The sequence below is a fragment of the Lactuca saligna genome, chromosome 9, assembly GCF_052625555.1.
Source record: "Lactuca saligna cultivar CGN05327 chromosome 9, ASM5262555v1, whole genome shotgun sequence".
Classification (NCBI taxonomy): Eukaryota; Viridiplantae; Streptophyta; class Magnoliopsida; order Asterales; family Asteraceae; genus Lactuca; species Lactuca saligna.
Genome location: NC_136425.1, coordinates 14,576,880 through 14,648,968, shown reverse-complemented (window position 1 = coordinate 14,648,968; position 72,089 = coordinate 14,576,880). Strand labels below are relative to the sequence as shown.

The window sequence follows — 72,089 nt, the reverse complement described above, 5'->3', positions numbered from 1 at the left end:
TTCCTTACCAATTCCTCAGTTTGAGTTCAGACACACCCGAGAGCATGTCTGAATCCCTCAAACCAAGGCTCTGATACCAACTTGTAACGACCCAAAATTTAGGACCAAAAATTTCTTTTAATAAATCATTACTTAAAGTAAAGTCATCATTAAAAAACATAATATGAGTATAAGTTTTCAAAACACATGTTCATTATCAGAGTAAACATTCCCAGGCTGTCTAATCTATGGTGTGTGTCATGCAATCACCCCGAGATCTTCCCTCCGCTACCAGAAGTACCTGAAACCAAAACTGAAAACCATAAGCACGAAGCTTAGTGAGTTCCCCACCCTACCACATACCATGCATAACCACATACTGCACATACTAGGCCACGCCCACTATCTTAGGCCTCGCCCCTACCTCGGGCCTCGCCCGCTAAAACGGCCCCGCCGCTCCAGGCCCCGCCTGGCTTCGAGCCCCGCTCGGATACGGATCTGTTTTACTTAGGCCTCGCCTGTCACAGGGCCTCGCCCGACAACAAATAATAACAAATAAACATTTCACAAAACATAACTAACACATGCAACTGGTTCTGTCCTAAGGCCTCGCCTATCCTGGGCCTCTCGCCCATGTCATGTTACTGATGAGTCATGGACCCCGTCCACGCTCAAAATGGTAGTGAGGTACTGTAACGCCTGTGTTTCTGGGCTTGCCATTTTTAGCAATGTAATAGTCTAGGTTAACCTTTGTAACTAAATTTTAAATAATAAAAATGTATTATTTGTGAATTATGTGAATTATGTGATTTATGTGTTTATTTTCTTGATTTTTATAATTTAATGAATTAAGAATAAAATAAGCGTCAAAATTAAAGTGTGAGATAAGCCCAACATCTTTGCATAAAGTTGTAGTGGTTGAAACAAGGATTCCGGAGATATAAGGAATGCCAAAATCCGAGTTATAACGAAGAAGTTATGACCTGTCGAAGTTTCGAGACAGAACCGGTACGACGCTGAGTGACGTAAAATATGAATTTAAGATAGAGCGATATTTAGCCTTAGCGATCTAAACGAAAGTCGTAGATTTCGTTAAACCGAGAGCGTGCATAAAAGGAACGCCCAAATCTGACTTCGTATGAGGAAGTTATGATTTTTCTAAGTTTCGACGTGGCAGTATGCAGCCCGAATACTCGATTTGAGATCGAGCGGTTTTTAGCCGAAACAATCTAAATGAGAATCAAAGATCTCGTTGTTAGTAGCGAAACAATTAAAATTTAGGCGAGAACGGACGTCAGACGAAGAAGTTATGAATTTATAACGAAGTTTTTCTGTCCCGGCCTTCTAAAAATAAATAATAAAAATAGAAGTCAAAATTAGCCGACGGAGTCTAAATGAAAGTTGTAGAGTAGGGTCTGACCTTCGCGTGGATATAAAGAACGTCGAAAACAGAGCTCGTATGCGAAAGTTACGCAATTTAGAAAATTGACAAGTCAAGTACGCCCCGCGTAACCCGAGTACGCCCCGCGTAATTTGATTACGCCCTGCGTAATCCCAGACCCAGCAGCCTATAAATAGAACTCGAATTCAGCCATTTTCTCTTGTTCAAACTCTTCTCTCTCTCTAAGTTTTGCCTCGTTTTGCGTGCCGTTTATACCCCGAAGCCCCGGTAATATTCCCGAGCCCCGAAGCAAGACCCGAAGCCCCGAGAATCCCGAAGAGCGTTATTTCCGAGCCGAAACGCTGCCCGCGAGGAGCCCGGTTTTGTGAAGATCTTCCAGATCTACGGAGAAACACCTCTTCTGCAAGCCGTAGTGCTGCCTGATCATCTTCTGATCAAGTGAGTGTGTAGTTATTTTCATTCCAACGCAATATTATGAAGTATTTCCTATAAAATACGTGTTATGTGTATATATTTGGTTGTTATACGTGTGAGTGTATATTCACTCTCTTCTATCTTATAGATCTGATGTATTCTCTATGAAATACGTATTATGTGTGTATGCCTCATTTGTTATGTGAAAAATGTTTTGATTGAGCATGCTATACAGGTTTTGAAACTACGTATAAAAATGTATATTTTATCTACTAATATGTTGGGTAGAATATGGGTAGATAGTTGGTGTGTAATAAACAGATGAGAGGCCTCGATGTTGTTTTGATCCAGTCATCTAGCGGAATTTAGATGACGACCACGGACTTTTCTAGATAGTCCAATGGAACGCTAGCAGGCTCATAACCTGTAGGTGTTAATGAACTTGGGTGTTCATTCGTTGTATTCCATCCCCCCTCATGGTTGCCTTATTTGACTTATATTGCTGAGGAACCCCCCGAAGCATGTGTAGTCGCCCCGATGAAATATTCTTAGACTAGGTCCCTTGTGTTAGTTATTTTAGGGACATAAAGTGAGAATAACGGGAATGGGTAACTGGGTTATTGTTGGTTGATAATAATTAATTTAATTATTTGTTGTGGGTTGAAAACCCTATATGCTCACCAGGCTCCCAAGCCTGACCCACTCAGTTGATTTATTTTACAGGAAGTGGCGCAAGAGCTTAACATGGGCGAACATCAAGTTGTTTTAAAATTAAAAGGATTTACTCTGAAGTGGCGCAAGAGCTTAACATGGGCGAACATCTGTATCGGAACATGACATCCCGACTTTTGATTATGAAATGAAATCATATTTCCTTATGAAATGTTTTGATAAATATCTATTTTATCATGTTTTGTTTTTGGGAACAAATTCCGCATCTCTTTTAAAATTAAAAGGATTTACTCTGAAAATTATTTTAAAAAGCATAAATGAAATCGGTCTTTTCTGGCCGAGATTTTGGAGATGTCACAAGTACGGCCTAGCCCACTCTCACTCATGTTCTAGTTTGGGCCTCGCCCCTATTCTGCTACTAATGAGATATGGAACCCCATCCACACTCTGCTATTGGTGAGATACGGGACCTCGCCCACACTCACCTCCCTACCAGGCACATACATGTATCACACAAACAACAAATATAAACTATCATATAAACAATTCCTTGGGCACCCGCCCGCTATTACTAGACCTCGTCCTGCAAATCATACTAGCATACTGTGCCTAGGGCAAATCCCCGAGTCTTCTACTCATAACTACATGGGCCGACATTGTGGCCTTAGACCCATTCACACAAAGGGAATCTCACCTGCATTGGATGAACTTGCTGATGATCTCACTAGCCGTTGCCCGACAACCCACAGAACTCCTGCTCCCCCTGCTCTCCGAACTACCAATATCAATGCAACACTGAGTCTAACTGACCCCCGAACGCCAAACAAGTCAACCCTGGTCCAAGGTCAAAGTCTTGGTCAAAGTCAACCTTCCAGGTCAACCCTACTCGCCGAGTCACCCTACTGACTCGCCGAGTTCAAAATGATCAGATTCCTTCCATTCGCGACTCGACTCGCCGAGTCAGTCCATGACTCGTCGAGTCTACCGATTTCTAAGTCCAGACCTGTCCAACTCACCGAGTCTTCACCCGACTCACTGATTCGAGTCTCATCTCGTAGGGTTTGGGGTTTCGCGACCTGACTCGCCGAGTCCAAGAATAGACTCGCCGAGTACAAGGCAATCTTCATATGACTCGATGAGTTGTTCATCCCACTCGTCAAGTTTCTCCACAACTTCATGCTACTCGCCGAGTCCACTCAAAGGACTCACCGAGTCCCTTCAGATCTCCTTACATGCAGAGGACATTTGAGTCATGCATGAACTCCAAACTGTAGATCCAGCCTTCCCAAGCCTTTTCCCCATGTAAAGTTGCAAACTTTACGTGTAGAGAAGGAGATCTAGGCAAAATATGCTATAAACTAGGGCTTAAGGAAAAAAGGCTCCATGATCCACCCAAGGGCTGATACTTTACGGAATTCTAGACCAAAATAAGCATGGATCTGAGGTAGCAACCTCAGATATGAACCTCTAGCTCAAAGGTTACACTTAAGCCAAGAATGCCCAAAACACACACAAAGATCTAGATGCAAATGAGGGGAGATAGCAGCTTGTTATCTCCAAGATGAACACCACTGAAGTAGATCTCGGATCTACACCTCCTCCTTGAAGCAACCTACTTGCCCTTCAAGTTCCTTTCCCTAAAGTTCCTTCCTCCAAGCTTTAACTCTCAAAATGATGGAAGCTTTCATGAATTCAAGGGTGCACTGGCTCTCTAGCTTGATATGGGGGCTGAGGGAGGGACATAACACCCTTTAAATAGGATACAACTCCTGGGATTAGGGTTTTCCTCGTTCAGACCAGACTCGCCGAGTCACCTTGGCCGACTCACCGAGTCGGTCGCTTACTCCTCGACCCGGATCCCGCTCGGACTCGCCGAGTCTACCCTTAAATTTGGGGCTTTTCTTTCCTTTCTTGGCCTTCAAAACTTTGGGTGTTGCACTTAGGACAGGATCAGTCGTATGAGTTAGGTTATTGTAACAACACAAATTTTCAAATAAAATTTTCATTTAAAATAAAGTGATTTCATTCAACTAATTATATTTATTCCAAGTTTCATATCAAAATACATTTATAAAAATCCCCAAGATCTCCAATAACAGCAGTGTGTATGCATCACGCCGGCGCCTTCCCACGGTCCTCGCTAGTACCTGAAACACATACATAACAACTTGTAAGCATAAATGCTTAGTGAGTTCCCCAGTATACAACTTACACATATACGCCTTTCCAGGCCCTGACCTTCCGGTCCACAACACATCGCCTTCCGGCCCGTAACATAATCGCCTTCCGGCCCATAACATATTGCCTTCCGACCCGTAACATATTGCCTTCCGACCCATAACATATTGCCTTCCGGCCCATAACATATACAGCACATAATACATTTAATCTAACACATGTAGCGCATATATCATATATCATACCTGACCTTTCTGTCATATAACATATCGCCTTCCGGCCCATATAAACATACATAGCACGCATAGCAACTACCTTTCTATTTATAGCATACATAACACACATCATATCCAACCTTTCGGTCACACAGTCAAACCCGTCCAGGTACAGTATAGTGAGAAGACTCACCTCGTGGTAATGAAAACTATCAACTCTTGAAATCACTCGCACTCGATCCGCCGATCTGCAGACTCCCTATAATACCATATACCCTTATTAATACTCTTATCATTCAAGACAACTGACCCTAAGAAATTACATGCAGGTCAACTCTGGTCAACGGTCAACTTGACCGGACTCGTCGAGTGCAAAGGCGACTCGGCGAGTCAAGACGTCCTCCCCAACTTTCCCTGATGTTCCCTTTCTACTCGTCGAGTATCCCTCTTGACTCGACGAGATCCTCGTGGAAGAATCGCGGGGCCACCCCGACTCCACTCGCCGAGTCTGAAGAACAACTCGACGAGTCCCAGTCAATCTTCAAGCTACTCGCCGAGTCTATTCATTGGACTCGGCGAGTCCATGCCATGCAGTCGATCAAACTGCTTCCTGAAATACGTATGGTCCCGAAATACACAAGCATGGGACCTTCTGGACCTCTAAACATCCTATTACTGGGTTATAAACGTTTGGGTAACAAGATAATAATCCATCTAATCATCAAATGGGTTTCATAAACCCTAAATTCGTGCACACATCAATATAGCAGAAATGATCTGAAATATTACCTGAATAACACCCTCTCTGTGTCCCCAAACCTCAAAACTCGATCCCCTTGATATTCCTTTGGCCAAAACTCTTCTTCTTCTTGCCTAACAAATTCTTCAAGGTTCCAATAGCCTTCACTCCTGCTCTAGATGTCCACAGACGCTTAGGGTTCTTCTCAATCGGCCAAAAGACGGACAATGACGGCATATAGGGCGTTATATACGATCCAAAACCAAACGGCTAGGGTTTCTGCTGAACAGCGTAGACTCGTCGAGTCCATATCTGGACTCGTCGAGTCCAGTCGCGAACCCGCGACCAAGTCTGTGGTCCTACTCGGCGAGTCTGGCTCCAACTCGCCGAGTCCCTTCCTAAAATGCCCCAAAAATAATATTAAAGCAATACCTGAAATTCCGGGCTGTTACAGTTATGTGTTGTGATATGTTTATGTGTTATTATTTGTCGGCGAGCGAGGCCCTGTGATATGTTTATGTGTTATTACTTGTTGGCGGGCGAGGCCCTGTGACAGGCGAGGCCTAAGTGAAATAGTTCCGTATCCGAGCGGGGCTTGAAGCCAGGCGTGGCCTGGAGCGGCGGGGCCGTTATAGCGGGCGAGGCCCAGGATAACGGGCGTGGCCCAGTATGTGCAGTATGTGGTTATGCATGGTATGTGGTATGGTGGGGAACTCACTAAGCTTCGTGCTTACGGTTTTCCGTTTTTGTTTCAGGTACTTCCGGTAGCGGAGGGAAGAGCTCGGGGTGATCTCATGACACACACCATTGATTAGACAGCCTAGGAATGTTTTACTCTGATAACGAACATGTGTTTTGGAAATTAATACTCTGTTTATGTTTTGGATTGATGACTTTGCTTTAAGTAATGTTTTATTAAAAGAAATTTTTGGTCTTGAATTTTGGGTCGTTACACATATCTACCACTGTGTTGAAGATTTCAACCTCAAAATGAAAACATATTATTCTTTGTAGTCTTACGGTTTCTCGCACCAATATACAACTCTTCCATATCTAAAGTATCAATTTTGTGTGTTTGACAAAAAGAGGATACTTTTTGCAAAATGCTAGCAAACCCTCTGTTTCTAAAAGATTGCAATGCCTCCATTGTTCCTCTAACCATCAAAGTTGCTTCTAAAATGTTTGGATCTTTTCCTTGAAGTTGCTTTGACAATGTACCCGTGAGGTGAAAAATGACATACATCATATGTAAGTAAAACACAGACTCATATGATTTAAAATATGCTAAGATTCCAGATGCTTGTTGATGGATTGCCAATGACCCTCCCTCCTCTTTCACAAAATCTAAAACTACAAGAACATCCACAAACAACTTCATCAAACTTGTGAGTGTGTTGAAATGTGAACCCCATTTTGTTTCTCCTACTCTTATATTTGATTTGTAACTTGTAATCTTTGGCTTATCCGCCGGGTCCTTTGGAAGATCTTTCAAGTCAACATTATCATTAGGTTGGTTAGAGCATGGTGTTTGTGGAGTTGCATTAGAAACTGAAGGGATTGATTGATTGGTGATTGATGTTTGTGGAGTTGCATTAGAATTAGAAATGGAAGGGATTGATTGATTGCTATTTGGGAGCATTATTCACCACTTTCATTAGGATTAGGTCTTTATCTTTTGGTAAAAAACCACTTTATTTAACCTATAAAAACATAACAATTACACCTAATCAAACAATGGCCTCGATAAAACAAGTTGTTTTCACTTAATCAAACAATAAATTCAACAAAACATAACAATTTTACCTAATCAAACAATAAATTTAATAAAAAACATAGCAATATAACCTAAGCAAACAATATAACTTAATTAAAACAAATCAATTTCACCCAATCCAATCAATAACTTCGAAAAAACATATCATTTTCAAATACCTAAATGAATTGGTAAAACTTATTTGCTTCATTGTAGGGCGTTGAAGTCGATTTTGTTAACCAAGAAAGTAGAAATCGAAGGAAGTCGATTTTGTTACTTGCTTCACCCGACTGGCGATTGTTGATTGATCGATTGTTGAAACAATGAAGGATTATACGAACAGAAGGTCACGAGTCACGACTGTGAACTATCAACTCAGGAGCCAAGGAACGAAGTCGGAAGTCCGGAAGTCAACTAAATTCTATATCGTTTTTTTTCCTTGCACCAATAATACATTACTCAATTAATTAGGATTGGACTATTTTTTTACAAATAATTAGCCCAATTGCTAATTTATCTAATTGATGTTTTATTTTGGGCTTGGGACAATTGGGTGGTTTTTATTATTTTTTTTCGTTTGGTAATTCCCGATAAAGTGACATAATTTTTTTTACGTAGTTGCATGTTTTTTTTACGTAGTGACACAATAGTTTAAAAACAAAAAACGAATTTTTTTCTACTACGTGCTCGGAAGCTAGGTGTTGTCGGTGCCACACCGGTCACCTAGCTAGGACCACCCCTGTAAATAAGGCTAACAACCCTAGGGTTAAGGTTTTTTGTCCAACGCACCTACGCTCGACCTAACTTTTCCTACCTCAACGTAGATCATTAAATCCCCGCATCCAACTTCCTATCTACACTCAACGTAGGGCAAAATTTCGCAATTTATCTTTAAACAAATAATAATATCTGTAAGAGTCGGGTGTTACATCGGGTATACATTAGTTCTCTAAATTGATTCATTAATGTGAGATATATCATTTAATGTTGAATATGTACAACTCACCAACTAAGCAATAAATATGTTTGTAATCAATCGACTTGTTGTCATAAGATGTGATTTGAACAAAAGGTGTATTTTAATGATATTATATGTATAAAGACAATAATTGACTATATTTTTTGTACTTCTTAAACTTGAATGACGTTTTTAAACATTTTTAATATTTAATTACCCGTTAGCTTTTCCAAAAATTTAGTCTTTCCCTCAATAATCACTAGACCACTTGGATGGCATTTTTAAAATTTGTAATCTTGTTGAATTATATCCGAAAAATTCGTAAATTATTTAGACAGTTGCCAAAAACAATTATGGTGGAAATTAAGATTTCGAAATGGATTAGGTTTAATATTTTAATATTGAAAAGCCCCAAACCTATCATGAAACGAATGGAGCATTTTAAGTTGACTTCAATGGCTTCCGAATCCGATCATCAGATAACTCCATCAAAACCGTTCTTCGCCACAACTTTGTTGGTCGTCACATTCTCATAGCAGTTTCTTCTTTTTACCCAAACCCTTGTCCCCATTTTCGCCTCGTTCAGTTTTTGTTTATATCCAAGTTAGGGTTTTTGGGATCTGGAATCATTAAGTTGTCGCGATCTCATCCTAATAAAACCCTAATCTTGGACCAAAGGATTTACGTCTTATTCTTTTCTTTTCCCCAAATTGCGGATTTCCCCTGTTTCAGTAATCATGTTTCTTATTTTCCATACATTCGATCGATTTGCTTATCTCGCGTATTTCGTCCGTATATGAATATCTATACAAACGTATACATATTCCTATAACTGTATATTGCTGTGTACAACAATAATTCCTATAACTTAATATTGCTGTATACAACAATAATTTTAGAGGCATGAAGCATTCAAAAAAGAAGAAGAGGCCTAGACCTCCGGTTCCGAAGACGAAGCAATCGGCTGAATGTGGAAAACCTGCCCCTGGTCAGATTGATGACCAATCTAGGGTTTTGAACGATTTGACAGAAGGAATTGCTTCCTTCTCCATAGAAGAAACCATTGAGAATTTGACTGAAACAACTTCGAATTCAAGTGCTAATAGGGACGATGATTCTGCAGAAAGTTTTGGAAATTCGACTGAGACTTCTAGTTCAAGTGGAAGCTATGCTTTATCGAATTGTGATGGTTATAATCATAGGATTGGAGGCAAGGTTAGTAAGGGACATAGGGGGAATAAAGTGATAGCTGCAACTGGAATGGTGTCGACTGTATTGGGAAAGGATTATGTGAAGAGAAGAGGGGTTTCTAAATGGAAGGGATTTGCTGATGAAGGTGCCAGCCATGAAGATGCTGAACAGTTTTTGTGCTCGATGCTTAGTGATGATTGTGAATTGGGCATGGATTTGGTCAAGGACGTACTTTGTGAGCATTTTTTTTAAAATTTTGTTTGATATAATTTATGCAACTTATTCTTTGATTTATTATTGTTTAATATATATACTCATTTCTCTAATGAAGAATCCATTTGTTATTTGGCAGGTCAGACTGCCTATGATGTTGAAAAGGTAATTTTGTCATTTTCAAGCACATTTTTGCTTTTTTGCATTAGTTTTTGTGGTCATCTTCCATCTTGTAGTATATATTTGAAAGCAAAATTAACAATGCAAAACTTTAGTCGGACATAATTACCAATGTTTTTTTTTTTTTTCTTTCATAAATATGTGTTCTCTTTATGGTGGTGTTTGTATAATATTATATTGTCTTCAGGCATTGGACATACTGCTTGAATTAACTGCTTCTTCATCTGAGCTTCCCAATAGTGGTCAACATCACACCTCAAACACACAAAGTAAAGATAATAGGGCTCCTCTAGAAGCAAGTTACAATGTAAGTAACATGTTCTTCATGTAGACATTGGTAATCATTAGTTGGTGTTCCTTTTTAACTAATGCAGACAACACTTAATGGGTTTAGATATGGATCATGTGAAAATGATACATGATGACCATGAGTTTTGACAGAAATTGTTGATGGTAAATTCTTTATAATCTAATATATTCTTGTGGCTATGATATCTTTATGACAGTTAACCAATAGGACTTCAGACTTAGCTTCATCATCTAAGAGTGATCTTCACAGTAATATATCATATACTGGCTGTAATGGCAGGTAAGAGGTCCTAATTATCTATATATATATATATATATATATATATATATATATATATATATATTACTTTCTTTTGTATTGATATCTGATGATTTTCTTGTTAAAAAAATCAACCCAAATATACACATAACTAATGTCATGAAAAGTAATCCAACAACTAAAACCAACCATATGTGTATTCCTTTTAGGAATTATTTCGATGTTCTTGCTAATAATTGTGGAAGTGGGCCCCCACCTGGCCCAAAAACATCCTCTGAACTGACCCAAGACGTGTTGGAATCTCTTTTCTATACACGAAAAAGTTCAAAACATGAGCCAGGAAGCATGAACTGGAGGAATGTAGTAAAAAAAATGGAGTCTTTTGGGCAGATGCTTGATTATCCTTCAGAAGATACTAATGATACAACCAAAAAGCAACAGCATGTTTTTGGTAACCAAAATTTTATTACATCTGTTGAAAATTCAAATCAGTTGGTTTAACTCGTAACTAACTTGTCTTTGTGTGTGTGGTATATAATATAGCTAAAGGGGACGATTATCATAACTATAGGAATACTGCAAGTCAGCATTGGGATTCAATGAAGTCCTACTATCACAAGGCATTATTTTTTTTTTTTGGGCATCACTTTTTATGGTTTTGATTATTCTGGTTTTATTTAAGTTTAGCATTCTATTGTGTAGGCTGCAACTGCATATGCAAGTGGAAAACGGGAATACGCAGCATATCTCTCAGATCAGGTATTAAATGGAATCCATGTAAATAAATTGAATTTTAAAACACTGCTACAAAAGCTTTCGATAACAAAATTATAAAAATTTGATGCAGGGAAGGATGTGTAATGAAAAGGCTCGACAAGCAGATGAAAGGGCAGGCCATGATATATTCGATTCAAGGTTTGTGACTCTGAAAGAAAACCGACCTATTTCTGTTTGGTGGCATTTATGTAAATATATTGAGTAGTTGGCTGGCTATAAAAATAATATTGAAATTGAATGCAGGAACAAGACGTTTGAGAATGTGATAACAATTGATCTGCACGGACAACATGTGAAACAAGGGATGAAGCTTTTAAAACTCCACCTATTATTTGGCGCATATGTTCGTTGTAAGCAAAAGCAAAAGAGCATCGTGTATTATTATTTCTTCACTTTCTAATTGTTTCTAATCATGTTTTTGTTTTTGTGATGTACAGCTGTGAGGGTTTTTAGGGTTATCACAGGATGTGGGAGTCATGGATTAGGGAGGTCAAAGCTTAAACAGTCGGTATGAATTATGAAGTAATATACTTGAATGATATGTTATTTATTATTTGAGATGTGAGAGATGGTTTTTGTAGGTTGTTACTTTGTTAGAAACAGAGAACATTGATTGGAAAGAAGAAAACAGAGGGACTTTGCTAATCAAACTTAATGGGCAGAGAGAGTTCAGCTTCTTGGACTCGGGGAGTGATTCAGAGTAATATTTTAACTTGAATGTTGTATGGTATGTTGAAAGAAAACAAAGACATTATTAATTATGACCTTAGACTTGAGATTGTAATTTGTAAAGTAACCTAAGGTTGTTAGTTGGTTTTAGACTCGGGCTCTCAGGATTAGTTGTAAATTGAGCTAGTCCTTTTTATTTTATCTTTTTGTGTATTCATGCGTTAACTTGAATGTCAGGAAATCTTTTTTGTTACATCTTCTGTCATCATGTTTTATGCACATTCTTTCTTCAAGGAGTGTTTTCTGTTCATTTTGCACACACAACAGAGGTGATACTTATGTTTAAAACTTAATACATGTCTTTTATTTGCTATATACATATTTCTCCCCCCAAATCAATTCAGTTGATTCTTTAGGGTTATTGCAAAGATAATAAAAAAGTATCTTTTCATCAAACCATAGAAGCTAGAATATGGAATATAACTCTACATATAGATGTAAATGTGGGAAGGAATCTAAAAAACTGTTTTTATAGATGACGTTTGGTTAATAAAAATATCTTGCAAAATGTCATGCGTTGTAAGTCTTAAGATTTATTTTCAAGTAATATAGTAATTGCATATCTATAGCCAACAGGTGGAACATGATGGACAATACATGTGAATTCCTAAGAGTTGGGCTTTTGCATACATCATTGCCTTTTCCATGATTAGATGATGCATTTTGTCAATGGATCTCTGAAATTTAGGCTCCCTTCATTTTGTGGCTCATAATTTATTTGGTGGTAGAAGAGGAATTATGGGATCCATTTACTTCCACTATCACAAGGTTGTATGGATTTTGGTTATTGTTCTCTCTTTTAAGAATATTGCAGCATGTACCTAGAACAGCTTCATATGTTCCGCCTGTAATTGCTATTAAATCACCTTTCTGTTACAATAAGTTCAAGTAACTATGTTTAAATACAATTATAGAAAATTTCTAAGATGCACAAAGAACAAGTTACTTGCAATGACACCAATTATTAAATTAAAAAAATAAAAAAAATAAAAAAAATAAAAAGATAAATGATCATGCAGCATTTTCAAGCACGCACATGGTCTGTATTCAAAATCAAATACAAAGTCAAATAATATCAAAGGTACACAAAGAACCATAATATCTTTATTATGTGTATAAGTTGTGATGTTAATCACTCTTTGGAACGCTCAGTTAATTTTTTTTCTACAAGTCAACGTTGTCACTGTGAACTTTCTAAAATTTCTGCACCAGCATTGTCTTACTTTATGGAGAATAGGACAGTTCCTTCTGCCAAAAACTGTTCAAACCCTAGATTGGTCATCAATCTTACAAGTTTAGATTTTGAATTTGAAAACTGGAGACCTCAGTCTCTTCTTTTCTTTGGATGCTTCATACTTGTCAAGTTATTGTTACAATCATCAGCAATTTTGTATATGTTTCTATAGAGGAGCTTTGGTGCTCTTTAAGGTTTAAATACCATCACCATATTGAACCCCTTATTGCAGATAGAGCTACTATGTTCTATTCACGATTCTCTATCTTGGTGGTGTTGGGTTTTTTTTTTACCATAATAACTCTGTTTTAATGATAACAATATACTATGTAAATTTATAAGCTCTCACTCATCTCGTTTTTACCACAAACAAAAGTTCATTCCATTCCGTGGTATTTAAGCAAGAAGTTCACTTCAAAAGTTTTGGTTAAAATACATAGCATGAACATCTCTTAAAACAAGAAAACTAAGTATCATAAAGGAAAAACATCAAACCTAAAACATAAAGCTTATTGTTATTAATTATTATTATTATTATTATAGAGGTAGTTCACCACTATCAGCAATTGTTACTTTTGCTTTTGGCGATCCACTTTGTGTCCCCTCAGCTTCCATCTTGTAAACAATATCCATACCAGACAACACCTTTCCAAATACAACATGTTTACCATCCAACCTGAAAATAATAAATTACAATTACCATTATATCCTCTAATTAACCATATAAATCCAAAGATATTAATTATGCTCATTCGTAATTACCAGCTGGTTGTCACAGTTGTGATGAAGAATTGTGAACCATTTGTGTTTTTTCCAGCATTTGCCATTGACAAAAGTCCTGCAAAGTATCGTTTATTTATCTGTTTTTGTAATTTGACGATTCTACTATTCTTTCTCATGAATTAGATTTTACCTGGTCCAGTATGCTTGATCTTGAAGTTTTCATCCTTGAACTTTTCACCATAGATTGATTCTCCTCCTGTGCCATCTCCATTAGTAAAATCACCACCTTGAATCATGAAACTGGGAATAATCCTGTGGAATGCACTTCCCTTATAGTAAAGAGGCTTCCCACTTTTTCCAACGCCTTTCTCCCCTGAGATGATTCATGATTCCCAACATAAATAAAAATATCAAAAAGATAGAGTTTTTTTTTTTTTTTTGGGAAGTTAGAAGAACATAGCATCAGCATACCAGTGCACAATGCTCTGAAGTTTTCTGCTGTTTTGGGAACTGTTTTACCAAAGAGACCGAAAACAATTCTTCCTGAAAAACCAAAATATAATCTGTTAAATATATCGCATATGCATGATTGATATATGAAATATGATGATGCTTTAAGATGTAAATAACCCATGAGTTGAAATTACAAGGAAAACGTATGGTATACCAGCTGGTTTTCCAGCAATCTCAACATCAAAATATACTTTGTTAGTCACTTCTGTTAAATCTTTGTTTGATTTCTTAGCCTGCATACAATATGAAATCCAAATTTCAGAAAGAATCAAATATGGTCTAAATAAGATGAACCAAAAAAAAGAACAATTGGAGTCTAAAATCTCATATTTCTTGCTTACACAAACAGGCATATAAGAATTCAGATTCCAAAACAATATGATATCCATGAAACATGATCAATACTTATCACATTAATTGTTTGACAACGATATACCCAAAGACCAAATTGGAAACAGTACAAGCATAACTACAACTTCAAGACCTTTAATTTTTTACATTCAAACCTAGTAATAATCTTCTCAACACATATCTTATAATGTTTCAGCTCCAAAAATTGTCTATGATGATTCCTTTTTGTAGTTGATGTAATTATCAATTCAACACACTAAAGCAACAATCCTTAACCCAGTTGCCACTTCAAAGACAAGACAAAAACAATACTTTAATTTTCGGGTGAATAAAGTAAAAGCAATCATGCTAAACAATTATCCTCCAGATCAAACACTCAATTTAAACACAGCGGATGAAACAATGATGCAAAAAAAAAAAAAAAAAAACGAAACCAATCGATTCGCATCAAACAGATCCATTACAATATAGCGGCGACAACAAATTTCAGATAGATCAAATCAACAAACCCTGAGAGATCATAGATCGCTTTAATGATCAACTAAACCCTAACAACAAATGTCGCAACAGGAAGAGATATTGAATAAAATTGAAGAGCTAAAACATTACCTCAGTGAGAGCTAGGGCTCCTATGAGAAGCAGAGAGCATAGAACTGCAGCCGATAGTAACTTCATTTTGGCGACTGTGTGTTTGCAGTGCGTTAGACGGAGTTCGCCGACTGAGCCGTCGTGATGTTTATATAAATAGAAAAGTGAGGTATTTTAAGCAAATAAGATGATGACACGTTGTTCATTGACGTGGTTTCTAGGTATTTGATTGGTTCAACTACACTATGTTCAAAGAGCGTCCTAATGACATGTTAACTTTTAATCTTTACTGTAAAACGGTGTCGTATACGTATAACGGGTTGAGAAATTGTCCGATGAGCTACGAAATGGGCTAATACATATACGAAATCAAAAGAAGACGACCACCACGATATACTAATGCAGTAAGTTTTAATGTCTTTTATACGTTTTTACGTTTGCATTTGTTATTTAATAAGTATAAATATATTTGTAAAAATCATATTTTCTCATATTGATCTAAGCTCTAAAGTTTTCGTAGATAGCATCTGCGGAAATATCAAATTTATATAAAAAAAATGTGGTTTTTCCAGAAAAAATACAAATTTGTACATATCAGTGTGAAAATATCATATCTATCTTAGAAATCACATATGTCAGATCATTACAAAGGTGTCAAAAATATAGATCTGTCATTTTATAATATATAATTATTTTTTTGGAACCACGATTATTGTTTTACAGAAATGTACGTTTTTATCACAATTTGCAACGTTCATTGTTGCACCGTGTCGGCCAACTGAAAAAAACTGGGTTTAAAACATTAATTTGTTAGAGCAATTTTATCGGGCAAAATGTAATAATCCAAAATATGATCCAAAAATTTTGTTTAATAATTACTAAAAATTTCATGTCAATATCATAAAATAAAACTCGTACATCAATATCTCAAAATCATAGCAAAGTATCACGAGAAAACTGTATCGAATTATATCAAATCACATCTATAAAAAGCTAAATCAACTCCCAGGACAAACTGAAGTTGTGGTGTGTGCGATGCCATCAACCCGAGCTCTTCCCTTTACTTGCGGAAGTAGTTGAAACCAAAACTAAAATTGTAAACACAAAGCTTAGTGAGCTCCCCAAAACTATCACATACCATACAATAACATATAAACACATACTGGGTCTTGCCCACTGCATCAAACCGAAGTCCGGAAACTGCATCGGACCGAAGTCCGGAACTAACCAGGGTCTTGCCCTCTGCATAGGACCGAAGTCCGGAAACTACATCGGACCGAAGTCCGAAACTGACTGGGACCTTGTCCCCTGCATCGGACCGAAGTCCGGAACTAACTGTATCGGACCAAAATCCGGAAACTGACTGAGAATAACATAGCATAGCATAAACATATCAACTGGCATGAACACATAAACTGCATACTGCATCGAGCCGTAGCCCGGAACACATAATACATAAACCCTATCTGAGCCACGAAGGCATCAAACATCCTAACTACTGCATCGGACCGAAGTCCGGAAACTACTGCTAGTTAAACGGGTCGGCATTGTGACCTTAGACCCGTTCCTACTGGAAGGAAACTCACCTTGTGACGCTGATTGCTGAAATCCTGAATGAGAAATCCTTGGCGGCTGCTCCAGCTGCTTCCCAACTATAATGGGAAATAAATACTAAATCAGAATATGGATTCTTCTATGGGTAAAATAACCATTTTACCCCTACTATGGTGTGGGACACAACATGGCCCAAAACCTCAATTCCTTCTAAGTCCATCTATGGCCCCAATATAGGCCCACTAATGGCCCAATTTGCTATATTGGGCCTAGAATCCTTTAGTTGCTTCTTTGATGGCTTACAAGTCTCATAAAGGCTCCAACTCCCACAAATAACATTCTACTTCCATAAAACCAACTAGATCTCATGCATGGTTCCATATAAGCCTCAAAGATCGAAACTTTACTACTATAGGGACACTTGAGCTTCAAGGATAGCAATCCCAAGCTCCAAAAACGAAGTTGTAAGATAAAGGTCCCTCCTTTGGACCTAAAAGGTCCAAACTTCCAAAAACTCCTAGATCTAAACTTACAAGAGGAAAGTTGAAAGCTTTATACCTCTTTTGAATGCCAAATGAAGGAATGATCCCAGATCTATGAGCTCAAGGTACTCAAGTTCTCCTTCTTCCACTTCTCTTCTTCTTCTTCACAAAAATAAGCTCAAAGATCAAACACACACAAGCAAGGAGCAAAGGGGACGAACTGGGGTTTCTCTGGGGTGAATGACAAGTGAGGAGGCCAAATGGGAGGCTATAATGAGGTTTAAATACGCCTCAAACCCTAAAATTAGGGTTTTTCCTCTGGTCGCGTATGTTGGGCGTACACTATGGTACGCTGCGCGCACGCCTCTCCTCCTCGCGATTCATTTAGCCCTTACGCCCAGCGTACAACGGGTTACGCCCCGCGTACGGCTTATGGGTAGGCTATAACTTGGCCCAAAACAAAAGGCCCACTCTCATATATAATTCTATTATGGCCCAAAATAAAACTTGATAATTAATTAAATTTATACCTCGGAAAACGATCGTTACAGCAAAAATCAAGATTTTTGTGTTGACTCCCTTTAATGCCAAATATGAAAGTCAAATATATAAGCTTTTAAAAAAACATCATTTTAAAGGTTGGTTGAAATTGAATCACCATTTTAGTGTTATATGGTTGCAGAAGCTCTTATCCAATGTTGTTGCCGACCAATAACATGAACCCTAATACACCATGTTATTAGGGTGTGCATCAAATTGCCTAAAGTGCATCCCGCCATATTATGGGTGTTTGTAAGTGCTTTTTTAACTTTAAAATGGTTTTTAGCAAAAATACTTTTTGACTTATGATTTTTTCAAAAAAATAAAAATAAAAAAATGTTTGGATTAACTTTTGTAATGAAAAAAGTAAACATGTCAATTTGTAACGACCCAAAATTTAAAACCAAAAATTTCTTTTAATAAATCATTACTTCAAGTAAAGTCATCATTCCAAAACATATTATGAGTATAAGTTTTCAAAACACATGTTCATTATCATAGTAAAGATTCCCATGCTGTCTAATCTATGGTGTGTGCCATGCGATCACCCCGAGCTTTTCCCTCCGCTACCGGAAGTACCTGAAACCAAAACTGAAAACCGTAAGCACGAAGCTTAGTGAGTTCCCCAGCCTACCACATACGATGCATAACCATATACCACACATACTGGGCCACGCCCACTATCTTGGGCCTCGCCCCTACCTCGGGCCTCGCCCGCTACAACGGCCCCGCCGTTCCAGGCCCCGCCTGGCTTCGAGCCCCGCTCGGATACAAATCTGTTTTACTTAGGCGCCGCCTGTCACAGGGCCTCGCCCGCCAACAAATAATAACACATAAACATTTCATAACTAACACATACAACTGGTTCTGTCCTAAGGCCTCGCCTATCCTGGGCCTCGCCCATGTCCTGCTACTGATGAGTCATGGGACCCCGTCCACGCTCCAAATGGTAGTGAGGAACGGGCCTAGCCCACTCTCACTCATGTTCTAGTTCGGGCCTCGCCCCTATTCTGCTACTAATGAGATATGAAACCCCATCCACACTCTGCTACTGGTGAGATACGAGACCTCGCCCACACTCACCTCCCTACCAGGCACATACATGTATCACACAGACAACAAGTATAAACTATCATATAAACAATTCCTTGGGCACCCGCCCGCTATTACTAGACCTCGTCCTGAAAATAATACTAGCATACTGTGCCTAGGGCTAACTGTCACACCCCAAAACCAGGAACGGCGGAAACGTTCTGGGGCGGAGGACGTCATGTATAGTATCAACAACAATGCAAAGTAGTAAACAAGCAACAACATCATCCATTGCATTAATAATATAATTATTATACAAATGTGTTCTGTCAAATTTTGATAAACACTAAAGCATAAATCAAAATGAAAGATAAGTCTTGAATAATCTTCATCTTCCTTTCTCCTTGCATCGGTACCTGTCTATGATGACCTGAGGATACAAGTAATTTTGAAAGCGAGTATCAGCTTTAAAGATGGTGAGATCATAAGTATTTAGTGTCTTAATTTGTATGTGAGAAAATGTAAGTATATGAACTTAAAAGTATTGAAAGTGTATATGAACTGTAAGTGTTTGAAAAACCCTGGAATCCCTATGATTCCTATAAATAACAAAAGGAGTCTTCTACCAAGACTTAACTGTTCTGTATGTAGTCTTCTACCAAGACCTAACTGTTCCGAATGTAGTCTTCTACCAAGACCTAACTGTTCTGAATGTGTGTGTCTTTTGTAAGAGGATGCATTTTCCAAAGTATAACTAATATTATTCAAAAGTATAGTCTGTACAATAATGTTTAAGTGAGGTTATCACTAAAATATGTAATGGAAAATCAATGTAGTACTATGGTGTAGTGTCCAACTACAACCGTACTTATTACCTCAAATCCAAGGTAATACTTCCAAGTACTGTAGTATTTAATAAAAATAACTACATCGGTACTCAACTGCCTTATTTGATGGATAAGGTATAATGTGATGTCTAGATCCCAGACTATACGCTCCCCTATCAAAGGGATTTTGGGACCTACCCACGACCCCTGCATGAATGCAAGCCGTGAGCATCCACATTACCGGATGACCATGTATACTCGATATAACTATCACAATTGTGGTGTGATTCATCAGTATAGTTAGATCCTGAACTCGTTCCGTGCTATAGCACCTAATGGCGTCTGTTCTATGTATATGTAAGTGTGATCATGTAATTGTACTCAAGTAAGAGCGATCATGTAATAGTACAGTAGTGTACTGTAATGTTCTACGTGTGGTAGCTGTAATGTGTGTTCTCTCTATCTAGCAAGTATAGTAATGTAAACGTTCTAGTATTCTTGTATACATTCTCGTCCTAGTATAAATGTATATGTAATGTACAGTAATGTTCTAGAAAGTATTGACTCATGAATGAACTGACTCATTGTATGATATCGCGTTCTAGTAATGGTTCTAGTATCTTCCTGTACTACCCAAATGGTAGCTTACTAGTAAACTAAGTGGTACGTATGGACGTGGATGTATACCCTTGCTACCCAAGGGCATAGGATGAACTGGAAGAACCTTTTATGACTATATATGTGTACATGATATATAACTAATATTTAAACGACCTTCGGACGAATACCCAAAATCCCACCAGACCACATCTCAAGGCGCGAAAAGGAAATAGGGTGGATAGCCTTCCTAAGTCTTTTAAACATTTCTTATATAAGTATACATATAGAGGCATGCAATTTATAATAAAATAAAAGCATAAGTAAGTTTTGTAAAACAATTGAAACAGAAATATTATTTTAAGAGAAGATCGACTTGATGTCAATCTATAAAACAATTTGAAGGCATAAGTATAATAAAACAGTTTTGAGTATAAGAAACATTTGTTTGAAATACAGTTGTAAATAAGTTTGAAGTATGATAAACAGAGTAAGAAGTACAGTGTAAGAAATAGTTTGAAAACATATAAAATGTTTATAAAAATCATTTGAAGGAAACTGTTTGGTAAAACGGCTAATGAGTAGCCAAATCTTTTGAATGTTGTATATTAATCACATGTGATTGATGAAATAAGTAATAATGTCCTACTTACAAATCACATGTGATTGACATAATAAGTAGCATGATTCTACTTGTATCCCCCCCCCCCCCCCCCATAAAACATTTGAAATAGTTTAAAACATTAGTTAAGGGGTATGAACTCACCTGCAGTATGCGACTGGAAATGAACGGGCTGTTATCGTACGAAAGGATCGGACAAGTGCTTGGTGTCAAGTGATGACTTAGACACACACAATGATCCTAATTACATATGAAGACATATGTATATAAATAATTAGTGATTATAACACTAATTATACAAGTAACAACATTTAAGCGCGAGGACAACACTTTTGGTCAAGTGCTAGGAGGCAAATGGGTTGCAATAAAGGAGTGCAATGCCCCTAATGAGAGTTTAAGGTCAAAAGACCATAATCATTAGAGTTTACGGCCCAGGGGAGTAGACTCCTGGCCGTAAACTCTCAAACAAGCCATGAAATGGAGTTTAGAAGTACTACAACTTTAGAGGGGAATTGTTTCAAGGCTAGGCAAGAGTTTAAGGCACCATATTGACTCCTAAGGGGAGTTTACGGCCCAAAGACCCTTTTCCCTTGGAGTTTACGGCCGTAAACTCCCTTGGGAGGGTGATTATTGTCCTTTCAAGTCTCCAACATATCTAGGAACAAGTCTAGGCTTCAACCATTGGATTAAGGAGGGTTTATGGCACTAAATGGGACCATTTGATGGAGTTTACGGCCATAGAACTCTTTGGGCCGTAAACTCCCTCACACATGAGGTCCTAAGAATTTTAACTAGTCCATATCTCCTCTAAGTACTTGCCCTAAAAGTTTCTTGGCCTATGGAAGTGTTTAGGGTGTCCTTTGACCCCATTTAAGGAGTTTACGGCCCAAGAAATACTCTTGGCCGTAAACTCTCAAACACTTATGCTTTTTATGTGTTTTCTAGGTCTTAAACACATTAAGGTACATGCCAAAAATGAATACTAAGCCTTAGGAAGAGTTTAAAGGCATTTTGGAGCCTAAACTTGGAGTTTACGGCCCAAGGAGTTCCTTGGCCGTAAACTCCCTTATAGAAATGATTTCTAAGGGTTTTGATGGCATAAATCATGAGTGTAAAGCTTCTAGGTGTTTGTTCTAAGGCTAGGGATCACAAGGCACTCATATGTGCCCTTTACTTGGAGTTTACGGCCCAAGAGGTTGTTCCTTGGCCGTAAACTCCTCAAACTTCTTGCTTTTGATTTGTTTCTAGCCTCTAATGATCATACAATAAGTCCTTAGTTAGATGCCTAACACGGATTTGGGACTAGGTGGCTTTTAGGCTTGATTTTGGAGTTTACTCCCCAAGAACGTTCTTGGGCGGTAAACTCCCGGATCTTGTGTTTTGGACATGTAAACAATGTTATGAGGCATATAACAAGTATTAAAATACATTTAGGGAAGTAGACTCACAATCTGGGATGAAAACCCGAAGATCCGTGAGAGAGAAATGGGCTTTTCTCTAAATGGAATTCAACTAATGAACCAATTTGGTTCAGAATTCTATTTATAGTCCTGAGATTTTTGGCAGAAAATATTTCTAATCTCGGAATGGGTTCTAATGATTCTAGGATAATGGAATTTACAGTGTTGCACAAAATCCTAGTGCAACCACTCTCCTAATAACCATTTTGGGTGTAAAACCCTAAAACTGCCAAACTTATATTCTAAGTCTGAATTTTCATTGTAACTGCTCTACTTCTATTGGATTGAAGTGGTTTGATTTAGAACAGAAATTTCGGGTTGTCACACTAACCCCGGGTCTTCTACTCATAACTACATGGGCCGGCATTGTGGCCTTAGACCCATTCACACAAAGGGAAACTCACCTGCACTGGCTGAACTTGCTGATGATCTTACTAGTTGCTGCCTGACAACTCACGGAACTCCTGCTCCCCTTGCTCCCCGATCTACCAATATCAATGCAATACTGAGTCTAACTGACCCCCGAAAGACAACCAAGTCCACCCTAGTCCAAAGTCAAAGTCCTCGTCAAAGTCAACCTTCCAGGTCAACCCTACTCGTTGAGTCACCCTACTGACTCGCCGAGTTCAAAATGATCAGATACCTTCCATTCGCGACTCGACTCGCCGAGTCAGTCCATGACTCGCCGAGTCTACCGATTTCTGAGTCCAGACCTGTCCAACTCACTGAGTCTCCACCCGACTCACTGATTCGAGTCACAACTCAAAGGGTTTGGGGGTTTCGCGACCTGACTCGCCGAGTCCAAGAACAGACTCACCGAGTACAAGGCAATCTTCATACGACTCGACGAGTTGTTCATCCTACTCGTCGAGTTTCTCCACAACTTCATGCTACTCGCCGAGTCCACTCAAAGGACTCGTCGAGTCCCTTCAGTTCTCGTTACATGCAGAGGACTTTTGAGTGATGCATGCACTCCAAACTGTAGATCTACCCTTCCCAAGCCTATTCCCTACGTAAAGTTGCAATCTTTACGTGTAGAGAAGGAGATCCAGGCAAAACATTCCAAAAACTAGGGCTTAAGGCAAAAAGACTCCATGATCCACTCAAGGGCTGATACTTTACGAAATTCTAGACCAAAACAAGCATGGATCTGAGGTAGCAACCTCAGATCTGGACCTCAAGCTCGAGATTGATTTCAAACATGGCTTAAAAGCCCCAAAACTCATAACCAAGGAAAATCTGGAGGAGAGAAACGACTTAAGACCTTCAAATGCTCTGAAATGATCCCCAAACTTCGGATCCAATGCCACTCCTTGATGCTTCAAAGATTCCCACTTCTTCTTCTTCCTTTAAATCACTAAAAAATGGCCAAAAGCATGAATGAGCACAATGGGGGCTTAGGGTGCGGCGTTCTGGGTGTGAGAGACAGTAAAGGAGCACTAGGAAGAAGAATGAGGCGATTAAATAGGCTCCAAGCCCCGGATTTAGGGTTTTCCTCGCATAGACCCTACTCGCCGACTCGCCTTAGCCGACTCGCCGAGTTGGTCACTTATTCCTCAACTCGGATCCCGCTCGGACTCGTTGAGTCCTTCCTTGGACTCACCGAGTCGACCTTAAATTAGGGCTTTTCTTTCCTTTCTTGGCCTTTGAAACTTTGGGTGTTACACAATTAGTTAAAACGAGTTTAGCTACCTTATATATGTAAAATGATTAAAAAATAACTTATTTACTTTTGACTTTTCCAAGAAATAAGGTATTTGTAACTTTTTTGAAACTTGCTTTTTTACACCTTACAAAAGCCAAATTGAAAACTCACTTTCAATTATCCAAACATTTTTTTATTTATTGTCATTTATTCATTTTTGTATAGAAACTCGACGAGTTGGAGACCCCAAACTCGTCGAATAGAGATGGATTTGGACTCGGGTTGTGAAACCTACTGGACAAGTTGAGAAGCCTCAACTCGACGTGTAGGACGTCCATAATGAAACCCTAATTTTCAGGGTTTAGCACCCTATCTACACACCCTAACCTTCCTAGGTTGGCCTCATTTACAACCTCCAAGTCCCAAACACTAAATTCGAAACCCTAATGCCTTGTGTGAACTTGTAAGTCATTTTTTAGAGGAAACTTGTGTATTTGAAGCTTGTAGAAGAAGGAGAAGCTTGAGGGCCCAAGAGAAAGCTTTTAGATCCAGAAACTTCACTCCATTTGCAACATTTTCTGGTAAGCAAGTCTCAAACTTGCTTAATGATTACTTAGATCTCTTCATTGTCACTTTAATTGTGTTTTGGTCCAAGTAGCATGGTCCTTTGGAAATGGACGTCCCAAGTGAGTATACTTCTAGATCCAGGACCTTGAAGGGCTTTCATGGCCTAAATGTGCAAACTCTATGGCTACTAAAGCCCCATGCAAGCTCTAGGATGTCATTTTGGCCTTTTAAGCCCCAAAAGGCTATGTATGGAGAGAAAGGTAAAGACTTTACGTGTTCAAGTGGTGTCTAGGGTCTAGATCTCAGTTTGTATGCCTTAGCTTGAAGTATTAATGGCTTTTGGATAAAGATCTAGGTCTTAAAGAGTTAGGGTTTGAGCTAAATCCATTATGGAAAGGTATTAACGGGTGAAGGTGGAAACTTTACCCTTAAAAGGACATTTTCTATATGCATATGATGTATGGAGCTTAGATCTGAAGGATGGGAGCTTAATCTATTAAGATAGCTTAACAAACTGAAGAACTCGACACGTTCATAAATGAACTCGACGAGTTGGGTCGAAGTGCCCCAATTATGTAAAAGGAAAGACTCGGCGAGTTCAAGGACGGACTTGACGAGTTGAGTGGGAAAGTCCCGATTCTGTGGATAGGAGGAACTCGACGAGTCGGATCGCGATTTATGAGTTTTCTGATTTATGGAACTCGGCAAGTGGATGGGTCAACTTAGCGAGCTAAGTCAACCCAGAATGTTGACTTTGACCGAAATGTTGACTTTGACCAGGATGTTGACATTGACTATGACTTTGAGCAAAGTTGACCCTTAAGGGTTTATGAGTATGAAAAGGGTAATCAAAGGAACTCTTTTATGTGTAGGAGTTTGAGTGGGGTTGATTTCAGAGCCGAGAACAGTTCAGCTACTTCACATCATTTGATGTGAGTTACCTTTAAGTAGAAGTGGGTCGAAGGCACTAATGTCGTTCGACTAGTAGTTGATTATAGTTGAGATGATTGTCTTTGTAATAATTTTCTGGTATGCCACTATCCGTTATGCTTTATTTGCTAGTATGCTATGATATTATGTGATAGTGGTAGGAGAGGTGAAATAGTCCCTGTTACCGGTTGAAAGAGACCGAAGGGGTAGGCCAACACCCATATATGCTAGACAGTTACCAGTTTAAGGATACCGAAGGGGTAGGCCAACACCCAGATAAGCTAGGCGGTTACCGGTTGAAAGAGACCGAAGGGGTAGGCCAACACCCAGATATGCTAGGAAATATGTGTATTGTATGGTATGTGGGATGATTAGGGAACTCACTAAGCTTTGTGCTTACGGTTTTTAGTTTTGATTTTAGGTACTTCCTCTTCGAAGGAAAAAGAGCCAGCATGATCGCAGCGCATCACACATATTTTCGGCACATAAGATCTTTGGAATTTACACTCTGATGTTGTTTTATCATATAACATGTTTTGACTATTGATACATTGGTTGATATTATAGTTGTTTTAGACAAATGATTTTATAATTGTTATATTAAAAATAAAAATTTTGGTCGTAAATTTTGGGATGTTACATACATTATGAAACAATATACAGAATCAGTTATTGAATTAATAATATATCAAATAATTATATTCTATGATTGTGATACAAACAGAATATTCTTGAATAATAACAACATTCTGGAAAAAAAATAACAAGTGTAATTTATAAAAAACAACATTCTTAAACTATAAGCATGATCAATCATTGATTCATTCTTCACGTCATTCCTATAAGGTCTTCTAACAATTCCTATAACAAATGCAACAAAAACATTAAAATCCAACAAACAACACTAATTCATCTGAAAGAATAATATTGCTAAGATTCATTTTATACATTCTGACAAAATACATTCTACTATAAGACACTCTTATTCTCAATATTTTCTTTCTTTTCCACATGAATGACGGACTGTTCAAAACCTAAATAGAAAAAAAAAAAAAAAAAACATTAAAATCTAACAAAACCTAAATAGAAAAAAAAATATATTATTGATGAGATTTGTTTTATAAATTTTAACTGGGAAATTTTTTCACATTCTAAAATTCATTACCTCTAAATACTAACACTCTTATACATATTTCACACTATAAACACATCCATTTATTTATGTACTCTTAACTTTTTATCTAGTAATTATGGATCAAAATCAAAATATTATAAACACCCCTAATGATATGTACGCATATATTTTTCGATACAACAAATGTTCACATCTCATGTCAACAACAATCTTTATTCACCAACCATACATACTCCGCAAACTATTTCCAACAACATATACCATACTAATTTCATAATTCTTGATTCCAAGTTTTTCAACAACAAAAGGTCGAGAACATCTGAGTTAAATGTGAGTTTTGGCCTTGACCTCAATGATGACATTAACGAGACCAAGGGAAGAGTCCATTGGAAAGTCATACTTCGTCGACCGAAAGGAAGGGACAAGGCTCAAAGGGCGACATCGTCGTCCGCAACGAGGATTGATGATGTGCTTTCGAAAAAAAATAGACAAACATCTAAATTTTCTCGAAATAAAGTTCGAAAAAACAAAGGAAGCTCATTGCCAACAAATAATACTTACCGATCTGAAATTTTTGGACACAAAGCCCTAACCGGATATCGCGTCGGAAAATCTAACAACATTTTTGAAACTTGAACGCAAGGTCCGCGAGAAATACGACCATTAGTTCCTATTGCTTATATATATATATATATATATATATATATATATATATATATATATATATATATATATATATATATATATATATTTCTATGTTTTTTAATTAATAAGGTAGGTTTAAATTTGATGTCTTAATTTATAGTAAATGACAGAAAAAACATTTTTTTTACATAGAAATTTGATTTTGACACTGTGTTATTTTTTGTGTCAATTTTGACACTATGTTTTTCAATTTGTTACAATTCTGACCACTTGACTGGTTAACCAGGTTACATGCTGACGTGTCAGTTTTTATGACGTGACATGCTGACATTATATGTTGACGTGTCAAAATTGAATTTTTTTTTCTCTCAAAAAACACTAAGTTTTCATTTTTTTTTTTTGATTTTTGACACTAAGTTTAAATTTTTTCTTTCAACTTTGACACTATGTTTTTTTGTTCCAAATCGAACATCATTTTTTTCAATTTTGTTCAATGTTGATAATTTTCTATTTGAAACCGTATAAATATTTTTTTAATACATTTAAACCTTATAAATATGTTTTTTTTTTCATTTAAAAATCATAGTTTTGCATAAATACATTTTTTTTTACACTCGAACCATATTTTTATATATAAATATGTATTAGTTATATAAAAATTGTATTTTATATTAAATATGCTACTTTAAAATGCGTTTGAAGGTTTGGAGACGTGTAGTCGATCAAAACTCAGATATCAGGTTTGCAACCATCAAATTTTTACATGTTATTAGAAACTTATGTTTAGTTTGATTCTTATGATATAACTAATGCTTTGAATGTAAGAAAAAAAACACCTTGTATTTTCATAAAAATGTGGTATTTAAACGAAAAAAATATGTTTGTACAGTTTAAATGTATATAAAAAAAATATATCTATACGGTTTCAAATGGAAACTAGATAAAATTGAACAAAATTTGATAAATAATGTTCGATTGGAACAAAAAAAACATAATGTCAAAATTGAAATAAAAAATTAAACTTAGTATCAAAATCGAAAAAAAAAATGAAAACTTAGTGTTTTTTGTGGAAAAAAAATCCATTTCGACACGTCAGCATATAATGTTAACATGCCACGTCTTCAAAACTGACACGTCATCATGCCACGTCAGCATGCAACCTGATTAACCGGTCAAGTGGTCAGAATTGTAACAAATTGGAAAACACAGTGTCAAAATTGACAAAAAAAAAAAAAAACACGGTGTCAAAATCGAATTTCTGTGTAAAAAGAGTGTTTTTTGTGCCATTTACCCTAATTTTTATGTATTTTTAATTTGTAATGTAGGTTTTTAATGTAATTTTTTTATTAACGAAATGTTTTTTTTTGGGTTCTAAAAATTATATATTTTTATTTAATGTAATTTTAATAATAAATAAATAAATAAGTATAGAATTTTTTTACTATTAACCATGTCGAATTATTTGTGATGTGATAGTAAGGATATTATGAAAAATGATGCAATGTTGATGTGAAGTCATTTTTTTAGTAGACATGTAGTTAGGGGTGGCAAACCGGGTTACTGTGTCGTGTTTTTGTCTGACACGACACGACAATATTTTTTATAACACGAACACGATATGATATGATGTCGTGTTTTTTTCAAATAACACGAAAACGAACCAATTAAAAAAAACAACAAACACGACACCACACGACAGGAAAGATGATATAATAGAACAACTAATTTATTTAATTAATATTTAATCATAGATAACATGACAAACACGAAAAACACGACTGAAATGCTAATTCGTATCAATTTCATGTCGAATTTTGAATATGAACATGAAATGACACGATGTTATGTTTTTTTATTCTTGACACGAACACGACATAAACACAAATTCAAATTTTAGTTTGTTCCCAATTTTGTTTCATGCCATGTCATCAGTTGTCACCCTTACATGTAGTAATACCTAAGACAACATAAAGTTGAGTGATGTGTGGAGCCAACTTAGTCATTCAGATGAAAAGCATAAAGACATAAAGGGATAGAAAATGTTTTTCTTTTCTTTTAATTCAAACATGGGTATGTATTTGAATTTTTAAGAAGTTTTTGATAAATTAAGAGGCTTTTATTAAAATGCATCCCAACCCATTGAATATGGAAAATTAAGGGTGCGTTTAGTTGCGGAAAAATGAGCCGTTTTCCGGAAAAAAATTCCAAGAAAAATGAGAATTTTGAAAACTGATAATTATTGTTTTCCACATTTTTCTAATTCTAAAATTTTTCTATAAACACACACCCACTCTACCCCATCCACCTCTACCTACCCCCACCTTAACACCCTACACCCACCCACCCACACATATACATACCCACCCCCACACACACCCATGCACACACACATACACATACATACCCACCCACACACACCCACACACAAACACACACACACACATATACCCACCCACACATACACCCACACACACACACATATACACATACACACCCACCCACAAACACACACACACACACAAACACACTCACACACATACCCATGCACACCCCCACAAACATACACTCACACCTACCCCCACCCTCACAAACACATACACCCACACACACACAAACCTACACCTACCCCCACCCTCACAAACACATACACCCACACACACACAAACCTATACCTACCCCCACAAACACACACGTACAAACACACACTCGCACCCCCACCCACGCAACACCATCACGACAATCACCGACCTACCATCACCACCACTAACCCATCACTAGCACCACCACCACCGTTGCCGTCGTCATCACCATCGCATGTCATCACCACCACCGCCACCGACCCGTTACCATCATCGCCCCCACCCACATCCACACCCTACCACCGCTACCGTTTTCTAAAAATGAAAATCGATAGAAAAATACACATCTAAACACGTTTTCTAATTTTCTAAAACTGAAAATGAAAAATTAATAAGTTTAACTAAACACGTTTTCTAAATTTTTCAATGAAAAATGAAAACGAAAAACGAAAATCGAAAAGGGAAAACAAAAAACGGAAAATGAAAATTGTTTTTCCGTAACTAAACGCAACCTAAGAGTTCCTACTCATAAATTTTCAATTAAGATGCGACGAAACAGCTCCAAGTTTGAATCTATACATCATATAAGAAAAATATTTTGGAATATTACATAGGACGTGTTTGATAAAATTAAATGGTTGTTGGTAGCAAAAAAGATGTAGTTTTTATTTGTTATATAATTATCTGATAAAAATAATCGAAAGTTTTTTTAAATATATAAAATTACATAAAAAAGAATAATTTGAAATTAGTTTTTTCTTAAATGATACATAAAGTTTGTTGTCTTTTTTTTTTTTTTTTTTTTTTTTTTTTTTTTTTTTTTTTTTTTTTTAATAACTAAAACTAAACATTCATCTTCCAAACAATTTTTTTTTTTTTTTTTTTGTTAAAAAGCAAAAAGCTCCAAAAGTTAAAGACACTATGGCCCATATTATTCACGTCGAATGAGAAAATATTAAGAACTTCACTGGAAATGTTTTTTTAATAATCCAGTTATTCACGATGCTTTGATATTTGCTAGTTTATATTTTTTCATAATGTGAAAAATATTGTTCCATTTATAATTTAATATGCTGCAATCAGTAAAAATTACAAGTCTTAACATATAAAGAAAAAGTGTTTGGTGTCCCATGGTTGATTATGTGTTTGTGATAACTGATAATTGAGGAAAGGCGACATGGAATTCAATTGCTGGGAGACGCTCGGAGGAGTAGGAGGCGGAGATGGCAATTTGTGGTGTTCACAAACTCAGTGCGATATGAGAGAGAGACAACTGTTAGAGAGAGAGGGAGGGAAGGAAGGAGATACGTAATTTTCGAGTTTTACATCGTTCACACAACGCAATGTTGAGGAATTTCAAATCATGGGCACGGTTGCAAGGAAACCGAACCGAAGCCCTACGTCCCTCCCGCTTTTCCGTGTTCTTCTGTTCGCTCTCGTTCTCACCGGCATCTTCCTCTTTGAGGTATCTTCCTAAATCTTTCTTTACATTTCTGCCAAAAATTTTTTTTTTTAAGTTGTTGATTGTGGCATTTCGTCGAACAGGTGGACAACTTGGCAACGCAGACGAAAACCATTATCGGTTACAACTTAGAACCAACGCCTTGGCATGAATTCCCTGCCAAACAATTCAACAACGAAACAAAAATCGCTCGAGCTTCCAGAATCATACAGTGCTCTTTCTTTTCCTGTGGAATTAAGTCTCACACCAACCAAATCCCATTCACTCGCAAAATCGAAAAATGCCCTCGTTTTTTCAGATGGATACACCACGATCTGGAGCCATGGTCGGAAACCCGTATTTCACACGCCCTGTTAATGGAAGTCAAAAAGTTCGCTTCTTTCCGCGTCGTCATCATCAATGGAAGACTGTACGTGGATTATTATTACGATTGTGTCCAGAGTCGCGCCATGTTTACCATATGGGGATTTTTGCAGCTCCTTAAAAGATTCCCAGGTAGAGTCCCAGATGTGGACATGATGTTCGATTGCATGGACAAACCCTTAATCGAAAGAAACTCATCGAATACCCCTCTTCCTATTTTCCGTTATTGCACCACCCCTAACCACTACGACATCCCGTTTCCCGACTGGTCTTTTTGGGGCTGGTAAAACTCTTGAATCTTTTCATCACTCTTGACAAATCGATCTGTATAGACTTGATAATATGTGAATTCAACCAGGCCAGAAATCAACATAGGACCATGGGAAGAAGAGTTTCAAAGCATTAAAGAAGGTTCGCAGAAACAAAGCTGGAAGAACAAGTATCCGTATGCATATTGGAGAGGAAACCCAGATGTTGTTTCTCCGATCAGAGAAGCATTGTTGCAGTGTAACGACACTGAACAATGGGGAGCAGAAATCATGCGTCAGGTACCTAAATGATTTCTGATTTTTTATTTCTTTTACTCATTTTTTGGTGTTGTGTTGTAGAATTGGACCCGAGAAGTAATGGATGGGTTTAAGCAGTCGAAACTATCGAACCAATGCAATCATCGGTATAAAATATATGCTGAGGGTTATGCTTGGTCTGTAAGCTTGAAATACATTTTGGCATGTGGTTGTGTTCCTCTTATAATCAACCCAAAGTATGATGATTTCTTCAGCCGAGGCCTTTTCCCAAAAAGAAACTACTTACCCATCTCTCCAGGCAACATATGTCCATCCATTAAAACAGCGGTTGAATGGGGAAATGAAAATCCGATCAAGGTAAAGTTTCCCATTATATTTATTGCCACTATTTCTCTATCTTCTTTGATAGATTTACATTTAATTTTGTTTTGGGGTGATTGACAGGCAGATGAGATAGGGAAATCGGTGCAAGATTTTATGGAGAGATTGAATATTGATAGGATTTACGATTACATGTTTCATTTGATAGTGGAATACGCAAAGCTGTTGAATTTTAAACCAGTTAGGCCTTCGACTTCACACGAAGAGTGTGTGGACTCTTTGTATTGTTTTGCGGATCAAAAGCAAACGGGTTTTTTAGCAAGATCAGCGACCATGCCTTCAGACGCACCTCCTTGTATGCTCCCTCAACAGGCAAACAGACAGATTGATAAAATGATAGCTCAGAAAGCTAACATTATAAATTCTACCCAACTTTTGATGTAAATGTTATCTTTGTACAGTTGTAAATTGTGATTTCAGGTTTCTTGTTTGTGGTTTCTTTCAACTCAGTTTTTTGACTTATGTAAAGCCATTTTTTCTATCAAGCACCTGAATCCTTAATTGAATAGTAAACCTCTTCTAAAAAGTTTAAAGTTTCAAATGGAAACCAACAAACATGCCATAAGACACATTTATGACATGATCATGAATGAGAAAAAAGAATAGTTTTAACAACTGAAAAATCATTGTTTAGAAGGCCTATCAAAAAGATTACATCAACACAAAAAACTTCAACGTTTATATGTTTATTTCATTTGGGAGATGCATAAGCAATAAGCAAAAGCCAATCCTACAATATAGATCAGCATGATGTTGAGAGATGTAATCTCCTCAAAACAAAAATGTACTTTGGAATCATTCAGTAATAAATAAATAAAAAAAAGGTCTAAATGGATAAAGACACTTACAACAAACAAAAACAAAAGGCTCTAAGAAGCATCTGAATCAACAAAATTCTGCTCATAAACTTCATACTCATAATCCTTGTCAAGATCCTGCATTGTCCTCCCATAAATGAAGTGTTTTGTTCCCATTGTTGTAAATGGCATTAATCCAAATGCCCTTGCTGTTTTTATCTCTCTAGCTATCTTCCTCTGTGCTTTTGCACTGATTTTTGTCTACATCATAACAAAAAACATTTAAAAAGAAACTAAAATACCAACTTCAGAATGCAATAAAACAACAGAAAACTTTTATTTATAGTTTTATACCTTGCTTCTCTTGATAATAACTCCAGCCTCGGTTATAAAGTTAGCAAGAAACCTCACATTCTGCATCAACCATATGCAAAAAATCATTAAGTGAAATGAAAGTGAATGATTTTTAAGCTGCTTACCCTGAAATCAGCTTTTTGTAGAACTTCTTGTGTTGTTACTTCAAACTCTAATCTTTTTGATGGCTTACGAATACCTGGTTTTGTAAGATCAAGATCCTGCATATGTCTTACACAATTGAGAAAGAGTGATAAAAAAAAGAACAAAATAGTTATTGTTTTATATTTATAATAGTTGATAATACCTTAACATCATAAGTGTTACCAGGCCAAAAAGTGACATCTGATCTGAATTTATAATCATCTTTTTCAATTTCATTCATGTCATATTCAAAGTAAGTAGCAGCTTCTTTCAATTTCCCATCCATACCATCAGTCAAAGATGTGAAACTATCATCTAAACCATCCAAAAACCCTGATCTTCTAGAAGGACCATTCATTCTAGATCTATCTAAAGCCTTTTTTTGCTGATCTAATTTCTGAAAAAAGGAACTTGAAGTCAAACTGCTTCCTGGAAGATCACCAAAAATGCTTCTTTCAAAGTCATCCAATGTCTCTGAAGTGTTTGTATTTGCATAGGGGTCGATAGCTGTGAAAGAATAAACAAATGAGATATGAATCAATGTCATAGACATAGTAGTTATGAATGTATGAATGACAACAAAATAAGAATATATAGTTATGATACCTGAAGCACTACTTGTGGCCAGAGTCCTGGTGATTGAAAAACCATGGCAACTAGGTGAAATGCCAGCTGCAAGAGACCTTAGAACATCCTGAACAAGTTTCATTTCTCCTATGAATACTAACAATAAAAGTTAGTTAAAACTTTAATTTTGCAATAACAGTATAAATGGTGATGAGGATTCCTGTTAGGATGATGCAACATGTATTCTAATTAATTGTAGGTCAGTCTTTGAGTTCTGAAAAATGACAGAATAGTCGTATCATTTCTGGATTGGCTATTTAGCAATTATATTTATATAGTTTCTTATTAAGTACGCATGCTAACTGTTTGTTGAAATGCCAGTGATAATTTCGAATTTTTGGTTGACATCAAATCGCTCCAACCACTGTATATGCGCATGTTTAGCCGATTTATGTAGCAAGTAAACAAAATTAATATATCGTGGAAAGTGCAAAGGCTTAAGGGAGACTGGACATTCGCGAGAGTGTGTAAGCGCCATAAACATAACAAGAAATCAATAATTACTTTCATATAATCCCAGATTGATAAACAGAAATGCAAATCAATAAGTGTAGTGTACGAATCAAATGAAAATCAAGAACCCTAGTTTACTTACCGCTTACGAAGCTATAGCTGTAACTTCTTCCTGGTGCTTCTGTGCAGAACAGTAGATCATCGAGGTGTGAGTGTCGAGTGGTCGTCGGAGTCTCTGGTCGAGCCGTCCAAGGTTGAGGCTCGTCTGGTTGTCTCGTCGATGATGGGAAACGATGGAGAAGAAGGGCAGTGGAAATGCTGGGCTTTTCGGTTCGCTTTTGGGTTTACAGAGAATTCGGTTTTGGGCTTTATGGTCTAGTAAAATTATCTGTCTATATCACTTAATTTGTTATTATAATTGTTACATGATGGTTTGACCGGAGTTTGTTTTTTTGTTTTTTTAAATAAAAATAATTCTTTTTTATGATTTATAATTTTAAATTAATAATAAACATAAAATTTAATTAAAAATAAAAAGCATTTCATTAATTAAAATAAAAATTACATTATACCTAATATTTAAATAAGTAGAAAATTAAAAAAAAAACAAACAAAAAATCAAACAAACCACAACATAGAAAGCATAATTAATATCCTAATTTTAAAAAAACCAAAATACGTCACTCGGAATCATCGTCATTGTCATCGACCTCATTGTCTTCATCATTCTCTTGAACGTCACTCTCGTCTTCAGAATCTTCGCTCTCGACGAACATATCAGAATCCTCGTCTGATTCGTCAAATCAGCACGAAGGGCGTGATGAATGTCGCGATTGTGTACTTCTCTTCTATTTGCCCTATACTCTTGTGTACCATCGGCTACTTCTTCGAAATTTGGCAAAACTTCATTTTGTTGTACCGACATATTGCTCTTCCTTCTTCTTCAAGAATCATATTATGCAATGTGTGACAACTGTCAATTCTGGGTCAAACAAAGTTAACAAGTCAAACAAGTCAAATCGGCTATAATTAGGGTTTTAGGATTTACAACGCAAAATTCGATTATTCAAGTATATATTATTTTGGCAAAAATAATATTCATAACACGATATAGTAATTACTTTGATGATTATGAGGTTCTTATGCTAATTTGAATTTTTAGGATTCAAATTAAGTAATTATACATTATTATACCACATTTTTTATAAAATATCATTTTTTTATAAAAATTATCACGCTTTTATAAAACTACCTAGATTTTTATAAAATTTAAAAAAAAAAAAAAAGTTGACATTAGGGGACAAGATGGTTTCATCTTTCCCAACAAATCTATTACACAACAAATAACCAGGCCTTTATTCAACATGTAACCATGCATGTCATCTCACCCCACCCCACCCCCTACCCACCCCACCACCCTCCTTCCCCCTCCACCCTTAAAAATAACGTCCACCCCCCCCCCCCCCACCTCATCATCCTCAACTTCATCTTTTCCTCCATCTTCTTCATTTCACCTCTCAAGAACAAGCTCAAAACCTTCAAGGATAAAGCTTCATAAGTTAGTTCTTAGAATTTTGGTAAGCATTTCCTTGTTAATCTGGTGTTTTTACTCACATTCTTACTAGTTTTGTTACATTTACACACATTTATATGTGTTATTATCCATAGGTTAATACCATCTTCAAGTGTTCTTCAATCATCTTCAAGTGTTCTAAGCTTGAGGATCTTCATATTCATCTCTTTATCCACTAAGGAATCCACTCAAGATGAGTTCATACCCCTTCATTTTCGAGTTTTCCAAGTTTTTAGGGGGGGGGGGGGGTACAAGTAAAAAAATCTTATTTGGATGATTTAAAGGCTTTGCAAACTAAAAATACAAGTTACAACACCAAAACATAATCTAAACTTAAACATCAGCTTTTAACAGAAAAGGTTATGGTGTATTCACCGACTGTTTTGACCGTCTTAAACTTAATATTTTTCAAAACTGTTCAATATGCAAATAGTTCAGGTTTATACCTTTCTAAAGACTACTCGCACGTGTTCATACAATTTTTCTACAATTTATGGCGATTTTTACAAAACTGTCTATCATTTCAGAAATGATTTCAGACTAGTCTGTGAAGATGAATATTTTCACACTGGTTTGAAACCACTAAAAATTATAATAAAAATTATGAACAAAGTAGACTTATTTTCTAAACTCTCAGAGTTTGTGGATCCAAATTTCGACTTACGATGATTTTTCTATAATTTTTCTAAAAACATGGACAGAAAAGTCAAAAACTAGAAATTGTCTTTATTGTACTAAATGTTTTTATACTTGTGTTAGAAGTAAGTTTGTATGACATATTCACTTAAAAACATCTAGAGAAGATATTTAATATGTATTTATATAAATGATTATATAAGTATTTTCAGTAAACAAACAAGATAAACTATAATATGTATAGTTTGGGGAACAGTCGCGTTATTTTACTCTTTTGGGTCAAAGGAATAATTATATAAAAATATGATTATTTTATACAATTGTGAATGATATAAAAGGATAATACAAATGATAACAAGGAAAAGATAACTTCAACACACTTTATGTAAACTAGTTAATACAGGATTGTGAGCCACTCCTTCGTTGTACCAAACACGGTACCTCTTAAAATCCTGAATTATAACCAGAGTCTCCTGGAGGGAGAGCGTGAGTTTGTGTATAGATCTATACGGGATTGACAACCCCGCACCTCAGTTGTTCGCTAAAGTTAGACCCGCAAGTCTAGAGTGACAAACGTCATAAATTTTCGACATCTGAAGAACGTCGCGCAGGTCATTAGTCATATTAGCATGGTTATAATGAACACTCACAATAAGCATTAACTAATTTATGTAATGGTAAATTTTCAAATTGTCTAAAAGGGGTATTAACTTTGTGATTACTTATCATATACATCAGGGTTGTTTATAAATAATATCCGATAGGTAGTGGAATGTGTGATTTCCACCTCATTTCATGTTCCTTGTTTGGTTGTGGGCTTATGAAAGATCCACACATTCAACCATCCATTCGACATTAGTTTATATATAGCTAGTATAAATAAAGTGATCATAAAAGGATCTATCATGGTCACAATGATGGGTTTTATGCATAAGAACACTCATATGTGCTCATACAAACCCTAATGCTTGGATCTAGGTTTCTCTATTATACATGTAATGAATCCAAGACTTACAAACCCTAGATCTATCAAATAAGAACTGAAATAAGGGTTTAGTAATTACCTTTGATTGTTATATAGCAATAACAATCAATCCTTGCTTTGATTGGCTTCAGAAAGCTTAGTGCCTCAAGTGTTGCACCTCTAATGGAGTCACAAACACCACTAAGCAACTTGGATGAAGAGGGAGGAGAGAGGAGGCACCAAAAATAGCTGGAAACCATAGAGGAACTCTTAGCCACGTTTTTGGGGCATAGGGGTCCTATATATACATGTAGGTTATTAGGGTTTGCAACTAGGAAACCCTAATTTGACCAGTTAAGCCCTAAGCAGTCCAATGGACCATTCCAGAAGGCCCTTGGACGATTTCTTTATGGTCCTCCATATAGAATTCGTCCATTTCCATCTAATGGATCCTAAGCCCAACTTTGTAACTATCTTATAATTACAATATCAGTCCCCTTAATTTAATTAATCTCTATTAGTCACAAAATTAATTCTTAATTAATTATTGACTAATATTAATTAAACAATATGATTTTTCCTTTAATATATTATTCTTATAATATATTAATAAATCATAATTAAACCTTTCTCTCTCCTTAATCCATCCTACATATTGCTATGGTGAAGGCAACCCAAAAGGACCATGCTCATAATCAGGTCAAGTACATACCAAAATAGTTATGGACTTAGACACTAATCCAACAATCTCCCACTTGGATAAGTCTAATAACTATTTTGCATAACTTCAGAACCTGATCAGCAATCGTAGCTTTCAAAATCCGTTGTCAACTCTGATCTTATCAGATACGCGTGGCCTTTAGATAAGGGATTATATATTCCTTCATTATACAAGATATCGTATAGACATGAGACATGGATTGAAATCATTCTCTCAGTCTATGTGTCGTTTCCCGATTTCCTATTTATGACGACTGACTAATTGAACAAATCAAATCAGCCCTGGCCTGGCCGAGCACTTTCCTTTGTCATCACTAAATCATCGAGGGGCCCACATATATCGCTTTTATCCCACCTTGGGTAAAAGGAATGGATAAACTTTGACTCAAATGCTTGCTTGCACCTACTAATCGAATCACACACAACAATAAGTTTCATAACACCAAGTTACTAGTGCGTTTACTTATCATCAATGTGCAACCGACCAGCAAATAACAACTCACATGTCTCGGTTTTAAGAATATACAATGTTATCGTCTCACCAATCACTCGTGATAAAACCATGAAGTGATTCAAGTGAGCGTGGGTTTAATCCAATACTTTAGTCTTATCAAAGCACTCATGAACTCTGCAGCAAACTTGTGCTATGTCTAAACACTTTAGACAATCTACAGACAGATTCATGACAGTCTTCCTTCATACTTACTTCCAACGTATGACCGAATGTGGAGGTTCGAATAACCTGGTTATTCTGGAAGTCAAAACATGCAAAATGAAACACAATAATAGTATTAATCCTATATGGTCCCAAAACTTTTGATCGTAAATAAAAATACTTTTTATTTAAACACCATATTGATTACTCATTATTCATTGCTTACTATTTCAGAAAATCAACTTATTACTCGAATTATAACCACAATTGTCCCATGTTCCAAGCATATACACTTTGGTTTCCTATGGTCCATACTTTGTGAAATAGATCAATTGAAAACTTTTCCAATGAAACTCATTTCACAATCCCCAATCCTTGTTATTAGTATAAGAATATCAAATTCTTGCCACTTTTAGAATATGTCAGATTCTAACATTTTATGCAATAATTCTTTCGTAATGTCATAGCACAAAAGTCACCAAGACCCGGCTAATGGAATTACAAGGTATTCTATCGGAAATTGTTACAGGACAATTCCATAGACGTGAAGTCTCACATTCAAAGTACATTCCTTTGAACATCCTTCTTGCATAAAAGTTTCTAATCTAGAAAAATTTCTTAATATCCAACTCCCATTAATGGAAACATTTCCATATTTGCCATATAACAACTCATTCTTAATAGAATTTTATCTATTCATAATAATGTCAATATAGTCCATCCAGTACTATACTTCCAACTACTCACAAGCGACAAATCCTCAGTGAACCTTAGATCGTCCTTTGATAGTTGTTTAATTATTTTAGTCAAAACCAGTTCTAATCCCTTTTCCCTCTTAATGCCCTAGGCATTTGGAAAATTTTAGAATGGTCAAATATTATAGCATATGCAATTGATCCTATACCCGAAGCGTATTGGACACGATGCATAATGTCTCACATAAAGACATGATACTTCATCATCCTTATGCCATAATATTTTAGGTGCCCTGTTCCCACAATTCGAACTATGAAGAGGGATGTCGTAATCATAATTGAATTTTGAGAATGCACTATGTATCCTTGACTAAATTTATTAACATTTCTCGATCTAAGCTTTAGAATTTTGAAACGAAGTATAATATCCTCTCCCTTAATTATAGCAAAACAACTTTTCAACCCTTGCAACTTTGCAAAATGAATCTTTGTTTTCTATAATTAATATTGATAACTTGCAATACTTACCATAATAATCATGCTCCCACTAACATGATGATTATTTTCTTACCGGCATAACACTTATGCTCCCACTAGCTTTGACATGTATTCAGAAAACAATTGAACTTCTAAAAAACAATGCTTATTGAATTCCTTAAGTTCATATTTCTAATACTTAATGATTTGATAAGCCTTTATCTAAGATTTTTAAGCTCATACACCTTTGCTTTAGATAGCTCACATGTGTGTCTAAACAATTCAGAATTTATGTTACTAAGTCCCAAATGTTCAGATCAATTGCCAAATCTCACAATTCGAACTATGAAAAGGGATGTCGTAATCATAATCGAATTTGAGAATACAATTTTCACAATTGCTATCTTCTTAAAATCTCTCTTAGTGAAAGCATTTCCTCACAATCATTTTCATGAAGGAGGAAAACCTTATGACACTTAGATTTTATGATGTATGTGTTCCTATCCATGTGAATTTGTCAAAACGAAGGTTTGCGACCAATCCAAAACCATATGGACTGAACTTGTTCAATCTTGATTTCTTGCCTCATGGTAACATGAATGCCCACCATGTCTTCCAAGAAACTCACCCTTTCATATCAATGTACTTTCCATTGATCAAGGTGCTTTGTCTTTATGCATTCAAATGAGAACTCATAGAACTCACACGCATAATTAACTCAATTGGAATGGCACAGAAAAAGAGTATGTCATCCATGATAGGCTTTAAACCTCAAGTCGTGTGCTAGTGATGATCAACTAGGTTTACTCTTGATTTGTTCTTGAAACTTTTCAAGACCATTAAGACTCCCACTGACTCCTTGACATATAAGATTCTCTTGTCAAGAAACATTTCTTGACAAACAAATATTCAAGAGTTAGTGTAGCCTTTTGTCAATTTTAACACTTCACATAATTGGTCCTGGTTGGTCTTTGTCTTATCCAAGACATCACAACTTACCAATTTCAAATGTGCAAGAATAAGAAAACTTTTCCAAATTCCACATTTGTCGAGTGTTATAAACCTACTTAAGACTTGTCACTAATGTCAAAATCTTGACTCTAAGACTTGATATTGGAACAAAGTATGATTGACCTCTTGATTTAACCATTTCTACAATTCTCTATTCCTCTTCTTAGACATGCAATTGCACTAAGATTCACTTAGAGGATCAATTGAGATATGGTTCTTAATCATTAAGACTTATCATAAAACACAATAAAAGATACTCTCCCTTCTTCTTAGAATAGAGAAACTTTTATCTTTCTGCCTACTTGATTCTTCTTATTCGTTCTGCTATTGATTGAAACTCTTTCAATCAACTCAGAATTATACTTAATCTTATAAGTATAATCATATTTACTAAACTTTAGTAAATCATGATGAATATCTTTATTACTCTTGTGATGGACTTGATCAACGCACAATCTAGTGTACTCGATCTCCTAGTCCTTCTCTTGACACTTTGCCAAAGAATTAGTCTAATTTCCAAAATATGACGTTTCTCATTCATCACGAAACCAAGTTGTATGATTCCAAGTTTATGTCCAATTGAAACTTGGGCGATGAGAATCTTCCTTTATTTGGCAAATATTCGACATTTCACAAATAACATAATCAAGAATCACATCCAATTCAACATTGCTAAAATTAGAAATACATAAACATCCATTTTCACATATGTCATTGCAAGGATAAATAAATAGGACGAAATCAAAATTCATTTTTTTTGCGGAAAAACTTGTCCTTACAATGCAATTCAAATGAAAACTATGCTATTTCAATTTCTAAGCAATCTATTCTAACTCTAAAGTAGTAGCTCAAAAATCCGATCTTCAAGAAATGTGATCGAAATCCATTTCTTCACGATCAGATTCAGCTTACTTCTTCCCTTAAGCTTCCTCTCTTTTCTTCGATCCTACAATACATCAAAATGTAATATTATCACATCATGTATTGAAAATCAAAGAATAGGAACTTATAGAGTTAGTTATTGGATTTTACCTGAAGTAGAGCCATACGTATTGACTCTCCCATCTCTTAGATCACTTAGGCAAACAGGACAACTTCGTCTTCAATGCCCCTTCTCTTAGCAGTAGAAGCAGATGGACTCTTTTGGAATGGCACAAGGAACTATCTCAGAAATTTCCTTTTCTGGATTTCCAATGTCACTATTTTCAATGTCCATTGAAGTTTGGGAGTTTGATTTGCCAGAAAATTTTGTTCGATCAGCACGCCAAATCATTTTTGATTTAGCAGCTATAAGCAAATAGGTCAAATCAATGAGGGTCACGTCATGGTCCATCATATAGTACTCTCTAACGAACTCACTATATGATTCAGGAAGTGACTGAAGAACCCAGTCAACAGCCAACATTTCTGAGATATCGACACCCACCATCCTTAACCTATTAATGTGTGACTTCATCTCTAAGATGTGTGCACACACAGGTTTCCCATCTTCGTGTTTACTTGCCAATAAGGATTGAGTGAGCTTGAACTTTTCAAGCCTTTGAACTTGTGGGTTAGGGAGAATAATTGGAGGAGGTGGAGGAAGTGAAGCATGACTCTCATTTCCTTGATCGTATCGTGGAATGTCATCTTCATTTGGAAATCTTGTTCCAAGGGACTTGGGAAGCCAATTGTAAGATTTAGACATCTACAAAATGGGAGAAAATTCAAGTTAGTTGATAAGAATCCTTGATGTAACATCCAAATGAAACATCAAGGCTAGGATCCAACACAACATTCTACAACCTAGAAGAGGGATGCCGAAATCTAGTTGCAGAATATTTGAAGGTAGGCAAATGACGATTTACCAATTCCCACCATGAAAAACGAAAAAGAAATTTAAGTTTTAAATGAATTGAAACTCCTAGATCTTTTGAGATTCATTGAACTTTTCAATGGCATGTTTTATCTCGATTATGCCCTTCTATTTGTGACTGGGATGCCGAGGATCAAAAACAAAACTTTTAAGTTCAAATTTAAATTATAAAACCTAAAGGGAGTAATATGAAACTATTCAAAACTTACTAGGGATCAAATAACAAGTAATATAAATTAAATAATTAGTTTAGTGATTATCTATATTTGACCTAATCCAATTTTAGTCACAAGATAATTACCAAATAATTTGAATAATCTATATTTATCATATAAAGAAACTATTATTCAAAAGATTTGAAATTATATTTTGTTTTGGTAAGGATAATCATTTACATACAATAAAATTCGGATTTTATTATCAAAAAAACGATTTTGGCATCAATCCTACAGCAAAATAGCAAGTAAATCCCGAAATATACTCTGTCAGACTCCCAAAATCGCCGAGTCAGTCCTGAACTCGCCGAGTCCAGATACTGACACGCCGAGTTGAGTCGGGCAGAGGCAAAAAAATTGATTTTCAGCAGAAAAACGACAATTGCATCACATACAACAGAAACCAATCAAGGCTCTGATACCACTGATGGGTTTTATGCATAAGAACAATCTTATGTGCTCATACAAACCCTAATGCTTGGATCTAGGTTTCTCTATTGTACATGCAATGAATCCAAGACTTACAACCCCTAGATCTATCAAATAAGAACTGAAATAAGGGTTTAGTAATTACCTTTGATTGTTATGTAGCAATAACAATCAATCCTTGCTTTGATTGGCTTCAGAAAGCTTAGTGCCTCAAGTTGGATGTAGAAGGAGGAGAGAGGAGGCACCAAAAACAGCTGGAAACCATAGAGGAACTCTTAGCCACGTTTTTGGGGCATAAGGGTCCTATATATACATGTAGGCTATTAGGGTTTGCAACTAGGAAACCCTAATCTGACTGGTTAAGCCCTAAGCAGTCCAATGGACCATTCCAGAAGGCCCTTGGACGATTTCTTTATGGTCCTCCATATAGAATTCGTCCATTTCCATCTAATGGATCCTAAGCCCAACTTTGTAACTATCTTATAATTACAATATCAGTCCCCTTAATTTAATTAATCTCTTTTAGTCACAAAATTAATTCTTAATTAATTCTTGACTAATATTAATTAAACAATATGATTTCTCCTTTAATATATTATTTTTATAATATATTAATAAATCATAATTAAACCTTTCTCTCTCCTTAATTCATCCTACATATTGCTATGGTGAAGGCAACCCACAAGGACCATGCTTATAATCAGGTCAAGTACATACCAAAATAGTTATGGACTTAGACACTAATCCAACACACAATTCTTACTAAGAAAATATAAGATTTTTTGGAGGAACACACGAACACTTTCAAAGAACAAAGAACTTATTTTCTAAAACAAAATGCTTATGAACTCACCAACTTTAATGTTGACACTTTTTCAAACCACTTGTATTCTCAGGAAATTAGTAGAAAGGTAACCTCTTAGGGAAATTAGTAGAAAGGTAACCTCTTAGGCGTTACGAAGATGGATCATAGTAGCGTTACGTCTTGTCTTTTGCTATAGTTTTTATGTTAATCAGGCAAAGTTTTGAACACAATGTAAATTATATATTATTAATACAATGGTTGTTGTTGCTTTGATTACTATTAGACAATTGTTGTATATTGTACATGACGTCCTCCACCCCCAAACGTTTCCGTCATTCTGGTTTGGGGGTGTGACAATATGATACATTTATACATTACGTGTTGTAACCTTTTCACTTCATATGACCTTGCCCCGACTGCGAGTACTTGCCAACATCTCTTAAGTACACCAAATGTTCGCTCCACATCCTTCCTAGCTGACTCTTCTCTTAAGTACACCAAATGTTTGCTCTACATCCTTCCTAGCTGACTCTTACGCCTCTTTAAACTTTTTTTTTCGGGTCGTTAGGACATGTATACGATTTCACAAACACAGACAAGGGAGGATATATGCCGTCAGTAAGATAGTATCCACGCTTATATGCTACCTCATTTGCTTGAAAAGGTACATCGTGCGACTTTCAAGGTAGATATCGTTGAATACCGACGACTGGTCTAGCACATTAATGTCATTGTTTGCACCAGCTGGACCAAAGAATGCATTCCATATCTAAAGATCATGTGATGCGACAGCCTTTAGAACGATCGCTTGCTCTTTGTGTTCGCCTCTCATGTACTGACCACGCCATGCGTTGGGGCATAATGACTAACTCCAATGCATGTAATCGATACTACCTATCATTCCAGGGAGTCCATGCTTGCATTCATGCACCGTGTACAATTAGTGGATATCGTTCATAGTTGGTTTGCGCAAATATCTTTGCCCATAAACCAAACAGATCGCTTTGCAGAACTTGTACACACACTCCCACACGGTACGCTCTGACATCCTAAAATACTCGTCAGCGCCCATGCCGTATGCTAACTGACGAATTTGCAGCCATACATTTTTGAATTGGAGAGAAACCTTTTATCTGTCTCGCATCCATTTTCCATTTGAAATATGGAAAGCGGTCTTCCAAATCGCCAACAATATGTAAGAATAGTTCCTTCCTCATCCGGAACCGACGTCGAAACTTTACAGCGTAGATGGCGTCATCTGCAAAGTAGTCTTCTATAAGACGATCGTGTCCAGATTCGCTTTTTCTACAAAACGGCGGGTTTCTTGGTTTAGATCGTGCACATGATGTTTTGCCTTATCGGTTTTGAAAGTATGAAACCGTTTTCGCCATGACAGAACCGATAAACTTAGTCTCCTCTTGAGCCGTCGAATCGAATGATGAAGATGATGACATTTTGATTAATATTTTTTGAAAGTAGCAACTTCCTTCAATTTCCCATCCATACCATCAGTCAAATATGTGAAACTATCATCTAAACAATCCATAAATCCTGATATTCTAGAAGGACCATTCATTCTAGATCTATCTAGAGCCTTTTTTTGTTGATCTAATTTCTGAAAGAAGGAACTTGAAGTCAAACTGCTTCCTGGAAGATCACCAATAATGCTTCTTTCAAATTCGTCTAATGTCTATGAAGTGTTTGTATTCGCATAAGGTTCGATAGTTGTGAAAGAATAAACAAATGAGATATGAATCAATGTCACAGTAGTTATGAACGTATAACAAAATAATAATACATGGTTATCATACCTGAAGCATTACTTGTGGCTAAAGACATGGTGATTGAAAAACCATGGCAACTAGGTGAAATTCTAGCTGCAAGTGTAACGCCCCGTTCTAAAAGTACTTATTTATGAATCTCTGAGATCAAGAATAAGGGCGTTTCGGTCTTTTATGGGCAATGAGTTTCATTCAAGAAGGTGTCGGACCGGGGTATGTTGATAGAAGCGTATGGATTCTTGCCAACTTCGTGTGGATATAAAGTTCGTCGGGAACGGGCTTAGAATAAAGGAGTTATGACACTTTGAAGATATTGACATCTATAGCCCTTAATGGGAAAAGTTGATGAGGAAGGCCATGTATGAAAATGGGACACGCGTGGGTACGCCCAACGTAGGCTGGGTTACGCCCAGCGTAACCGGGTAAATGGACACGGGTGCAAGGACGCGTACGCCCATCGTACGCTCAGAGTCTTAAAACCCTAATTTTAGGGCCAACCACTATATAAGGAACATTATGGTTCCAACCCTAGCCTCCATATCTGTCCTCTTACTCTCAGAAACCCTAAGTAGTCGTTCTTCTTCCATTGTTGTGGATATTTGACCTTGTAGAGCCTATTTTGGCAAAGGAAAGCTTAGAAGAAGAAAGAAGAGGTTGGCAAGAAGGAAACTTGGTGGCCGGAGCTTGTAGATCCGAGATAGCATCACCCTTTGCAACCACTTGAAGGTATAAAGCTTCTTGCTTGACATCTATTTTGTGTAGATCTATGTATGGTGAAGTTTTGACACCATTTCTTGTCCCAAAAACCCCAAAGTGATGCATGATGCGAATTGGTTGAGATTAGTTGTCCTTTCAGACCTTAGGAGAGGTCTTGAGTGAGAAAAACGAGGTCCCAATGGCTTTGGTTGTTTCATGTATGATGTAGGCGGGTCTTAATGGATTAAGACCTTGAGTTAAGAGCTTTATGGACATCCTAAATAATAAAGTTTGAGACTTTATGGATCCTAGGCATGTTTGGTCGATGGGTCTGAAGTTTGGGCTTAAGAGCTTAAGCCATTAAGAACTTATGAGGAATTTTAGTTCAGCAAGATTACGCCCCGCGTAAATGGATGTACGCCCAGCGTAGTGGGTCAGTGTCCCGTTTCCAGTTCGCGAAGAATTGAAGTACGCCCAGTGTACCAAGAGGGGTACGCCCCGCGTACACCCTCTGTTGGGTTTTTGATTTTGGGCCTTAAGCGAATGGGCTGTTTATGGGCTAGAGAGACTTGGGCCGTGATTGAACATTATGGATGGAGTAATTTGGACCCAATAATTAGTATGGACCTTGGGTCTAGGCCCGTTTGGAAAGGTGGGCCCAATTTAGTAAATTGGGCCAATATTGGGCTTTGCATGAGGATTTGGCTTTGGGTCTTGGCCCAATAAGAGGATAATGGACTTGATGAGTGTTGTGGGCCCTTGGCCTAGAAAGTCATGATGGATTCTAATGTGATGATTTGCATGTGATAGTTGGGACTTCCGGTGAGTTAGCAGTCAGAGATTAGCAGGATTTCGGCAGTTGCGAGGTGAGTTATCCTCACTATATTGACAGGGTCTATGGCACCAAGGCCGACCCTTTATCTGATGGAAATCCAGGTAGTTGTTGTTATGTTATTGCTTTGCTATGTTTTGCATCCTAGTAGTTAGGATGGTATGTGTTAGAGACTTGGTTAAGGTCGGTACTCGGGATATAGAGTAATGTTATGCTAGTGACCGGTTAGGTCGGAATCCTGGTTAGGATATTGATATGCTATGTGATCTGTTGGACTGTTTGTCTGGTTGAGGATTGTATATGATTATATGTTTATGTGCACATGGTTGTTGGACTGGGGTTGGGTTGAGGCGGGTCCTGCTTTGTGCTATAGGCCAACATACCCAGGGCGGACCGGACATTCCGAAGACCCAGTGAGCGGTCCGGATAGGCTGAAGGCCTCAAGAGGGCGGACCAGACGTGCCGAGGCTCAGAGAGTGGACCAGGCCGACTGAAGGCTCGGTGCGGGCGGACCAGTCATACTGTAGACTCAGAGAGTGGACCAGGTGGATTGAAGGCCCGGTGCGGGCGGACCAATCACACTGTAGACTCGATGTACATGGCTAGACTCGGAGGGTGGATCAGGTGGACTGAAGGCCCGGTGTGGGCGGACCAGTCACACAGTAGACCCGGTGTGCATGGTTGATCTATTTGTGATATGATATGAGTATGTTATGTGTGGTTGGTATTTTGGGGGTAACTCACTAAGCTTTCGGGCTTACAATTGTAGCGTTATGTTTCAGGTACTTCAGGAGATCGTGGCAAGGCGAAGGCGTGATCGTACCGCTCCTCATGTTTTATGATTTATGAGATATGGTCCTGGGGGAAACTCTGATAATAAACTATTTTGAAAACGAGATGTATGAACTTAATGGTTTTGAAATGAATTAAAATGTTTTAATTTGGCTCAATTTTTATGGGTGTTACAACAAGAGACCTTAGAACACCCTGAACAAGTTTCATTTCTCCTATGAATGGGGATGGGGATTTGCAACTAAATTGAATTAGAGGAGGCTGTTAAAAAATCCATGATCAATTAATCATGGAGGTTAGAATGTTGCAACATGTAATCTAATTAATTGTAGGCCAATCTTTGAGTTCTGAAAATTGATAACATAGCTCGTGTCTTTTCTGGATTTGGTATTCAGCAAATATATTTATATAGTTTCTTATTAAGTATGCATGCTAACTATTTTCTAAAATGCAAGTGATAATTTATAATTTTTGGTTGACATCAAATCGCTCCAACTACTTTATATGAAAATATAAACCATGTTTAGCCTATTTCTGTAGCAAGTAGACAAAATTAATATATCGTGGAAAGGGAGACTAGACATTTGGTAGAGTGTGTAAGCGCCATAAACATAACAAGAAGTCAAAATTTACTTTCACATGATCCTAGATTGATAAACAGAAATGCAAATCAATAAGTATAGTGTACGGATCAAATGAAAATCAAGAACTTTAGTTTACTTATCGCTTACGAAGCTATAGATATAAATTTTCCTTGTGCTGCTGTGCAGAATAGTAGATCATCGAGTTGTGAGTGGTGAGTGGTCGTCGGAGACTTGGTCGAGCCGTTGAGGGTTGAGGCTCGTCTGGTTGTCTCGTCGATGATGGGCAACGATGGAGAAGGAGGGCAGTGGAAATGTTGGGCTTTTCAGTTTGCTTTTTACTTTACAAAGATTCATTTTTGTGATTTATGGTTTACTACAATTATTTGTTATATCTTAATTTGTTATGGGAGAAGATTGTTATGGACTTCATTACGAAGTTACCATAGACGGCTCGTGGTGTGTATTCAATTGGGGTCATTTTGGATAGGTTGACCAAGAGCGATTACTTCACCCTTATCCATGAGAATATTTAATCGGAGAAGTTCATTGATATCTACATTCGCGAGGTAGTAGCGCGACATGGGGTACCAGTGTCAGTGATTTCTAACCGGGATGTTCGTTTCACATCTAGGTTTTGGAAGAAATTCTATGAGGAGTTGGTCACTCAGTTACATTTCAGTACAATCTATCATCCTCAGACTGACGGGCATAGTGAACAGACGATTCAAACACTCTAGGATATGCTTCGGGCATGTGTCTTGGATTTTGGCGGGAGTTGGGTTTCAAATCTTCCCTTGGAAGAGTTCTCATACAAAAATAGTTATCATGCCATCATTAATTGCCCTCCCTTTGAGATTCTTTATGGGAGGAAGTGTCAGACCCCGATTTGTTGGGGCAAGTTCGGGTAGCATGTTATGGGAGTACGGAGGTGGTACTCAAGACCACATAGTTGATTCAGCAGGTGCGCAGTAGACTTCAGGCCGCATAGAGCCGCCATAAGAGTTACACCAATAGACGTCGTTCTGACTTGGATTTTTAGGGCGGGGATTCTGCACTCCTGAAGGTGTCACCTGGGAAAGGTGTCACCCGGTTCAGGAAGCGGGGCAAGTGAGGCCCAAGATTTATTTGTCCATTCAGGATTATTGCCCGGATGGGTAAGGTAGCATATCGATTGGATCTACCCGAGGATCTTAGTCATATCCACAACACATTCATGTCTCCCAACTGCGTAAGTAAGGTGCAATGGCAACACCGAAAGGGTTCATAGTGGACATGGGAGCCTGAGAGCGAGATAAAGGATAACTACCCTGAGTTACTTGTAGCAGCGGACTTCGAGTACGAAGTCTAATTCAAGTGGGTAGGGGTGTTCGTTTGGATGGATCGGTTTGATCCGATCCGATCGAGTAAATCCAAATAGATTTCGGTTTTCAAAACATTGATCCGAATAGTCCAAAGTAAATTCACATCCGATCTGATCCATCCGAATTACAATTCGGTTGGATCGGTTTTTACAATTCGGTTTTTAAGATATAAGACATTTTTAAAAAATATATAACTTAAATATTAGTCAACTCTATAGAAGTAACTAAAAAACTTTTTATTTATGAATAATAATTTATAAACAGCTATTAAGAAAAATTGATTAGTTTAATCTTTCATTGGCAAAAAACTTTTGATAAGAAGTAAATATTAAGACATCATATTGGATGAAAGTTCTTACAATTAAAAAAATAATTTAGTAAATTTATAAATTATCAAAGATATATATTAAAACTAAATAATAAGTTGTGATTCGGTTTTTTTGGACTATTCGGTTTTTATTTTATAAACCAAAACCAATCAAAAATCCAAAATAATAATTCGGTTTGGCTTAAAATCAATCTAAAAAGTTGAATATCCTAACCAAATAGTCCAATCCAAATTGTCCGTGTAACGACCCAATTTTTCGGATAAATTTTTTGTCATTTTTTTTATTAATAAAAATCATTTGCATAAACCATAAATCCCCCAAACATTTGTTTTCAAATCCACATTCATTACATCAAAGCGTCCCAAAACACACTAGTAAAAGAGAGATAGAGTGCACATCGTGCTATCACGCCTTGCCCTTGCCCTTGGGCTCAGATGTACCTGAAACAAATCCACAAACGGTAAGCTTGAAAGCTTAGTGAGTTCCCCAGAGCACACCTACACACCAACACGTATAACATATCATACTAGCTAAATAGTTATCCTAAACACATAAACCATACATGCCAATCACATAAGGAAGCCCTACAAACCCTCTAGGGTCTTAATCCGGGTGCCATGGGAACCCCCACATGGTCTTAACGCAATGCCTCGGAAACCCCCCAAGGTCTTTGACCTAGGATGCCAATGAAACCCTCTGAGGTCTCACACCTAAGTGCCTCGGGAACCCCCCGAGGTCTTACATGCAAACACAATCACATAGCCTATCGAATCACAGAATATCTAACACATGTATCATAATCACATAATGGGTCGGCCTTGGTGCCTTAGACCCATTGGTATGGTGAGGAGACTCACCTCAGTCTGCTGAATACAAATAATACCCTCCTAATAGTCCACAACCTCCCGAGCTGAATAATAATAATAGCAATATAATCAATGTCAGGACATAAATTAACCAAGGGAAACCCCACCTCCAAACCCTTCCCCAAGGCCCAAATACCCTTTCCTTGCTAATGGGCCCCAAAGTCCAAGTCCAATATCATTAATGGGCCCCTTGGCCCGATAAGGCCCAACTATTGTATACATGACCCATAACAGATGAAAAAGCCCATAACTTACATAATACAACCAAGCCCAATAAGCAAATGAGGCCCAAAACGGATTTGGCACCACTGTGATGTGTACGCTTAGTGTACCTTCCTGGTACGCGCAACGTACTGAGGTTCTAAGACTTACGCGCAGCGTACACTAGGTTACGCCTAGCGTACTAACGATTTAAGCGCTTTTTCCATTAAGTGCTTAATACTCAATTCTTTTACGTCCATAAGTTTGATCTAACCCTATTAAGACGGCCTAAGGCATAAAGTGTTGGATAAGGTGTCTAAGTCCATAACTTATTTGGTATATACTTGACCCGACCCGGCATGGTCCATTTGGGTTGCATTTCATCCAAACTATTTATGGATAATTTTATGAGAGTTATACACATATGTTTATTAATATATTATAATATATTAATATGAAGTCATGTTATTTAATTAGTCTTAGTCTTAAATTAATTATGAATTAATTTAGAGATTAAAAGGAAGACTAATTAGATTATGGGCTATTGGTTTTATATGGTGTGGGCTAACACTCATTTGTTAATGGGCTAGGCTTGTATGGAAGTCCATGGATGATCCATGGAGCTTTTAACCCATGGATCCTTGGAAAAGGAAAGGTCATGGATTATTAGGGTTTCACCCTAATCATGTACCCCATGCCATGTTAGATAGGTTATGAACCTTGGAAAAATTATTATTTTGCATGTATTTAGACAAACATAGATCCAAGGTTTATTAGGGTTGCATGCACACTTAGGAAGTGTTAGATTGCTCAAAACCCAACATAAAGGGACAAAGGAGAAAACCCTAGCTAGATCTAAAGATTGAAGAAGAAAGATCCAAGCTTTTTACCTCTAGTAGCTTTGCAAGGTGCCTAATATGCAGGTTCTTGAAGCACCAACTCGTTCCAAGCTTGTGTAACCACCTCTTCTTTTTTGAAAGAATACTAAAAAGGTCACAATGCACTCTTTAAGGCTCAAGAATGGTCTCACAAGTTTCTCTGGAGTGTAAGGACGTTCTAGGGAAGTGGAGGCTCTCTAGGGTTAAGTCCAAGGGACTTAAGGTTGCTTAAATAGGTCTCATGTCCGAAAATTAGGGTTTTGGACCCCTGGCACGTACGCCCGGCGTACATGCTAGTATGCCCAACGTACGCCCAGCTCCTCCACATCCATTCATGCATAGTACGCTAAGTGTACACTTAAGTACGCCCAGCGTACTTAAAGGACCTATTATGGCAAAATGCAATTCCTTGAGGGTTTCAAGACATACCAGCTTTAGGGTGTTATAGTCCGATTGGACAATTCAGTTTTAACCAAATAGTGAACAACCCTACGAGTGGGGGAGAGTTGTAACACCCGTGTTCCCATGTATTTTCATTTATGGCATAAAGTATAAAATATTTGCAATTTTGGTCCTTACGTAGGGCGTAGTTTGCAACTACACATGACGTAGCATGGGGATTTTGGACGCGAGTATTTAATGCTCTACGTAGGGCGTACCTTGCGTACGCAAAACGTAGAGATGTTGTGCTCAAACCCTAATTTTTAGGATTTAGACCTTATTTAAAGGACCTTAAGTCCTTGAGGCATCGCTTATCATTAGCCTCTACTCTCCCAAGCAGATATTTCAAAACCCTAGCCACCTTGTGATGACCTTGAGCATTTTGAGTGACCTTTTGTGTGCTTTGTGAAGAAGGAATCCATCGGAGAAGCCTTGGTGTACTTGAAGCTTGAAGATCCATAACTTTCACTACCTTTTCAAGCTTCAGGAGATATAAAGCTTGAACCTTTATGATTCTTTTGATTAGATCTAGGTTAGCTTAGATATTTGCATGCTTTTGGTACTATGGTTTGGTTCTTGTGGGTAAAAGCTAATCCAGAGCTTAGGATTAACACTTCTTGGTGTTTATGAGATTCTTATAGCATAAAAATCGGATCGTGATGGTTATATTCCACCTATGCATGAGTTGTTGGCCATTTTATGAAGTTATGAGACTAGGGTTTGGTTTTGGGCTCTCTTTAGCAATGCAAAGGCATAAATTTGGAGACTTTATGATTTAGAATACTTATTAGGGTCATATATGAGTTTTGGGTGTAAGGTCTTAATGAAATAAGTGCTTAAAGTGAAGATTGGGAACTTCACAATTACGTCATGTGTAACTCTGGCTACGCAGCGTGTAGCCTTAAAAGTCCATGTTTTATGTTAACCCTTTACGCAAGGCGTAAGCACCATAAGGCTTATTTGGGACTTTTGGGACTTTAGGTCATGTTTGGAAGGGTCTAGCCATTGAAGGGTAAAATGGTCTTTTACCCTTGAGAAAGAAAGTATGTCTTGGACCCTTGATTATGGATGATCTCATTAAATTGCTAATTAGGGTTGTTTTGGATATGTTTAGTGTGAGGAGATTTGTAGCAACAGCTCGTGTGTGAGATTTGTTATCTTCAGATTGAGGTGACTCTTCTCACTCTATTGTAGGACACTAGGTGTTTTATGTTCTTTTTGTGTTTGTGACTCTTGTTTTATGCTTGTTTTTGTTGGATAAGGTGTCTAAGTCCATAACTATTTCGGGCTTGTACTTGACCCGACCCGGCATGGTCCATTTGGGTTGCATGGCACCATGCAATTGGATAGACTAAATGAGAGAAATAACACTTGGAGATTATTAATATATTATAAGTTCTAATATATTAATAATATTATTTGATTAGTTGATCAAAGAATTAATTTGGAATTAATTAAGTGATCAAAGGATAACTAATTAAATATATGGGTTGATTATGTAAATCATCCATATCTTGTATAGTGGGCTAAGAGGCTCCATGGATTATCAAGTTGGGTTCTACCCATAGGATGCTCCATGGGAGTTACAAACCCATGGGTCATGGAAATGAAGAGTCATGACACATTAGGGTTTACATGGTGTAACCCTAGAGGTGTCAACACTATATAAGAATCATATTCTCCACCAAAATCGGCTACACTAAGAAACTAGAGGGCTTGGCCGATTTTGAGGAGTGTGTGTTATCTCAAGAGTCTTTCCAAGAGCATTTGGTGTTGTGTGAAGCATTTGAGGCATCACACTTGGGGTGCTAGGCTCACAAGGTTTCAAGGAACACAATCAACAACAAGGTAAGTTATTCTATCTATGATTCAAGTTAAAATTGTTCCCCATGTATGCTAGATAGGAATATAACCTTGGAATTCAACTTTGCATGATAATTAGACAAACATAGATCCAAGGTTATTAGGATTGCATGTACACTTAGCAAGTGTTAGAATGCTCAAAACCCATCAGTTTTCCTATATGCTATGTATATATGGTGTGAAATAGACACGGTCTGTAACATCCAAAAATTTAAGACTAAAAATTTCTTTTAATAAAACATTACGTTAAGTAGATTCATCATTTTCAAACATAAACAAAGTATTAGTTTCCAAAATACATCTTCGTCATCAGAGTAAACATTCCCAGGCTATATAAACTATGGTGTGTGCCATGCGATCATCCCGAGCTCCATCATCCGCTACCGGAAGTACCTGAAACCAAAACTGAAAACCGTAAGCACGAAGCTTAGTGAGTTCCCCACCCTACCACATACCATGCGCATAACTGCGCACTGCACATACTGGGCCACGCCCTCTAACTAGCTGCAACTAACACACACTGCAAATACTGGGCCACACCCGCTATCCTGGGCCCCGCCCTCTACCTCGGGCCTTGCCCGCTAAAACGGCCCCGCCGCTCCAGGCCCCGCCTGGCTTCGAGCCCCGCTCGGATACAGATCTGTTTCACTTAGGCCTCGCCTGTCACAGGGCCCCGCCCACTAACATATAATAGCACATAAACGTATCACATAACATCACATAAGCTAAACATATACTAACAGCTCTTGCTCTAAGGCCTCGCCTATCTCTGGGCCCCGCCCGTGTCCTACTACTGATGAGCCATGGAACCTCGTCCATACTCCTACTGATAGTGAGATACGGGCCCAGCCCACCCTCACTCCTTTCCTAACCTGGGCCTCGCCCCTGGGCTGCTGCTATTGAGATGTGGAACACCATCCACACTCTGCTATTGGTGAGATACGGGACCTCGCCCACCCTCACCTCCCTACCAGGCACATACAAGTATCACACAGACAACAAGTATAAACTATCGCATAAACCATTCCTTGGGCACCCGCCCCCTATCATTGGACCTCGTCCGAATATCATACTAGCATACTGTGCCTAGGGCTAACCCCCGGGTCTTCTACTCATAACTACATGGGCCGGCATTGTGGCCGTAGACCCATTCATACAAAGGGAAACTCACCTGATACTGCTGAAATGCTGCTGCTAATCCCTTTTTGGCCGCTAACTGACCACTGACTCCGAACTGCTGCTCCACTAGCTCCCCGAGCTACCAATATCAATACAACACTGAGTCAAACTGACCCCTGACAGACAACCAAGTCAACTCTGGTCAAGTCAAAGTCCTGGTCAAAGTCAACCTTCCAGGTCAACCCTACTCGCCGAGTCCTCCTACTGACTCGCCGAGTTCTTATGCTCAAAGTCCTTCTAATCGCGACTTGACTCGCCGAGTCAGCCCCTGACTCGCCGAGTCTACTGATTCCCGAATCCTGACCTGATCAACTCACTGAGTCCTGGCTCGACTCGCTGACTCGAGACTTAACTCGAAGGGTTTGGGACCACGCGACCTGACTCGTCGAGTCCAATAACAGACTCGTCGAGCCCACGACAATCTTCATCCAACTCGCCGAGTTCATGCCTATCTTCATCCGACTTGACGAGCTGTTCATCCCACTCGTCGAGTTCCTCCTCATCTTCAACCTACTCGCCGAGTCCACTCGAAGGACTCGCCGAGTCTATTCAGATCTACATACATGCAGAGGACTTTCGAGTCATGCATGGACTCCAAACTATAGATCTACCCTTCCCAAGCTTATCCCCCACGTAAAGTTGCAAACTTTACGTGTAAAGAGGGAGATCTAGGCAAAAAGCACCAAAAACTAGGGGTTAAGACCAAGAGGCTCCATAATCCACTCAATGACTGATACTTTACGGGATTCTAAACCAAAACAAGCATGGATCTGAGGTAGCAACCTCAGATCTGGACCTCAAGCTCAAGATTGATCTTAAACATGGCCTAAAAGCCCCAAAACTCATAACCAAGGAAAAACCTGGAGGAGGGAAACGACTTAACACCTTCAAATGCTCCGAAATGCTCCCCAAACTTCGGATCCAAAGCCACTCCTTGATGCTTCTGAGATTCCCACTCCTTCTTCTTCCTTAAAACCACTCAAAAATGGCTAAAATCTTGAATGAACACAATGGAGGCTTAGGGTGCGGCGTTCTGGGTGTGAGAGACAGTAAAGGAGCCCTAGGAAGAAGATTGAGACGTTTAAATAGGCTCCAAGCCCCGGATTTAGGGTTTTCCTCGCACAGACCAGACTCACCGAGTCCACTTGGCCGACTCGCCGAGTTGGTCACTTACTCCTCGACCCGGATCCCGCTCCGACTCGCCGAGTTCCTCCTTGGACTCGCCGAGTCCCCCTTAAATCTAGGGTTTCCTTTACTTTCTGGACTTTCAAGACTTTGGGTGTTACAACTCTCCCCCACTTAAACTAAACTTCGTCCTCGAAGTTTGCTATGGCCCACCGCTTGATCATTCTGACTAGCATCAAACCTTGCGGATAATCATCTCGGGTTAACCCTGACCCTGAACATCCTGAAAACACAACTTACTCAACCGACATTCCTTCTGGTACTCACCGAGTACTGCACTGAACCCGTAGAGGTTCTCCACTTCTTTCCTTGCGCAATTTCCTTGCCTTCCCAAGGCCAAGCCTCATAACCGACTTTTTCCTCTGACGTTGTGAAGGTCATATCCTTCACTAACTCCATCACCCCCGCTATTCCCAGAACGGGTCATCACCGTCAGTACTCACTAACACTCCTTTCTGCCAAAACTTGGTGCCGAGCACCCCTCGACTCAACCAACTGAATTCCACAATAACCCGCCTTCCCGCACTACCACTGACCGGATATTCCTGCCATTCCTCATCTGCCTTCAGGATGATCTGAGACCACTCTGGTCCCTACCAACCTATCAATATCTGGATTACCGGCTCCCACCAGTAGCTAGTCCCAACACCATCACTGGTCGCTCTCAGTGAATTCCAAAGAAACCTCGACCACCTATAACTGCTCAATCAATTCTGCCATTCAGGCACTACAAACCTGGGATCCCCGATCCCCTAACTTGACACTAAGGTCCCTTCCAGGTCCCACCTGCGCTGCTAAAACTCACGGGCCTTGCCCACGGGTCCCACCCGCCTCTATCCTTCTAGACCCTTTGGTCTATTCACTCTCGCTCGGGCCTCGCCCACGAGTCCCACCCAACAATATTACTGAGCAACCCTGCTCCCAAGTCTCATCTACACTGCTAATCTCATACGGGCCTCGCCCATGGGTCTCACCCAACTATATCCTGGAGCGGCCTCTCCCAAGGTCTCACCTTTCTAGGGCTATACAGGCAACTCCCTATCATTCTCATCCACCACCCATTCCTGATCCCTACCTGATCACTAGGAGATAAGGGCCTCGCCCCAACTCCGCTGACGAACTACTAAGGAATGCTACGGCTTACCCATAGTATTACATCACCATCCATTGCCGACTGCTAGTGAATGCTACGGCTGCCCCGTAGTCTTACAACACTTCCTACCACTGACTGTAATACAAAGTCACCCATGTGCTATCAGCTCTCGAAATCCTTACTCCGACTCCCTCGAGTCCTTCGGGTGATCCACAACCTGAATTCCAAATCACGCATTAACCATTACCAACACACGCACTAACTGATGGGGAGTTTCTCAAACTCCCAACCCTGAATCCTCAAACCATCAAACGCTGAGCTACTTCATTTCCTTCTCGGAGGTCACGCACTTAATCTGGGTCTGCGTGCTCCTCCCCTGGCTTGCTCGAAGGATTCTCCCCCACTTCGATCCTGCTTACCCCTTGCTGCTCAAAACTCAAAAGAAACCCCGATCTTTGCTACCATTCCATAATCTATCTACTGAGGAACCCAAGCCAGCCATAGCTAGGGATTTCACCAATCCATCTCTATCACTGAACCACTCCGAACTAATGAGACGTACCAAATCCCTCCCAAGCATGCTGCAGTTCTGCATCCTTCGAAACTTTCTTCAATAAAGCACAACCCCTAACTACCATACAAATATCCAAGGTATGCAGATGGCATATAACATAATCACAAGCGAGCCACACCCTAATACAATACTCATACCAAAATCGATGCAGAACCATAAAAATATAATCATGCACAAATAAAGAACTGAAAATGGAAAATGCATACCTGCGACGTCCGGCGATGCTCGCGTCTCCAAGGTCGTCATCTAAAAAGCCCTGCTCCCTGCTGCAGGTGCCTCTACCCGGTCCTGACGGCCATCTGTGATCCTCAAGGTTGCAGGGGCGGGTGCCACCACCCGTCCTGTTGAAAACAAATTGGGGCACTGGGCCTTCTTGTGGCCCCGCTGGTTGTAGTGAAAACATAACAAATCGGATCCCAGTGCAGTGGTAGCAGTACAATCCCTACTGAAATGACCAGTCCGACCGCACCTGAAACAGCCAGACTCACCACCGCTACCACTCCTGCACGCGCCCCCGTGCGTCCTGCCACACTTCCCGCATCGACTGCGGTCCTGATAGTCCCTCGATCTCGAATCCGATCCCTTGGGCCTTTTGCCTGAACCTGTAGCTACTTGAACCTCGTCTGGCTTCCTCTTCCGGATCTGCTCCAAATCAATTTCCCTCTCCCTAGCCCGAGAAATCATATCTTCCAGTGTCTTACAGCCGGACCTGGTCACGAACTCCCTGATGTCGGCTCTCAACATCTCATGGTATCGGGCCTTCTTCATCTCCTCATCCGTGACATACTGCGGTACAAGAAGAGCCCTCTCCCTGAACTTGGCGGTGATCTCCGCCACAGTCTCAATAGTCTGCGTCAAATCCTGAAACTCTCGTGCCAGCTGCTGCACCTTAATAATCGGCGAAAACTCTGCCCTGAACCTGGCCGAGAAATCGCTCCAAGTCATCGCGTCCAACGCGGCATCATCCCCCAAAGCATGACCAATCTCCTCCCACCAATCCCTCGCTCCGTCCTTCAGAAGACAGGAAGCGAGTCTAACCTTGTCCCCCTCGGGACACCTGCTCGTACGAAAAGCGTTGGCTACATCTGCCAACCATCTGCTGCTAGTAATGGGATCCCTAGCCCCATGATAATCTGGTGCCCCGCAGGCTCTGAACTCTCGAAATGTCAAGGTACGCGCTCCCATCAATGCCATCATCTCAGTACGGAAGGCTCCCAGCCTCTCATCCAAAATCTCCAGTATCCCCTCCTTGACCGTGCCAAAGATCACAGGAGTCTGAGCTAGAATACTGCGTGTAACCTCAGCTGATATCAACTCTCTCATCCGCTCCTCGAGCTGCTCGGTCCCTGAACCCGAGCCTGATCCCTCTCTGGCGCCAGATCCGCCCGCTGGTCTCTCTCGCAATGTCACCATGCTGAAAATATACCACACCCACTATCAGAATACTCATCACTGATGCGAGACCAAACATGCCCTACCAGGTTCCCGGTCTTATCTCTGCCCTTCCCGAATCGAGTACGGATCATCTGCTTTCAGTAGTACGGGCCCATACTACCTTCCACATCTATTCGTACTTTCCTCAGGAATTGGTTTGACTCCACCAGGTCCCTTATCCACTAATACTGCTCCCAACACTATCTCATCCTAGGCTTACCCTAGGGAAACCTCTGACTCAACTCAAACTAGTCCTCAGCTGCTGAAGGTCTCCTTGTGATGCCAATTAGCCATCACCTGGATACCATCAAATGCGACGAGGCTCAGATAATCCTTCAAGTAAAAGACTCGTCCCTACAACGGTTGGACTCAAACAAGAGCTGCGCAATAGGACCAAATCCAGCACTCTGAGATTATTCAACCCTGATCGCATGTGACGTGTTGTATCCACCTAATGGCTAACTCCCATCACTCAGAATCCCACCATGCACAAAGCAAGCAACATTCAAACAAGGGAAAAATCTAACCATAACATACTCAAGCAATCATATCCACGTAGCAAGAATCTGAACTAGCATGCAACACAAACTCACAACTCAGGCATAACCTAAACAGGCTATCCTACTACTGTCTACTTAGCACTACTATACATCTCAAAAGCACAAATAACAGGCACATAAGGCATCATCCCTAGATCCTTAGTCCTATTCTAGCATGCTGTTCTATCAACTGATAATCATAACATAAACTTGTATGGGTATTCTGGGGTACTTACTTGAGCTCGGTTGATTGCATGCACCGCACCTCTTTTCTCTTTTCAAAGTTCTTTTCTTTCTGAATTCTTTTTGCTTTTCTAAAACTGTTTTCTTTCTCAAAACTCTCTTTTTACAAAACTATCTTTCTATTTTGAAAACTTTTATACCAATTCCTCAGTTTGAGTTCAGACACACCCGAGAGCATGTCTGAATCCCTCAAACCAAGGCTCTGATACCAACTTGTAACATCCCAAAATTTAAGACTAAAAATTTCTTTTAATAAAACATTACGTTAAGTAGATTCATCGTTTTCAAACATAAACAAAGTATTAGTTTCCAAAATACATCTTCATCATCAGAGTAAACATTCCCAGGTTGTATAAACTATGGTGTGTGCCATGCAATCATCCCGAGCTCCATCATCCGCTACCGGAAGTACCTGAAACCAAAACTGAAAACCGTAAGCACGAAGCTTAGTGAGTTTCCCACCCTACCACATACCATGCGCATAACTGCGCACTGCACATACTGGGCCACGCCCTCTAACTAGCTGCAACTAACACACACTGCAAATACTGGGCCACACCCGCTATCCTGGGCCCCGCCCTCTACCTCGGGCCTTGCCCGCTAAAACGGCCCCGCCGCTCCAGGCCCCGCCTGGCTTCGAGCCCCGCTCGGATACAGATCTGTTTCACTTAGGCCTCGCCTGTCACAGGGACCCGCCCACTAACATATAATAGCACATAAACGTATCACATAACATCACATAAGCTAAACATATACTAACAACTCTTGCTCTAAGGCCTCGCCTATCTCTGGGCCCCGCCCGTGTCCTGCTAATGATGAGCCATGGAACCTCGTCCATACTCCTACTGATAGTGAGATACGGGCCCAACCCACCCTCACTCCTTTCCTAACCTGGGCCTCGCCCCTGGGCTGCTGCTACTGAGATGTGGAACACCATCCACACTCTGTTATTGGTGAGATACAGGACCTCGCCCACCCTCACCTCCCTACCAGGCACATACAAGTATCACACAGACAACAAGTATATACTATCGCATAAACCATTCCTTGGGCACCCGCCCCCTATCATTGGACCTCGTCCGAATATCATACTAGCATACTGTGCCTAGGGCTAACCCCCGGTTCTTCTACTCATAACTACATGGGCCGGCATTGTGGCCGTAGACCCATTCATACAAAGGGAAACTCACTTGATACTGCTGAACTGTTGCTGCTAATCCCTTTTTGGCCGCTACCTGACCACTGACTCCGAACTGCTGCTCCACTAGCTCCCCGAGCTACCAATATCAATACAACACTGAGTCAAACTGACCCCTGACAGACAACCAAGTCAACTCTGGTCAAGTCAAAGTCCTGGTCAAAGTCAACCTTCCAGGTCAACCCTACTCGCCGAGTCCACCTACTGACTCGCCGAGTTCTTATGCTCAAAGTCCTTCTAATCGCGACTTGACTCGCCGAGTCAGCCCCTGACTCGCCGAGTCTACTGATTCCCGAATCCTGACCTGATCAACTCACTGAGTCCTGGCTCGACTCGCTGACTCGAGACTTAACTCGAAGGGTTTGGGACCACGCGACCTGACTCGTCGAGTCCAATAACAGACTCGCCGAGCCCACGACAATCTTCATCCAACTCCCCGAGTTCATGCCTATCTTCATCCGAATCGACGAGCTGTTCATCCCACTCGTCGATTTCCTCCTCATCTTCAAGCTACTCGTAGAGTCCACTCGAAGGACTCGCCGAGTCTATTCAGATCTACATAGATGCAGAGGACTTTCGAGTCATGCATGGACTCCAAACTGTAGATCTACCCTTCCCAAGCCTATCCCCCACGTAAAGTTGCAAACTTTACGTGTAGAGAGGGAGATCTAGGCAAAAAGCACCAAAAACTAGGGTTTAAGACCAAGAGGCTCCATAATCCACTCAATGACTGATACTTTACGGGATTCTAAACCAAAACAAGCATGGATCTGAGGTAGCAACCTCAGATCTGGACCTCAAGCTCAAGATTGATCTTAAACATGGCCTAAAAGCCCCAAAACTCATAACCAAGGAAAACCTGGAGGAGGGAAACGACTTAATACCTTCAAATGCTCCGAAATGCTCCCCAAACTTCGGATCCAAAGCCACTCCTTGATGCTTCTGAGATTCCCACTCCTTCTTCTTCCTTAAAACCACTCAAAAATGGCTAAAAGCTTGAATGAACACAATGGAGGCTTAGGGTGCGGCGTTCTGGGTGTGAGAGACAGTAAAGGAGCCCTAGGAAGAAGATTGAGACGTTTAAATAGGCTCCAAGCCCCGGATTTAGGGTTTTCCTCGCACATACCAGACTCGCCGAGTCCACTTGGCCGACTCGCCGAGTTGGTCACTTACTCCTCGACCCAGATCCCGCTCCGACTCGCCGAGTTCCTCCTTGGACTCGCCGAGTCCCCCTTAAATCTAGGGTTTCCTTTACTTTCTGGACTTTCAAGACTTTGGGTGTTACACGTTCGGTTGGAAAGCACCGATTAAGGGATGAAATAGACATGTGGTGAAATAGATTCGTTCGGTTGGAAAGTACCGATTGAGTTGAAATAGAATCGGAGATGAAATAGACTTCGGGTGAAATAGACTCGATACAGCCTCGTGTTGATATGTATGTATGGTATGCGGTATTTTGGGAAACTCACTAAGCTCTGTGCTTACGGTTTGTTTTTAAATGTTTTTCATGTACTTACGGTTCGAAAAGGGAGAGCTCGACATGATTGCACCACATCCACCAGTGTTCCGCATTTTATGACTCATTTTGTACTCGGATAACTATTTGACATTATTTCATACTTTGATGGCTCTTGAGAATGAATGAATGATTGTTTTCGGTGGTTTAAAAACTAAATTTTTACTTATAATTTTTGGAACGTTACATTCAATCATGTTATCAAAAATTTATTCCCAACTAAAAAGTGTTTACAACTCTTCAAGCATGTTGTAATTAAATTTAATATAATCTTAATTTTAATGAAATATTAAGTTATTTTAATAAATATTTATGTTCTTAATTTTAGTTAGTAAATGTTATATTTTTCTGAAGTTTCAATCGCCACTCCTTATTTGTAGGCAAAAGATGACAAAAATGGTAAAAACTTATGTGACGTCTATGTGGCACCAACGTTATAACGCTAAATGCGGGTGTTGTTATTAGCACCCGATTTAGGAGGTTAAAAACCAATTTAAGGACAAAACCTCTTTGACTTGCGTTAAGGGCATGTTTCGCACAGAGTGTTTGGAAGCGTTTAGGAGCTTCTAGCTTTTACTTTTTAACAAAATGCTCCAGTTTAAACAAAAAACTTCGTTTGGCAATACGAGCAGTTAGCTTTTAGTTTAAACAAAACGTTCCAAATTTAAAAGCTACTTCATGTAACTTTTAACAAAACGCTACTGAGCTTTTGAAATCAATTTCCAAAAATACCCTTAAAAATGTATTTATATATTTGTTTTTTTAAAACATTTGTCCTTTTATTTAATTTTACATATTTCAAAAGCTTCTAGCTACTTTTGCCAAACATTTATATAACAAATAAAACCTACAATTTCTAGCTACCAGTTACCCGCTACCATCTACCCGTTTCCAACTACTCGCTTGTGACAACTCGTAAATTCCTATCTTGTAAAGTCAATCCAAAAGTCAGGCTTGTTTCTATGGCCTTTTAGCCCTATTAAGGGTCATTTTAATGAGTTTTAAGCTTAGTACACTCAAGGATTGTGTGTTAGGAAGTGAACCATGTAAGAAACAAGAGCCTAGAACTTAAAATGAGCCATAAAACCTCAAACAAGTGGGGTTCATGGCCATCCGACCGTATACTCCACATACCTTCCCGAACTACCACTCGCCCAACAGATCAAGTTCAAGCACAGAGGCTAAGGACAAATACAACCCACCTAACACTATTAAGTGTATACGCGAGAGTGGTATATAATTATGATTATTCAAAGTTAGTATGTATGTTTCCGCCCTATCTCCTGTTCCTTGTTTGGTTGTGGACCTGGGGCAGAGTCGCACATCCGACCGTCTTACTAATCCTAATTATATACGACTTGTATACACGAGTGATGATAGATGGACCAGGTATGAATCCTATCATGAGTGTCGGGGCAAAGTTGCCCAGGTCTACGAGTGGGTATTTTTCCATTCAGAGGAGCACGACCCCAAGAGTACTGCTAGGAAAGCTAATTTCGGGACGAAATTCCATCTAACAGGGGGATGATGTGACAACCCGTAAATTCCTATCTTGTAAAATCAATCCAATCAATCCAAAAGTCAGACTTGTTTCTATGGCCTTTTAACCTTGTTAAGGGTCGTTTTAATGAGTTTTAAGCTTAGTACACTCAAGGATTGTGTATTAGGAAGTGAACCATGTAAGAACCAAGAGCCTAGAACATCAAATGAGCCATAAAACCTCAAACAAGTGGGGTTCACGACCAAGGTCCATGTTCACGGTCGTGAACCCTTTTTAGGCCATGAACTCATGCTATAAGTATGAGTTTTAGCCACTTTTCCTTCACTTCTTCTTTCCTTGGCCGCAAACACTTCATTCTCTCTCAAGTATCATCAAGAACACTCTTCTTTCTCTTCAAAATCGTAAGTGATTCATCCTTTGTTACTTGATATCCTTCATATTCACAAGAAGCTCTTTGACTTCATCCATGAATTCAACACTTTTTGTTTAGATCTTCAAATCACCATCTTTTCACCAAAAACATCAAGAACACACACACTTGTTCTTGGGCCGTAAACTCCCTAAAGGATTCCAATTAGTAAGTATTGTATCCATATACTTGTTGTCCATTTGAAGCTCTTGAATCCCCATGAAACAAACACCTTTTAAGCATGATCCTTCAAGAGTTCACGACCGTGAACCCTTCATAGGATCATGATATGGCCGAGAACTCCAATCCATTTGGGTCGTGAACTCCACTGGGCCGTGAACTATCCTTCCTTTGGGCCGTAAACACCCCTTCAACCTCCTAACTTGCATCCTAGGTTGTTTCCCAATCTCCTTTGTAGTTAGATTTGCTAATTACATGCCTATATGTATCAATATATGTCATTTATGAATCGTTTGTGCCTCGGGACTTCATTCGTGGAGCTTGTCATCCTTATTTGAATCTTCAGTTGAATCACCCACATAAGGTGAGTTCATACCCCTATAATCAATCTTTTAAATGTTTTAAATGCTTTTAAAGGGGGGGGGGATACAAGTTGAACACAATGATATTGTGGTAATATTTACCTGTGATACCCATCACTTTTAAGGATTTCTTATGCTTTTATAAGTGATCAAATCAATTCAAAAACTCTTTTAAGTTATGTTACTTTGTTGTTTATAAAAATCCATTGTTCTAAAGTTCAAGCATAACTCATTAGATAATCGAGCCTTTTCTAACAAATCAGAGACATTACAAAACAAACATACTAGTAAGCTATAATAGGTATAGTTTAGGAGCATATACATATACAAGTACAAGAAGGAACATATACATATACATAAACATTTACATTTACAAGAGAACAGAAGGAACATACATACTATAACACATACATAATAACTAGAATGCGAGATACTACTTCATGGCACAACAATACATTTGTTGTGACACGTTTTGTAACCAGAGTCTCCTGGAGGGAGAGCGGGCATTGTGTGTATAGATCTATACGGGACTGACAACCCCGCATCCTGACTGTCCGCTACAGTTTGGCCGGAAGACCAATGGGTGACAAACGCCACATCCGTTTCGACGCCAACAGGTCGTCGTGTTAAAACTAGTCAATCAGCATGGTTATAACCACATCATATTTTAACCTTAATTAACAAATTGGTTTTAAGGTAGTTAGTGCTTCAGTATTTACTTTATACAACATTACTGTACACTTTCATTTTCCCATCATATTCATATAGTGATTTTCTCTCATATAATGTAAGGCAAACTATTTATAGTAAAGATAATCATAAACTTGGGAAAATATACATCATCACAAAAGACAAACAAAACAATCGAGTGTTAGTACATTCAGTTAGGAGGGGGCCTATAATGCTAAACTTATGATTCCTCGGTAGATACATCAGGGACATATATTAACCGGGTTCGACAAACAATAGGGTGTGTGCTTTCCGCTTTACTTCCTGTTCGTTGTTTGGTTGTGGGCTTAGAGCAAATTTACCCAGTCTACTATCTATTCGATCTTAGCTAAATATATATCCTGTATACACCAAGTAATCATAAGGAGTATCTGGTATGGGTCAGGTCATAGCATACAAAGTCAATATACCGTTTTCTAGTACAAAAACATACTTTTCAGATAGAACATGTAGTAGGCTAAACTAGAAACTTATTAGAAAAAAGTTTAAATTATTTTATTAAACCAATATAACTTAAAGGACCTTTAGTGATTAATTTTATAATACCTTAGTTTATACATCAGGGTTATATATAATTAATATCCGATAGGCAGTTGGATGTGTGTTTTCCGCCTTATTTCCTGTTCCTTGTTTGGTTGTGGGCTTAGGGCAGATTCACCCATTTAACTGTCTGTTCGATATTAGATTATATATAGCTAGTATAAACTAAGTGATTATAGAAGGCACTATTGTGGTTACCATTTTTACTAAAGGAAATATATGATTTTCATAAAGAATGTTTTCTTCAAATATAAAGAACTATTACAGTTAACTTCGTAAGTACCAAATGAATACGCCATGGTTGTATACAACGAAGACCTAAACAAATAATGGGATGTGTGCTTTCCGCCTTATTTCCTGTTCCTTGTTTGGTTGTGGGCTTAGGGCAGATTCACACAATCCATTGTCTATTTACTCTGGATTGTATATAACTTGTATCCATTTAGTACTCATAGAAGGAATTGTAGAGTCATTTTTACTTATCATTCACCACATCAGAAAATATAGGATTTTTTGGAGGAACATGCGAACTTTTCTAAAGAACTTACTTCTCATCACTTAATTACTTATGAACTCACCAGCTTAAATGCTGATATACTCTTTCAAAATAACTTGTATTCTCAGGAAACTAGTAGACAGGCACGCGCAATGGGATACATAAGATGGAGCATAGTAGCTTCATGTCTTGTTTTGTTATTTACTTTTGGAGTCAATCTATTGTGAATCACATACTTTGTAAACACTTCAATATTTAATGAAATGGTTGTTTGTTACTTTGATTACTATGATGCATGTGTTGTGATACTAAACATGACGTCCTCTGCCCCCGAACGTTTCCGTCGTTCAGGTTTGGGGGTGTGACATCGCTACCCGCTACCAGCTTCCAACTAAAATCTACTTTTGCCAAACACGCATAAATAACCCAATTTGATGTGACTTAATAATTACATGTTACATAGTATTACATAATAGCTAGCTATTATGTAACGTCCTAAAAATACGGGCCAAAAATTTCATTTTTAAAACATATTCTTAGCGAACCTTAGAAATAAAACGTTCACTAATCATATCATTTCATAAAAGTTATCGCATGTCTTGAAAAGCATTTCATAAAAACATAATAAAGTCAGAGTACAAATTCCCAGGAGGGTCTAATAATGCGGAAATACAAGGCGTGTGTGTGATGGGCTGCTACCGCGCCAGCTCCTTCCCCTTCAAAGAAGAGGTACCTGAAACCAAAACTGAAAACCATAAGCACGAAGCTTAGTGAGTTCCCCCAACATACCACATACCATAAAACCACATATCATACATACTGCCGGACAATTCTGGGGTGCCCGACCTACCCAGTACGACCATTCTAGGGTGCCGACCTACCCGTGTCAAGCTGTTATGGGGTGCTGACTACCCATGTCAAGCCATTCCGGGGTGCTGACTACCCATCGGTCCTAACAACCGATCCTCGGGGACTATTTCGCCCCCTACTGTTGCTATCACATATATCATAACATAACATATTACCAGACATATCTGGGGTGTCCGATCTACCCTTCGGTCCTAACGACCGAACTTGGGGACTATTCCCCTTCTACTACCACTATCACATATAACATATCATGCCAACATATAAACATATCATCACATACTGTCAGACATATCTGGGGTGTCTGACCTACCATTCGGTCCTAACAACCGAACTCTACTACTATCACATTTGCATATCATGCCAGCATATAACATATCAGGTAGTAGCAAACCTAGATGATATCACAAAGACAATCATCTAACATACAACTCCTACTGGTGGGCCGGCATTGTGGCCGTAGACCCACCGCTACTGGAAGGTAACTCACCTCGAAGTAGCTGCTCATCTGTATGGGAACTGATTGTCTTCTGCTGCTGCTGCCCCAGAAATCCTCCGGCTATAATTCCCATAAAACACTCAGTCAAATACTGCTAATCGACCTCAGAGTAAAATGACCATTTACCCTTAACCAAACCAAGAGTCAAAGTCAAAGCCAAAGTCAAAGTCAACTTCCAGTTGACCCGACTCGCCGAGTTGGCCTGCCAACTCGCCGAATCCCTATCCCTTTGTCTGACTATAGTCCCGTCTCTACTCGTCGAGTTAGGCATTGACTCGATGAGTTTTCCTTCTAAACTAAAGGCTAATAGTCCTTCATCCTACTCGCCGAGTTTTATGAACAACTCGCTGAGTTCATCTTCATCTAAAGAACACTCTATGCTAAGACTCGTCGAGCTGTATGAACAACTCGCTGAGTCTGTTCTTGAGGCAAGAAGATTGCCTTGAACTCGCCGAGTCATGGCATTGACTCATCGAGTTTCTTCATGAGTGAGTCTGGATTCCGACCCACTGAGCCACACCCCATGACTCACTACTCCAACCCGCAACACGAAAAAGGGGAAAAACTCGGGGACTCGCGACTCGACTCGCCGAGTCAGATGAATGACTCGCCGAGTTTGCCACATGCAAATACTATACACGTGATTCTGCTTGAATCCAGCTCATGCCATTCATAGATCTGGGTTTCTAGAGCCTGATTAACACGTAAAGTTTCCAACTTTACGTGTAAATAAACACCCATGTGGGTTTTAGCGCTCAAAATGCACCAAAAGAGTAGATCTAGGGCTTTTATGCAATATGGCTCCATAAAGGCAGTAGATCCAAGCTCCTGGAGCTCAATCATGCCTAGATCTAGAGGCTAAACAACTTATTACGAACCCTAAAACACAAACAAGCTTGGGGGAAGGCTCAAGAAGGACTTTCATGGAGCTACAAGGGACAATAAGCATGAAAACAGAGGGAAACTGAGTTATACCTCAAGGAAATCACTGAGATAACACAAGGATGCCTGGCCTCCTTCTTCTCTTCTTGATCTACTATTCTTCCCTCTCCAAATCTTCAAGAAAACACACCAAAATGCTTCAATCTCACAAGGAACAAGGCTTGAACGAAGTAGAGAGCTCTGAGGGTGAAGGGGGCGAGCTTGGGGCGGATAAGAGGGTTTAAATAAGGTCCAAACCCTTGAAATTTAGGGTTTCATCAGACAGATGGGACTCGCCGAGTCCAGAATGTGGACTCGCCGAGTCGCCAACGTAAACGTGCTCCCAAACCCGTCTCCACTCGGCAAGTCGGGCCTACAACTCACTGAGTCCAAGGCTAAAAATGTAAAATACTTAGATAAATTTTATGTACCAGGAACCAGGTGCTACAAATCTTCCCCACTTATTTTAGACTTCGTCCTCGAAGTCTGCTGCTCGATCTTGAAACAGCTCGGGGTAATGCTCCAAATTTCTTCCACCGGCTCCCAAGTCCATTCCGAACCCTTTCGATGCTGCCATTGCACCTTTACTAATTCCACCCTCTTGTTCCTCAGATCCTTCGACTTCCGGTCGAGGATTACGACTGGGCGCTCAATGTAATTTAGGCTGTCATCAACCTGTATATCCTCTAGCAGCACCACCGCTAAATCATCCACTAGGCACTTCCACAACTGGGAGACATGGAAAGTGTTGTGGATCTGATTGAGCTCGACTGGCAGATCCAGCCTAGATGCCACATTTTCCACCCGGGCTACAACCCTGAACGGACCAATGTATCTCGGGCCCAACTTGCCCCGCTTCCTGAAT

The 72,089-nt window shown here is 38.8% G+C and overlaps 4 protein-coding genes across 5 annotated transcripts; 2 read left to right on the top strand and 2 right to left on the bottom strand.

Moving 5' to 3' along the window:
- Positions 1-8,735: 8,735 nt before the first annotated feature.
- On the top strand, positions 8,736-12,161 carry LOC145015430 (SMR domain-containing protein At5g58720-like). Its single transcript, XM_078973905.1, has 11 exons — positions 8,736-9,736; positions 9,854-9,879; positions 10,082-10,201; positions 10,401-10,483; positions 10,672-10,913; positions 11,006-11,082; positions 11,165-11,221; positions 11,310-11,377; positions 11,483-11,589; positions 11,677-11,747; positions 11,821-12,161. Exons 1-11 carry the CDS (start codon positions 9,214-9,216, stop codon positions 11,941-11,943), a joined length of 1,497 nt encoding a protein of 498 aa, XP_078830031.1. The 5' UTR covers positions 8,736-9,213; the 3' UTR covers positions 11,944-12,161.
- A 1,431-nt stretch (positions 12,162-13,592) lies between these two features.
- ROC7 (rotamase CYP 7) lies at positions 13,593-15,554 on the bottom strand. The gene is made up of 6 exons (XM_078972961.1): positions 15,399-15,554; positions 14,593-14,671; positions 14,397-14,468; positions 14,116-14,298; positions 13,965-14,040; positions 13,593-13,878 (listed from the first exon to the last, which is right to left on the bottom strand). Exons 1-6 carry the CDS (start codon positions 15,462-15,464, stop codon positions 13,740-13,742), a joined length of 615 nt encoding a protein of 204 aa, XP_078829087.1. The 5' UTR covers positions 15,465-15,554; the 3' UTR covers positions 13,593-13,739.
- Positions 15,555-31,054: 15,500 nt separating this feature from the next.
- LOC145014856 (uncharacterized) lies at positions 31,055-33,238 on the top strand. The gene is made up of 5 exons (XM_078973290.1): positions 31,055-31,457; positions 31,538-32,100; positions 32,176-32,365; positions 32,426-32,701; positions 32,789-33,238. The coding sequence occupies exons 1-5, from the start codon at positions 31,356-31,358 to the stop codon at positions 33,107-33,109; spliced, it is 1,452 nt and encodes a 483-aa protein (XP_078829416.1). The 5' UTR covers positions 31,055-31,355; the 3' UTR covers positions 33,110-33,238.
- A 143-nt stretch (positions 33,239-33,381) lies between these two features.
- On the bottom strand, positions 33,382-35,461 carry LOC145014857 (Ribosomal protein S18). Of its 2 annotated transcripts, none has more exons than XM_078973291.1 (6): positions 35,243-35,461; positions 34,627-34,743; positions 34,184-34,527; positions 34,002-34,097; positions 33,877-33,936; positions 33,382-33,783 (listed from the first exon to the last, which is right to left on the bottom strand). In XM_078973291.1, exons 2-6 carry the CDS (start codon positions 34,727-34,729, stop codon positions 33,595-33,597), a joined length of 792 nt encoding a protein of 263 aa, XP_078829417.1. In that variant the 5' UTR covers positions 34,730-34,743; positions 35,243-35,461; the 3' UTR covers positions 33,382-33,594. The 2 variants fall into 2 exon arrangements, with proteins under 2 accessions (XP_078829417.1, XP_078829418.1); XM_078973292.1 differs by having other exon boundaries at positions 34,627-34,734.
- Positions 35,462-72,089: the final 36,628 nt, after the last annotated feature.

Bases quoted from the DNA above. Each gene is read 5' to 3' on its own strand.
- LOC145015430 (XM_078973905.1), top strand. From the start codon at position 9,214: ATGAAGCATTCAAAAAAGAAGAAGAGGCCTAGACCTCCGGTTCCGAAG. The intron at 11,222-11,309 runs GTATTAAATGGA...AATTTGATGCAG, and splicing joins CAGCATATCTCTCAGATCAG to GGAAGGATGTGTAATGAAAA. The intron at 11,378-11,482 runs GTTTGTGACTCT...AATTGAATGCAG, and splicing joins CATGATATATTCGATTCAAG to GAACAAGACGTTTGAGAATG.
- ROC7 (XM_078972961.1), bottom strand. From the start codon at position 15,464: ATGAAGTTACTATCGGCTGCAGTTCTATGCTCTCTGCTTCTCATAGGA. The intron at 14,672-15,398 runs GTAATGTTTTAG...TATTGTATGCAG, and splicing joins GAGCCCTAGCTCTCACTGAG to GCTAAGAAATCAAACAAAGA. The intron at 14,299-14,396 runs GTATGCTGATGC...GAATCATCTCAG, and splicing joins CTTCAGAGCATTGTGCACTG to GGGAGAAAGGCGTTGGAAAA.
- LOC145014856 (XM_078973290.1), top strand. From the start codon at position 31,356: ATGGGCACGGTTGCAAGGAAACCGAACCGAAGCCCTACGTCCCTCCCG. The intron at 32,101-32,175 runs GTAAAACTCTTG...GAATTCAACCAG, and splicing joins GACTGGTCTTTTTGGGGCTG to GCCAGAAATCAACATAGGAC. The intron at 32,702-32,788 runs GTAAAGTTTCCC...GGTGATTGACAG, and splicing joins GAAATGAAAATCCGATCAAG to GCAGATGAGATAGGGAAATC.
- LOC145014857 (XM_078973291.1), bottom strand. From the start codon at position 34,729: ATGAAACTTGTTCAGGATGTTCTAAGGTCTCTTGCAGCTGGCATTTCA. The intron at 34,528-34,626 runs GTATCATAACTA...ATTCTTTCACAG, and splicing joins GGCCACAAGTAGTGCTTCAG to CTATCGACCCCTATGCAAAT. The intron at 33,937-34,001 runs GTAAGCAGCTTA...TGGTTGATGCAG, and splicing joins TACAAAAAGCTGATTTCAGG to AATGTGAGGTTTCTTGCTAA.